Source organism: Eretmochelys imbricata, chromosome 6 (assembly GCF_965152235.1).
Source record: "Eretmochelys imbricata isolate rEreImb1 chromosome 6, rEreImb1.hap1, whole genome shotgun sequence".
Classification (NCBI taxonomy): domain Eukaryota; kingdom Metazoa; phylum Chordata; order Testudines; family Cheloniidae; genus Eretmochelys; species Eretmochelys imbricata.
The window spans coordinates 18,136,226-18,197,173 of NC_135577.1; the positions used below are offsets into that span (position 1 = coordinate 18,136,226).

General features: G+C 48.1%; 1 protein-coding gene across 1 annotated transcript; it reads left to right on the top strand.

Moving 5' to 3' along the window:
- The first annotated feature begins 16,829 nt into the window (after positions 1–16,829).
- On the top strand, positions 16,830–60,549 carry LOC144265518 (NACHT, LRR and PYD domains-containing protein 3-like). Its single transcript, XM_077818163.1, has 9 exons — positions 16,830–16,910; positions 18,934–19,226; positions 27,886–29,617; positions 38,340–38,429; positions 41,505–41,678; positions 43,210–43,380; positions 43,685–43,855; positions 58,423–58,535; positions 60,461–60,549. Exons 2-9 carry the CDS (start codon positions 18,950–18,952, stop codon positions 60,475–60,477), a joined length of 2,745 nt encoding a protein of 914 aa, XP_077674289.1. The 5' UTR covers positions 16,830–16,910; positions 18,934–18,949; the 3' UTR covers positions 60,478–60,549.
- Positions 60,550–60,948: the final 399 nt, after the last annotated feature.

Sequence of the window (60,948 nt, forward strand, 5' to 3'; positions counted from 1 at the left end):
TTTCAGAGTAACAGCCGTGTTAGTCTGTATTCGCAAAAAGAAAAGGAGTACTTGTGGCACCTTAGAGACTAACCAATTTATTTGAGCATGAGCTTTCGTGAGCTACAGCTCACTTCATCGGATGCATACCGTGGAAACTGCAGCAGACTTTATATACACACAGAGAATATGAAACAATACCTCCTCCCACCCCACTGTCCTGCTGGTAATAGCTTATCTAAAGTGATCATCAAGTTGGGCCATTTCCAGCACAAATCCAGGTTTTCTCACCCTCCACCCCCCCACACAAATTCACTCTTCTGCTGGTGATAGCCCATCCAAAGTGACAACTCTCTACACAATATGCATGATAATCAAGTTGGGCCATTTCCTGCACAAATCCAGGTTCTCTCACCCCCTCACCCCCCTCCCAAAAACCACACACACAAACTCACTATCCTGCTGGTAATAGCTCATCCAAAGTGACCACTCTCCCTACAATGTGCATGATAATCGAGGTGGGCCATTTCCAGCACAAATCCAAGTTTTCTCACCCCCCCACCCCCATACACACACAAACTCACTCTCCTGCTGGTAATAGCTCATCCAAACTGACCACTCTCCAAGTTTAAATCCAAGTTAAACCAGAACATCTGGGGGGGGGGGGTAGGAAAAAACAAGGGGAAATAGGCTACCTTGCATAATGACTTAGCCACTCCCAGTCTCTGTTTAAGCCTAAATTAATACCATCCTGGCCACTATGGATGTAGAAGCCCTCTACACCAACATTCCACACAAAGATGGACTACAAGCCGTCAAGAACACTATCCCCGATAATGTCACGGCTAACCTGGTGGCTGAACTTTGTGACTTTGTCCTTACCCATAACTATTTTACATTTGGGGACAATGTATACCTTCAGATCAGCGGCACTGCTATGGGTACCCGCATGGCCCCATAGTATGCCAACATTTTTATGGCTGATTTAGAACAACGCTTCCTCAGCTCTCGTCCCCTAAAGCCCCTACTCTACTTGTGCTCTATTGATGACATCTTCATCATCTGGACCCATGGAAAAGAAGCCCTTGAGGAATTCCACCATGATTTCAACAATTTCCATCCCACCATCAACCTCAGCCTGGACCAGTCCACACAAGAGATCCACTTCCTGGACACTACAGTGCTAATAAACAATGGTCACATAAACACCACCCTATACCGGAAACTTACTGACCGCTATTCCTACCTGCATGCCTCCAGCTTTCACCCTGACCACACCACACGATCCATCGTCTACAGCCAAGCTCTGCGATACAACCGCATTTGCTCCAACCCCTCAGACAGAGACAAACACCTACAAGATCTCTGTCAAGCTTTCTTACAACTACAGTACCCACCAGCGGAAGTAAAGAAACAGATTGATAGAGCCAGAAGAGTTCCCAGAAGTTACCTACTACAGGACAGGCCTAACAAAGAAAATAACAGAACGCCACTAGCCGTCACCTTCAGCCCCCAACTAAAACCCCTCCAACGCATTATTAAGGATCTACAACCTATCCTGAAGGATGACCCAACACTCTCACAAATCTTGGGAGACAGGCCAGTCCTTGCCTACAGACAGCCCCGCAACCTGAAGCAAATACTCACCAACAACCACATACCACACAACAGAACCACTAACCCAGGAACTTATCCTTGCAACAAAGCCCGTTGCCAACTGTGCCCACATATCTATTCCGGGGACACCATCACAGGGCCTAATAACATCAGCCACACTATCAGAGGCTCGTTCACCTGCACATCCACCAATGTGATATATGCCATCATGTGCCAGCAATGCCCCTCTGCCATTTACATTGGTCAAACTGGACAGTCTCTACGTAAAAGAATAAATGGACACAAATCAGATGTCAAGAATTATAACATTCATAAACCAGTCGGAGAACACTTCAATCTCTCTGGTCACGCAATCACAGACATGAAGGTCGCTATCTTAAAACAAAAAAACTTCAAATCCAGACTCCAGCGAGAAACTGCTGAATTGGAATTAATTTGCAAATTGGATACTATTAATTTAGGCTTAAATAGAGACTGGGAGTGGCTAAGTCATTATGCAAGGTAGCCTATTTCCCCCCCCCCCCCCCCCAGATGTTCTGGTTTAACTTGGATTTAAACTTGGAGAGTGGTCAGTTTGGATGAGCTATTACCAGCAGGAGAGTGAGTTTGTGTGTGTATGGGGGTGGGGGGGTGAGAAAACCTGGATTTGTGCTGGAAATGGCCCACCTTGATTATCATGCACATTGTAGGGAGAGTGGTCACTTTGGATGAGCTATTAGCAGCAGGATAGTGAGTTTGTGTGTGTGGATTTTGGGAGGGGGGTGAGGGGGTGAGAGAACCTGGATTTGTGCAGGAAATGGCCCAACTTGATTGTCATGCACATTGTGTAGAGAGTTGTCACTTTGGATGGGCTATCACCAGCAGAAGAGTGAATTTGTGTGGGGGGGTGAAGGGTGAGAAAACCTGGATTTGTGCTGGAAATGACCCAACTTGATGATCACTTTAGATAAGCTATTACCAGCAGGACAGTGGGGTGGGAGGAGGTATTGTTTCATATTCTCTGTGTGTATATAAAGTCTGCTGCAGTTTCCACGGTATGCATCCGATGAAGTGAGCTGTAGCTCACAAAAGCTCATGCTCAAATAAATTGGTTAGTCTCTAAGGTGCCACAAGTACTCCTTTTCATCTCCGCTATGTATCTGGACTTCAGGAATTGAACTCAAGTCTGTATGTATATTGATCTTTTAACCAACATTCTCTTTTTTCTTTTTTCATAAATTTTAGTTTAGTTAATAAGAATTGGCTATAAGCATGTATTTTGGGTAAGATCTAAGTTATAATTTGACTCGGGTGTGTGGCTGATCCTTTGGGATTGGGAGAACCTCTTCTTTTATATGATAAGTTTTTTCAGAAATTATCACGTTTGACATATGTGTCTGGATGGAGGCCTGAGGCTGGGTAGAATCATAGAATATCAGGGTTGGAAGAGACCTCAGGAGGTCATCTAGTCCAACCCCCTGCTCAAAGCAGGACTAACACCAACTAAATCATCCCAACCAGGGCTTTGTCAAGCTGGGCCTTAAAACCCTCTAAGGATGGAGATTCCACCATTTCCCTAGGTAACTCATTCCAGTGCTTCACCACCCTCCTAGTGAAATAGTGTTTCCTAATATCCAACCTAGACCTCCCCCACTGCAACTTGAGACCATTGCTTCTTGTTCTGTCATCTGCCACCGCTGAGAACAGCCGAGCTCCATCCTCTTTGGAACCCCCCTTTAGGTAGTTGAAGGCTGCTATCAAATCCCCCCTCACTCCTCTCTTCTGCAGACTAAACAAGCCTAGTTCCCTCAGCCTTTCCTTGTAAGTCATGTGCCCGAACCCCCTGATCATTTCCTTTGCCCTCCTTTGGACTGTCTCCAATTTGTCCACATCCTTTCTGTAGTGGGGGGACCAAAACTGGATGCAATACTCCAGGTATGGCGTCACCAGTGCCGAATAGAGGGGAATAATCACATCCCTCGATCTGCTGGCAATGCTCCTACTAATACAGCCCAATATGCCATTAGCCTTCTTGGCAACAAGGGCACACTGCTGACTCATATCCAGCTTCTTGTACACTGTAATCCCCAGGTTCTTTTCTGCAGAACTGCTGCTTAGCCAGTTGGTCCCCAGCCTGTAGCGGTGCATGGGATTCTTCTGTCCTAAGTGCAGGACTCTGCACTTGTCCTTGTTGAACCTCATCAGATTTCTTTTGGTCCAATCCTCCAATTTGTCTAGGTCACTCTGGACCCTATCCCTTCCCTCCAGCATATCTACCTCTCCCCCCATCTTAGTGTCATCTGTGAACTTGCTCAGGGTGCAATTAATCCCATCATCCAGATCATTAATAAAGATGTTGAACAAAACTGGCCCCAAGACCGACCCCTGGGGCACTCCGTTTGATACCAGCTGCCAGCTAGACATCGAGCCATTGATCACCACCCATTGAGCCTGACCATCTAGCCAGCTTTCTATCCATCTTATAGTCCATTCATCTAATCCTACTTTTTTAACTTGCTGTCAAGAATACTGTGGGAGACCATATCAAAAGCTTTACTAAACTCAAGATATATCACATTCACCCCTTTCCCCGTATCCACAGAGCCAGTTATCTCATCGTAGAAGGCAATCAGGTTGGTCAGGCATGACTTTCCCTTGGTGAATCCATGTTAACTGTTCCCGATCACCTTCCTCTCCTCCAAATGCTTCAAAATGGATTCCTTGAGGACCTGCTCCATGATTTTGTTAGAGACTGAAGTGAGGCTGACCAGTCTGTAGTTCCCCAGGTTCTCTTTCTTAAAATACGGACACTATACTTGCCTTTTTCCAATCATCCGAGATCTCCCCCAATTTCCATGAATTTTCAAAGATAATGGCCAATGTCTCTGCCGTCACATCAGCCAACTCCCTCAGCACCCTCGGATGCATTAGATCTGGACCCATGGACTTGTGCGTGTCCACATTTTCTAAATAGTCCTTAACCTGTTCTTTCACCACTGAGGGCTGCTCACCTCCTCCCCATACTGTGTTGCCCAGTGCAGCAGTCTGGAAGCTGCCCTTGTCTGTGAAAACCGAGGCAAAAAAAGCATTGAGTACTTCAGCTTTTTCCACATCCTCTGTCACTATGTTGTACTTTAAGGGAACTGTGTTGTTTGGACTTCTGAGTAACCAATGAGGTATTATAGAAGCTATTTCATGCTGGTTTGGTGAACCTAAATATTGGAATATCCACCAGCTTTTGGGGTTTGTCCGCCCTGTTCTGAGTGATCTCCGCTGGGTCCCACGGGCATTGTTTTCACACAGGGTAAGTGTCACTCGAGGATTCAGAAAACATTTAAAGTGATACTCATCTATTCTTATGCTCTACATCCTCCTCCCCCTTTGATGTAAAGGAGTTAGTCACAAACACATTTCTGTCAAAACTACTGTCAGTAAATATACAATATGCTACAAGTTCTGTCACAGGTGGCCTATGACTTGTTGCTGGATAATGTCTCAGAGGCATCACCACACTGTGTGCAGCAGCGTCTGCTCCGTCTGTGTAGCTGTGGGAGCAACACCCTTCTGCTCTGTCCTCTTAGGGCCACTTGCAGTAGAAGCAGGGATGTGAGGCTCACTGGTACTAGCACAAGGCATTTAAACACTCTACACGGGCAATGTTCTGTTTGTTTCTTTAATTCAGCCACATGCTCAGAAATTATTTCATTTCCTCTTTGATTCTGTTTGTAAAGCAGAAACTCTGCAATCTCCCGTGGCTTTGGCACTGTGGACATTCCATATAGCAAGGCATACGCTGGGCCCCTCTGGTTTCTGCCCTTGCTCCCCTTGCAAATTAGTCAGGGACAGCTTGGGTTGGTGCAAACACCAGTGCTCTTTGTTTACAGCTGTTCCTCCCCCCATCATCTTACTATCTATGTACAGGTTTTTCACAGCCAAACTTTGCCAGTAGCAGATGGCTGGGCCGGGCCGGGCCGGGCCGGGCCAGGCCAGGCCCTGCCCTGCCCTGCCCCTCTATGCCTGGCCTTTCGCTTCCCACCCCTCTCCTCCTCTGGCTTCCATCTACCCCCTGGCCAATTAGGCTGGCAGCTGTTTCTCCTTGCCAGGCAGGCACAGGGCTGTTCAACCAGCCCCAATCCATTCCCCTTGATTGGGCCTGGAGTGGTAGGGGGCTGATTAAGCTGTCACATTCCCCAGTCTCAGCAAAGGCTGTGTCTGTGTTTAATAGGAGCTCTTTGGCTTAGCCCCCTAATACACTCATGAGGAAACCCCTGCTTACCACCTGAGATGGCTGCTGGATCTAACAAGGACTGTACAAGGAGAAAGGATTGGGCCCAAACTAAGAAAGAGTCCAGTCTGTGAAAAAAGCTTATTGGAACATCTTTAAGGGTGGGCTATTACTTGTAATCTGTTGCTTAATGTATTAGGCTTAGACTTGCGTGTTTTTACTTTATTTTGCTTTTGTGATTTACTTTGTTCTGTCTGTTACTTGAAACCACTGAAATCCTACTTTTTATACTTAATAAAATCACTTCTGTTTATTAATAAACCCAAAGTAGGTGATTAATACCTGGGGGTGGGTGGGGGACAAACATCTGTGCATATCTTTCTATCAGTGTTATAGGGGACGGACAATTTATGAATTTACCCGGTATAAGCTTTATACAGAATAAAACACACCCACCCACCGCTCCTGGCTCTCATGGGTTCCCCATCACCCCTGGCCCCTGTGGGCTCCCCCCAGGCCTTGCTGCCTCCCCTCATGTTTAATTTGTATTGAAAGCGGTGCGGGGGCAAAGACTGTATGGCAGAAGATCGAATTGTTCTTTATTGTTCATAACAGCAGCAAAACATTTCAAATGTTTGCAGACCAATCAGCACAGATATAGTGCTGGTCCAAAACTCTGAACTACTGAGCTACAGCAGGAGCTGGGGACAGATCCTGCAGCCATCGTGAATTCAATACCTGAATTCAATACCTCTGGACTCTCTCCAATTTGGTCACGTCTTTCCTAAAGCATGACACCCAGAACTGGACACAATACTCCAGCTGATGCCTCACTAGTGCCGAGTAGAGTGGGATAATCACCTCCTGTGTCTTACATATGACATTCCTGTTAATGCACCCCAGAATGAGATTAACCTTTTCTGCAACTCCATCCCATTGTTGACCTATTCAATTTGTGATCCACTAGAACCACCAGAACCCTACTGCCACCTAGCCAGTTATTTCCCATTTTGTAGCTGTGCATTTGACTTTTTGTCCTTCCTAAGTGAAGTATTTTGGACTTATCTGTACTGAATTTCATCTTGATGAATTCAGACCAGTTCTTCAATTTGTCAAGGTGGTTTTGAATTCTAATGTCACCGGTTATTAGCTCTCCTTCCCCACTAAGTAGAGGACTTGTCCTTTCCTTCATCTTTCTTTTGCTCCTAATATTTTTATAGAATCACTTCTTATTGCCTTTTATGTCCCTTACTAGGTGTCACTCATTTTACGCCTTAGGCTTTCTGATTTTGTCCCTATATGCTTGTGCTATACGTCTGTACTCCTCCATTGCAGTTTGTCTCTCTTTCCATTGTTTGTAGGATTCCTTTTTGATTTTTCAGGTCATTAAAGAGCTGCTGATGGAGCCATATTGACCTGTTACTGTTCTTCCTATCTTTCCTTCACATTGGGATAATATGAAGTTGTGCCTTTAATATTTTCTCTTTGAGAAACTGACAGCTCTCCTGGAAAAATGTTTCCCCCTTAGATTGTCCCCCCCATAAGACCTTAGCTACCAGTTCTCTGAGTTGGTTAAAGTCTGCTTTTTTGAAGCCTATTCTCCTTATTTTGCTGCTGTCGTTCCTTCCTTTCCTTAGAAACACAAATTGTATTATTTCATGCTCACTTTCACCAAAATTGCCTTCCACCTTCAGATTCTCTACCAATTCCTCCCTGTTGGTCAGAACCAAGTCTAAAATAGCTCTCCCCATAGTTACTTTCTCCACTTTCTGAAACAAAAAGTTGTCCCCAATACATTCCAAGAAATTAACTGGAAATTTTGTGTTTTGCCATATTACTTTTCCAAGAGACGTCCGGGTAGTTAGTCTCCTATTACGACCAGGCCTTTTCTTTTGGATAATTCTGTTATTTGTTTTGAAATGCTTCATCCACCTGTTCTTCCTGATTTGGAAGAAAAACTTTGGAGGCAATTGTAGAACTTATCTTTATCCTTGTCACTATGTTCTGCTGTCAGAGCATTTCCCTGTATGATTGACATCTTTAGGAATTTGGTTTGGAATCTGACATATATGATATGTTGGTCGATAGGTTCCCAGCTGATAAGTGCTTTTTCTGTGGAATTTATCATAATGGGCAGCAAATTTATCATAATGGGCAGCACTCCCTCTGAGTGTACATTGTCACTATGACCTGAATAGATTAGATGTTTCTTCTCTTGCTGGAATTGCTTCTTATCCAGGCCCACCAAGAGCAATTCCGGGCCCCAGGGCAGAACAGTCAATGGGCCCCCACTGGTGCATGCATGCACAAGCTGCACCCATGCAGACGTGGTCCACCTGACATTTGGGCGGTGCTGCACCTGTGCTGGTTGGTGCCCAGTGAACTGCCAGCTACGCTCCTGGGTACGCTCTTTCAGCATGGCCAGGGCTTCCACATGCCCGCCCGGCTGCCGTTGCCGCCATTAATACCACCCCACCCGCCATAGGTGTAGACTTTTTTGGTTTTTCCGGTGGGTGCCCCATCCTGGCTCTGCCCCCTTCCCCAAGGCCAAGCCCCCACTTTGCCCCCACTCCACCACTTCCTGCCCCTGCTCTTCTTCCTCCCCCTAGGACCCGTCCCCTGAGTGCCTCCTTCCCACTGCTCACTCCTTTCCGCACCCTCCTGCCTTAAGGCTCAGCCTCCCCCCAAAACTGACAATGTTCAGCATATTTATACACTTTGTTCATATTCTAGTTGTTGAATGTGTATCTATCATTGGTATCATAACAATGTAATCATTATTAAAATAGTAATGAATTACATCATTACATTAGCATGAATTACAGTATATTAAAATCATAACACTCAGCTACAAGCTGTCTTCACTAACATCCCAGTTTAAAGACATTGTGCTCACCCTGTGCTTCACCCAGAGCTGTCATTGGGTATGGCAAATAAGGGTGACCGTCCTGGGCCCTGTGCTCCGGGACTCGAGCACACACCAGCAGCCCCCCTACCAGAACTGCCCTCTGCCCCCTCTCCCCCAGTGCCTCCTTCCTTGCCGGTGGGCCTGCCAATCAGTTCCTCCCCCTCCCTCCCAGCACCTGCCACGGATCAGCTGTTTTGCAGTATCAGGAGGCACTGTGGTGGGAGATGAGAGGAGCGAGGCTGCAGCGTGCTCGGGAGAGGGGGCAGAACTGGGCTGGGAAGAGATGGGGTAGGGGCGGGATGGGGGGGCGGGAAGATGTGGGGCAAGGGTGGGTCTTTGGGGGAAGGGGTGGAGGGGGGCAAGGCCTGTCTGGAGTCGGGGGAGCACCCACCGGCAGATTAGAAACTCTGCACCTATGTCCCAGGCCCCACGCCCCTTTAGGGACGGCCCTGGCTTCACCCCCGCTTAGGGCCTATTTGGGAGCTGATGGCTGTGGGAAGAAGGCGGATGGGAGGGACAAGCAGTGGGGAGTCTTTCCCCTCTCCCTTCTGCTTCTCTCCTCTCCCTTCTTATCGCTCTCCCTGCCCCTTTCCCTCTCTCTTGTTTCTTCTCTAAGTCCTTGCTCCCCTTCCTGATGTTTCCCTCCTTTTGTTTCCCACCCATGTCCCTTTTCCCATCTCTCTCTGCTCCCCACTTCCTGGTGGCTCTGTCTAGTGTCTGCTACCACCCCAGACTCAAAGCAGCACAGGAGGTTCCCCCTCCTCAGGTAGGAAGGGTGGCCTAGTGGTTAAGGCACAGTTCTGGGGCTCAGATGTGCTGGGTTTGAGTCTCTGCTCTGCCACAGACTCCCTGCTTAGCCTTGGGAAAGTCACTTCTCTCCTGGGTGCCCTAGATCCCACCTACCAAATGGGGCTGTCTGACCTTGCCTCCTAGGCTAAATCCATTCATGGCTGTGTGATGATGTGGGAAATGGAGCTACCAAGGTGGGTAGATTTGGGCTGAATTTCTCCACCGCCTGAGAGTGAGAGCCAGCTCCACGCAGAGGGCATGGGAGACAGAAGGGCTCAGGCCAGCTCTGCACAGAGGGGGGTCCTGGCTTCAGCCCTGCAGCTTCTGCCACGAGGGCAGCTGGGGGTCCCGAGCTGGGGGCATCAGCCCCACATCTTCTGCCGGGGTCTGGGGCTCCTCCTGCCCAGTATGGCTCCTGCTGGGGTCCGGGACTACTTCTTCCCCCACCCCCCAACACACACGCCCAGGGTGGCTTCTTCTAGGGTCTGGGACTTCTCCTTCACCCCACTGCTGTGCCCAGCACAGCTTCTGTTGAGGTCCAGGGCTTTTTCTCCACACCCCACCCAGTGCGGCTCCTACCAAGGTCCGAGGCTCCCCCACAGCCCAGTACAGCTCCTGTCAGGGTCCAGAGCTTTTCCTTCCTCCTGACCCCACCCGGTGCAGCTCCTGTTGGCATCTGGGGTTTCTCCTTCCCCTAATCCGCCACTGCACACATCCAGGGTGTGCGCCTAGGAGCCCTGCAGCCTGCTTGGGCGATTTCAAAGGGCCCAGGGCTCCCAGCCGCCGCCACCACTACCATGGCAAGAGTGGTGGCCAGAGGCCCTGGTCCCTTTGAAATCTCCCAGGCCCCTGGGCAATTGCCTCCTTTGCCCCTCCTCCCCGCATCAGCAGACCTGTTCTTATCCGCAATTCTGCACCAGTTAGTCTGCTCTCACTGATGCCCAGGATTTCAAGTCCATACCTGTCCATCTCCCTCATCAGCTGCGAGATCTTTTATGTTAATCTTTTATGTTTATCACTTATGTTCCAGTAACAGACTCTGAAGTTTCAGAGTAGCAGCCGTGTTAGTCTGTATTCGCAAAAAGAAAAGGAGGACTTGTGGCACCTTAGAGACTCTGAAGTGTTTTCTTGCTGCCAACATCAAGCTTTTTCGAGTCCTGTCTTCCAGAGACTGGTCTTCACCTAGAACCTTCATGCAGCACAAGGGGTCAGCAGAGTTCTCTACTGAGCAGCCATGTCTGCTGGAATGGTAGCCAGGTTCCATTTCTATAACCAAGGAACTTTTAAAGAATACAATATATTATGACATTATACAATATTTATTACATTATACAAGGTGTGTATAGGCTAAATTATTTCACATGGTATATTTTACATTTGGAAAAGCACCTAGAGCCGTGGAGTGATATTTCCATTAGAATGAAAAATAATTTATAATACAATTATCTGGTGGAAGCTGAAAACAGCTCTTAGGCCCAGTACTGCAAAGACTTCCATGCAGGCTTTAACTTTAGGCACTGTAAATAGCTGTAGGAATATAGGCCCACATTACATTTGAGTGAACTATGGATTTAAATTGAGTTGGGATATTAGCATGAGCCATAGGCCCAAAGCACGCGACCAAAAAGAATAAGATCATGAGAGAGCAGGGCTGTTGTGTTAAACTTGCAGTGACCTTTTGAAATACCAGTGTTATCTTTATTTATGGTTTGGGCTGAAGTAATAGAAATAAAACACGGTTCAACTGGGAACCAGGTGTAGTAAATAATTGGCTAGATAAGAAACTCCTTCATCTGGGCTTAGCTAAGGTCTGATAATTAGCAATGACATCACTGGTTAAAGGGTATAAAAAAGTAAACTCTTAAAGGATTCATTATTAATACTTGCCTAACCAAGTTGAAGCCAACCAATATGGGTTAAGCACTCTGGGTTTAGCCTGTTTGTAAGTATCTTGATCAAATGCTTATAAATGTTTTGCTTACTGTTTGGATGTAGCAAATTGCTTATTTTTTATGCTTTTGAGACATGATGAGAGTAACTGTGTAAATACTATTCAGCCTTTGGATTTAGTAAAGGCATTTATGGTTAAATTAGTGTTGTGGTCATACCCTGCATAAATAATAATTATTCCAGCAGTAGCCCCATGGATGGCACTACTTACAGTGCATAAAGTTAAGCAGGTACATAAAAGCCTTTGCAGGATTGGGGTCTAAATGAGTTCTTCTTTCAGCTTCCACCTGATGCTTATGTTTAAAATATAAGTAAGACTTTGCAGAACAAGGGCCATAGTGTGTCTCCATTGGGAATGCTGGCTTTCTAGTGCTGTTTGTCACTGCTGTGTGTCTCTGGCAAACGATGACAAGCTGTTGTGTTCTATAATTTTTCAAACCCATTTCTACTCCCCCTCAAAAACATTGTGTTCACCTCACACTGATGGCTGCTTTGTAACACTCATCCCAGCTTCCAGGCACTTGCAGGTTTAAACTGGTGAAAATGGTGGGTTCTCTGTCACTTGAAATCATGATCTAAGGCTGTCAGTAACTCAGGCAGAGGTTAGGGGTCTTTGACAGGAGAGGGTGGATGAGATTCTGTGGCCTGTGATGTGCAGGAGGTCAGACTGGATGATCATGATGGACCCTTCTGGCCTTAAAGATGATTCAGGCAGGGGCTTGGCAGACTTCCTGTTTGTGGTTGAAGGCATTTGGCTCATTTAAGACCATAGCCTGGCCAAGTCAGAGTCAACTGTGGCAGTTTTGCCCCTTTCTTTTTTCACCCTCTCAGGTCCTTTTTCATGTGCACAACAGCTGACGCAGTCTGAGTGTGCCGCTTCACTGAACTGAAAGCACAAAAGCTTACGTTAGTGACGAAACGTGTACAACTAGCCCAAACGAAACTCACTGTGGGCATGTCTACACAGCAGCTGGGAGGTGTAATTCCCAATAAAGGTATTCAGACATGCACTAGCTCTGCTTGAGCTAGTACCCCAGTACAATCCTGCCCAACACCCTGGGTGCGTATTCAGGTGGCTAGCCCAAGCTCCTGTCCAGGGTCATCATGGCCATGCTACTATTTTTAGCACACTAGCATGAGCAGAGCTTGTACATGTCTGTCTACCTGCACTGGAAATCATGTTCCTAGCTGCAGTGTAGACATGCCTTTGTCATAAATATAAAGGGAAGGGTAAACACCTTTAAAATCCCTCCTGGTCAGAGGAAAAACCCTTTCACCTGTAAAGGGTTAAGAAGCTAAGATAACCTCGCTGGCACCTGACCACAATGACCAATGAGGAGACAAGATACTTTCAAAAGCTGGAGGGAGGGAGAAACAAAGTCTCTCTCTGTCTGTGTGTGTGATGCATTTGCCGGGAACAGAAAGGAATGGAGTCTTAGAACTTGGTAAGTAATCTAGCTAGGTATGCATTAGATTCTGTTTGTTTAAATGGCTGAGAAAATAATCTGTGCTGAATGGAAGGGATATTCCTGTTTTTGTGTCTTTTTGTACCTTAAGGTTTTGCCTAGAGGGATTCTCTATGTTTTGAATCTAATTACCCTGTAAGGTATTTACCATCCTGATTTGACAGAGGTGATTCTTTTTCTTCTATTAAAATTCTTCTTTTAAGAAAGTGAATGCTTTTTCATTGCTCTTAAGATCCAAGGGTTTGGGTCTGTGCTCACCTATGTAAATTGGTGAGGATTTTTATCAAACCTTCCCCAGGAAAGGGGGTGTAGGGTTTGGGGAGGATTTTGGGGGGAAAGACGTTTCCAAGCAGGCTCTTTCCCGGTTATATATCTGTTAGACGCTTGGTGGTAGGCAATAAAGTCCAAGGGAAAAAGGAAAATAGTTTTTACCTTGGGGAAGTTTTAACGTAAGCTGGTAAAAATAAGCTTAGGGGGTTTTCATGCAGGTCCCCACATCTGTACCCTAGAGTTCAGAGTGGGGAAGGAATCTTGACAGTCCTGTATCACAAACTACTTACTCCCGTCCTCCCTTATGTTCCCTCCATGTGCAGAGAAGAAGAACAGAACACTGTAAGATAGTTTTTTCTTTCACATCTTATCAATAAAAATGAGGAGAGTTTATTTCAAGCTGAGTGAGCAGACAGAAAATAGGGGCTGCTTGTAAGTGTGAACATGTTTTCTGTTGCAACAATTGTGAGCTTCCTTTTGGGGGTGAATTTTAAAAGCCTAATTCACCCCAAACCAGCTTTCTTCAGTGATGCAGGTTAAGTACAGACTGCATTATATTGCAGTTGAACTAAATCATACTAGATACAGCTTTATGAAGAGATTCTAAATCTCTTATTAGGAAAGAAGTGGAAGTCTGAATTATTTGTTTCCTTCTAGAAAATACAGTGGCTGTAATCTCATAATTGTATCTTTATTCAATCTCCAGGTACATGTCTTGTAGTTAAACCTTAAGGAAGAAAAGTGTTCTAAATTTTGTTCTATTTTGCAAACATATTTGCAGATCTACGCATGGGAAAGAGAACAAAGAGAATATTGTAGTTCTAACTGAAACATATGGAGGAAGTTGGCATTGAGAAAATCACTTAAAGGAGGACTTCAGTCCCTCTGCTGTGCACTTTATTGTTTGAATTCCCTCTCCAAACAAAACTCAGTGGCTTTTCCCTAAGCAATTGGAATGTTCTATAATTCACCCCCCACACACAAAAAAAACCACCACAACCCCTAACTCTTTACTAAAGTGTTTAGGGAAAACCTTTTTAACAACTCCTTTTGGAAGTTTTGACCCAACTTTTGTTTTACCTCTCTGGCTAATGAATAGCAGATGCCACAAACGCCCAACTCTCAGACACAGTTACAGGAATCTCTCAGTCATGGGCCAATTTCAAATACAAAAAAGAAAAAAAAAAAAGGAATTTTAAAGTGATTTCCCATTGTTGATTATAATTGAAAATTTATGTTCCAGCAAAGAGTTTTGAATAAACTCTGAGCAGCAGCAACCCTCTGGGATACAGGGGTTTGTTCCAACTCAACCGAGGAACTCCGCTGCACCAGTGCTCATAATGGTGACTATGAGCTACACATTCCCTGGGTGCCTCTGGCCGGGGCTTACCTGATTTTTGACAGGGCTACCTGCCAGTGACCAAAATACTCTCAGTCACGCACCCCTCCAAGGGTTACATTTTGTTGTTCTGTTTCAAGTTAGCCCCTGTTATTTGGAACCGAACGATGCCCATGTGACTGCTTTGTATTTTCACTGCTGGGTTAAGTGCAAAGGACACCTGCCTCTAAAAGCTTTGAGTGTCTGCCCAGAAAGTCGGGGTATCAGTTAATGCTTTCTCCACCAGGAATGTAAAGATTTATACAGAGCTGAGATGATTTTCACCAGCCCCGGGGTTTCCTTAGCTCTGCTGTCTGCCAGTTCAGCTCTCAGGACACTCAGCCAGTCCCTTCCCCTGTTTTAAGCCTTACACAGGCATCGTCCCCTCCCCTCCCCGTTCCCCCCCCCCCCCCGTGACCCCATCCTTTGTCTATTGCTCCACCTCCACTGACTAGGCCAGTTTCCTTGTAAGCTATAAGCACTCCATTTGTTTTCTCTCCTTTTTTGTGGGGGTGAGAGTCTGAGCAGCATGTCAGGGTTGCAAGAGGGGACGGAATCTCTCCACAATGCACCTGAGATCAATGTAGTGATCAATGGCTCCATGTCTAGTTGGCAGCCGGTATCAAGTGGAGTGCCCCAAGGGTCGGTCCTGGGGCCGGTTTTGTTCAATATCTTCATAAATGATCTGGAGGATGGTGTGGATTGCACTCTCAGCAAATTTGCGGATGATACTAAACTGGGAGGAGTGGTAGATACGCTGGAGGGGAGGGATAGGATACAGAAGGACCTAGACAAATTGGAGGATTGGGCCAAAAGAAATCTGATGAGGTTCAATAAGGATAAGTGCAGGGTCCTGCACTTAGGATGGAAGAATCCAATGCACCGCTACAGACTAGGGACCGAATGGCTAGGCAACAGTTCTGCGGAAAAGGACCTAGGGGTGACAGTGGACGAGAAGCTGGATATGAGTCAGCAGTGTGCCCTTGTTGCCAAGAAGGCCAATGGCATTTTGGGATGTATAAGTAGGGGCATAGCAAGCAGATCAAGGGACGTGATCGTCCCCCTCTATTCGACATTGGTGAGGCCTCATCTGGAGTACTGTGTCCAGTTTTGGGCCCCACACTACAAGAAGGATGTGGATAAATTGGAGAGAGTCCAGCGAAGGGCAACAAAAATGATTAGGGGTCTAGAACACATGACTTATGAGGAGAGGCTGAGGGAGCTGGGATTGTTTAGTATGCAGAAGAGAAGAATGAGGGGGGATCTGATAGCTGCTTTCAACTACCTGAAAGGGGGTTCCAAAGAGGATGGCTCTAGACTGTTCTCAATGGTAGCAGATGACAGAACGAGGAGTAATGGTCTCAAGTTGCAGTGGGGGAGGTTTAGATTGGATATTAGGAAAAACTTTTTCACTAAGAGGGTGGTGAAACACTGGAATGTGTTACCTAGGGAGGTGGTAGAATCTCCTTCCTTAGAGGTTTTCAAGGTCAGGCTTGACAAAGCCCTGGCTGGGATGATTTAACTGGGAATTGGTCCTGCTTCGAGCAGGGGGTTGGACTAGATGACCTTCTGGGGTCCCTTCCAACCCTGATATTCTATGATTCTATGATTCTATGAGAGATGGAGAGAGAGAGAGTGGGGCAGACATGTCCAGAGGTGAAGTGAGAATTGGCATTGCCTTTAAATCACCTAAAATGTAGGCTCTTGCACATGGTATTTCAAACTTTTATGGGAGAGGACTCCTGAAAACCTCACCTCCAGTTGCATATTTGTAGAGTTCCCACAGCTCCTTCCTCTTTGTGGCTACAGTCCTGAGATTGTGAAATCTTCTGAACAGAACCCATTTAACTGGTTACATGAGAATATTATTTGTTTGTGTAATTGCTGGATGTTTCCTTATAGCTGTTCCCGCAACTTTATGATACCAATAGGTGCATGGGACTGTGGCAGTGTATTGCTCTCTGTGCTCTACAGGACTACGTAAGCCATTAATTTTTCAACAAAGAATAAATAAAATAAATGATGCACATCTTAGCTTAAATCCTCTAATTTGCCATTTCAGATTTTCCCATGATGAGCAGAGGGAAATCGCTGACTGACGTCCTTGTGCAGAGATTGGGCAATATTCTGTCGTATGAAGGCTGTTATAAAAATCAAGGAAGCATTGAAGATCAGTTTTAATTGGAGATGATTCAGTTTCTTTGTTAAGGAAATAGCCATTTGCTCAAAGCTTTTCTGTTCTTCCTCTTAGATTTTTGTTTTGTGCATCTGTGTTTGAGCACCGAAAAAAACGAGAGAAATAAATCAATCAAGGGCCTCCAGATCTACTTTGTAGCTTTCTGGCTAATGGTAAGTTCATCACTCTCTGCATTTTGTGCATTTGGCCTTAAAATGGGCTAATTTCAATCTGATGTCATTTATAGTTAATCTATTCGATTTATGGGGGCTGATCAGTATGTCACAAACGTTCAAAATGACTCTGAGGCTTTCCAAGCTAGCACTGGTTCTCAGGACATTTACTCCAGGACTCTGATGCACAGATTCCAGATTGTGCTAGGATATTTTCTGAATTAGGTATCCCCACCCCAGGGTTTGGAAATCCATTCAGATGATAAATAATATTCTAGCACCTTTCATCCTAAAACTTCAGCTGGCTTTACAAACAGTAACTAAGCTGCATGACACCTCTGTGAGTTAGAGGAACACAATTGTCCCCATTTTACAGATAGGGAAACTGAGGAACAGGAAGACAAAATGAGCTATCCAGTGAGTCACTTGTGAGGAAAAGAACTGAGGAGTTATAAGCTTCAGTGCCCTGCTGTCACCACTAGGCTACTGTCAGGGTTCCCTCCCCACTCTGAACTCTAGGGTACAGATGTGGGGACCCGCATGAAAGACCCCCTAAGCTTATTTTTACCAGCTTAGGTTAAAAACTTTCCCAAGGCACAAATTTCACCTTGTCCTTGAACAGTATGCTGCTACCACAAGTGATTTAGAGAAAGAACAGGGAAAAGATCACTTGGAGTTCCTATTTCTCCAAAATATCCCCCCAAGCCCTTACACCTCTTTCCTGGGAGGCTTGAGAATAAACAAGATGAGCACAAACCAGCCTTGGATTTTTAAGACCCATAAAACCCAATAAGATTCTTACAAAACAAAACTTTATTAGAAGAACAAAAAAGGATAAGAGAACAACTCTGTAAAATCAGAATGGAAGATAATCTTACAGGCAGTCAGATTTAAAACATAGGGAATCCCTCTAGGCAAAACCTTAAGTTACAAAAAGACACACAAACAGGAATACACATTTCCTCCAGCACAGCAAATTTCACAAGCCAAAACAAAGAAAACCTAATGCATTTTCTAGCTAGATAACTTACGAACTTTACAGGAGTTGGGGGGCTAAGAGGGATAAATACCGGAGAGGGAGAGGAATTATTTAAGCTCAGTACCAATGTGGACACAAGAACAAATGGATATAAACTGGCCACCAGGAAATTTAGACTAGAAATTAGATGAAGGTTTCTAACCATCAGAGGAGTGAAGTTTTGGAATAGCCTTCCAAGGGAAGCAGTGGGGGCAAAAGATCTATCTGGCTTTAAGATTAAACTTGATAAATTTATGGAGGAGATGGTATGATGGGATAACATGGTTTTGGTAATTAAATATTTATGGTAAATAGGCCCAATGGGCTGTGATGGGATGTTAGATGGGGTGGGATCTGAGTTACTGCAGAAAATTCTTTCCTGGGTATCTGGCTGATGAATCTTGGCCATATGCTCAAGGTTTAGCTGATCGCCATATTTGGGATTGGGAAGGAATTTTCCTTGAGGGCAGATTGGAGGTTTTTTGCCTTCCTCTGTAGCATGGGGCACGGGTCACTTGCTGGAGGATTCTCTGCTCCTTGAAGTCTTTAAACTACGATTTGAGGACTTCAATAGCACAGATATAGGTGTGAGGTTTTTTGCAGGAGTGGGTGGGTGAAATTCTGTGGCCTGCGTTATGCAGGAGGTCAGACTAGATGATCGTAATGGTCCCTTCTGACCTAAATAACTATGAATCCTTGATCTGTTCCCGGCAAAGGTATCACACAGACAGACAAAAGCCTTTCCCCCCCGCTCCAGATTTGAAAGTATCTTGTCCCCTCATTGGTCATTTTGGGTCAGGTGCCAGCCAGGTTACCGGAGCTTCTTAACCCTTTACAGGTGAAAGGGTTTTGCCTCTGGCCAGGACGGATTTTATAGCACTGTATACAGAAAAGTGGTTACTCTGCCCTTTATATTTATGACAGCTGCCCTTCTTCCCTCTAGATAGGAATAAGAGTTGTTATTCCATATTAACTATTAATAATGAGACTTTACACATATTTTAGTTTTCCCTTGATACTGATGATGGAAAACCAAAGCAGTGACCTGCTTCAAAGTGCTCTTGACGACCTTCTTCAGGAAGACTTCAAACGATTTAAAGACAAACTATCACACTCTGACTTTGAGGGGAAAGGTACCATCCCCCGAGGTCGGCTGGAGAATGCCGACAGGACCGATATGAAGAACCTCCTGATGGCATTCTATGGTGCAGCGGCTGCAGTGGATATAACTATAGACGTTTTCACTCAGATCAGCTTCAGAAAGGCTGCTGCAAAACTCAGAGAAGAAAGAGAGAAAGGTAAGAAACCTAAAGTTACTCAAAAACCTGGGAGTCTCCCCCAGGGCAGTAGCAGAAGGAGAAACAGGCTGATGGCAGGAATGACAAATTCTGAACCCCAGCTGGAAATGCGGGGGACTCAGAGCAGAGATGCCTAGAGTAGATTCTCTGATCTGCTCCACTTCCTTTTTACCAGTCAGCCGGCACAAGGGGAGCAGAGGCAGCTTGTAACTCTCCATCTGAGGAAATCCCCGGGTGTGTGGGGGGGGGATCCCCAGTGGGTGTAGAGCCAACAAAGGGATGCAGAGAGAGTGCCACGGACAGAGAGGTGGGGAGGAGGAGTAACTAGAGTGCATCCCCAGCTGGGGGACTGTTCTTTGGGGACCATTGGGAGCTGGCAAGTTAGAACAGCTCCCAGGCTGCTGTAATCTGTGCTGCACCTGGGACATAGAATCAAGGATGTGTAGTTGGAAACTGATCACAGCAGAGAGTCTGGCTCAATAGAGTCTCACCAAACAGCTGACTGGCCCCATGAGACCCTTCTGGAATTCCAAGCAGAAATTTTATATTGGAGGCTATTTTTCACTGAAAACAAACAAAACAAATCCGGTGCAATACAAACAGCCAAGGACCAGCAAATCTGGAGAGCTGCAGTTCCAAAGTCCCTCGGCTGCTTTTCAGTGTCCCACATGAGCGTAAGAGCCAGTGCCAATGGGGCTCCACTCTTTAGTTAGACTCCATGTGCTCTGTTATGAGTTAAACTCAATCCTGTTATAGTCATTCCTGTTCCTCTCACCCACAGTGACAGTGGAGCTCAGCTGGGTTGGTTCTGCCCGGGGTCCCTGGGATGGAATGCTCCAGGGCTGGCAGTGGGGCTCTCCCTAGAGGCCTTTGGCATTCACTGCCCTGGACAGTCCCCCAGGGTATGAGTTTAATATCCCCCAGAGCACAATGCAGGAAGCATTTATTTATTGTTGACTGTGAGCTCTGTTAAGAAGGCACATCCTTGTGAAGTGACTGGGCAATTTCTCAGTTTGTATTTGTCTTTTAATCTCACAATCGGATGATGATGGAAAACATAACATCCCCCGTGGTGAGCTAGAGAAAGCCAATGTGTTAGATGTGCCTCAAGCCTGTTAGAATGCTGTGGGGAACATGGGATGGATGTAACCCCAGAAATCCTCAATCAGATCGACCTGAGACAGTCAGCTTCTAAGGTCATGGAGGAAACAAAGACGGGTAAAGAATCTAAAGTTGCCATGACTCCTGGAAAGCTCTTCTTCAATATTCCCCCTTCCACCAACCTCCCTACAAAGATATAGCAGAAGCAGGAACAGCTGCAGTTGGTTAATAATACTGAGTAGATTCCAAGGCCCAAGGGAAAGCCAGTGGGAGCTGGCGTGATTCAAAGCAGGGACGCAGGATTTTCCTAGTGCGCAAGTGAAATTAGATGTTCTGGAAACACACAAGTTGCTATACGGATACTGTACAAGCAAGTGACATCAGAAGAAAGAGCTGTGATCAATGGCATGGTGTTCCTGGTCAGTTTTTAGACTGGATCTTAGTGGAGAAACTGAGAATGAGAAATGAGGGTGAGAGCAAGTGATTTGGGGGAACTGGCAGTACAGGACCAGACTCCCTTGAGTTCTACTCCTTTGCCTGGTGCGATGGCCCAAGAAGTGTAGCAGAAAGCGGAAGGGGAATCCCCAGCTAGCACAGAGGCTGCTCCTGTGCCACCATCTCGGGCAGTCCCTAGCACAGCAGGTGTGGAACGAACACTATGGTGCTCCAGCTGCAGCTCTACTGGCCCCTCGGGATCACAGCCGGCTGGTGTAATTTAGAACAACCCTCAAGATCAGACCATTTGAGAACTAGCCCCAGCCTCAGGATCAGGGAGGTGCAATCAGGGTGGAGGATGGGAGAACAACCAGACACTGCTGTGGCCGCACATATCATAGAATCATAGAATCATAGAATATCAGGGTTGGAAGGGACCTCAGGAGGTCATCTAGTCCAACCCCCTGCTCAAAAGCAGGACCCATACCCAATTAAATCATCCCGGCCAGGGCTTTGTCAAGCCTGACCTTAAAAACTTCTAAGGAAGGAGATTCCACCACCTCCCTAGGCAACGCATTCCAGTGTTTCACCACCCTCCTAGTGAAAAAGTTTTTCCTAATATCCAACCTAAACCTCCCCACTTGCAACTTGAGACCATTACTCCTTGTCCTGTCCTCTTCCACCACTGAGAATAGTCTAGAACCATCCTCCCTGGAACCACCTCTCAGGTAGTTGAAAGCAGCTATCAAATCCCCCCTCATTCTTCTCTTCTGCAGACTAAACAATCCCAGTTCCCTCAGCCTCTCCTCATAACTCATGTGTTCCAGACCCCTAATCATTTTTGTTGCCCTTCGCTGGACTCTCTCCAATTTATCCACATCCTTCTTGTAGTGTGGGGCCCAAAACTGGACACAGTACTCCAGATGAGGCCTCACCAATGTCGAATAGAGGGGGACGATCACGTCCCTTGATCTGCTCGCTATGCCCCTACTTATACATCCCAAAATGCCATTGGCCTTCTTGGCAACAAGGGCACACTGCTGGCTCATATCCAGCTTCTCGTCCACTGTCACCCCTAGGTCCTTTTCCGCAGAACTGCTGCCTAGCCATTCGGTCCTAGTCTGTAGCTGTGCATTGGGTTCTTCCGTCCTAAGTGCAGGACCCTGCACTTATCCTTATTGAACCTCATCAGATTTCGTTTGGCCCAATCCTCCAATTTGTCTAGGTCCCTCTGTATCCTATCCCTGCCCTCCAGCGTATCTACCACTCCTCCCAGTTTAGTATCATCCGCAAATTTGCTGAGAGTGCAATCCACACCATCCTCCAGATCATTTATGAAGATATTGAACAAAACCGGCCCCAGGACCGACCCCTGGGGCACTCCACTTGACACCAGCTGCCAACTAGACATGGAGCCATTGGTCACTACCCGTTGAGCCCGACAATCTAGCCAACTTTCTACCCACCTTATAGTGCATTCATCCAGCCCATACTTCCTTAACTTGCTGACAAGAATACTGTGGGAGACTGTGTCAAAAGCTTTGCTAAAGTCAAGATACAATACATCCACTGCTTTCCCTTCATCCACAGAACCAGTAATCTCATCATAGAAGGCGATTAGATTAGTCAGGCATGACCTTCCCTTGGTGAATCCATGCTGACTGTTCCTGATCACTTTCCTCTCATGTAAGTGCTTCAGGATTGATTCTTTGAGGACCTGCTCCATGATTTTTCCGGGGACTGAAGTGAGGCTTACTGGCCTGTAGTTCCCAGGATCCTCCTTCTTCCCTTTTTTAAAGATTGGCACTACATTAGCCTTTTTCCAGTCATCCGGGACTTCCCCCGTTCGCCACGAGTTTTCAAAGATAATGGCCAATGGCTCTGCAATCACAGCCGCCAGTTCCTTTAGCACTCTCGGATGCAACTCATCCGGCCCCATGGACTTGTGCATGTCTAGTTTTTCTAAATAGTCCCTAACCACCTCTTTCTCCACAGAGGGCTGGCCATCTACTCCCCATGTTGTGATGCCCAGCACAGCAGTCTGGGAGCTGACCTTGTTCGTGAAGACAGAGGCAAAAAAAGCATTGAGTACATTAGTTTTTTCCACATCCTCCGTCACTAGGTTGCCTCCCTCATTCATTAAGGGGCCCACACTTTCCTTGGCTTTCTTCTTGTTGCCAACATACCTGAAGAAACCCTTCTTGTTACTCTTAACATCTCTCGCTAGCTGCAGCTCCAGGTGCGATTTGGCCCTCCTAATTTCATTCCTACATGCCCGAGCAATATTTTTATACTCTTCCCTGGTCATATGTCCAACCTTCCACTTCTTGTAAGCTTCTTTTTTATGCTTAAGATCTGCTAGGATTTCACCGTTAAGCCAAGCTGGTCACCTGCCATACTTAATATTCTTTCGACACATCGGGATGGTTTGTCCCTGTAACCTCAACAGAGATTCCTTGAAATACAGCCAGCTCTCCTGGACTCCTTTCCCCTTCATGTTAGTCCCCCAGGGGATCCTACCCATCCGTTCCCTGAGGGAGTCGAAGTCTGCTTTCCTGAAGTCCAGGGTCCGTATCCTGCTGCTTACTTTTCTTCCCTGTGTCAGGATCCTGAACTCAACCAACTCATGGTCACTGCCTCCCAGATTCCCATCCACTTTTGCTTCCCCTACTAATTCTTCCCGGTTTGTGAGCAGCAGGTCAAGAAAAGCTCCCCCCCTAGTTGGCTCCTCTAGCACTTGCACCAGGAAATTGTCCCTTACGCTTTCCAAAAACTTCCTGGATTGTCTATGCACCGCTGTACTGCTCCAGCAGATATCAGGAAAATTAAAGTCACCCATGAGAATCAGGGCATGCGATCTAGTAGCTTCCGCAAGCTGCCGGAAGAAAGCCTCATCCACCTCATCCCCCTGGTCCGGTGGTCTATAGCAGACTCCCACCACTACATCACTCCTGTTGCTCACACTTCTAAACTTAATCCAGAGACACTCAGGTTTTTCTGCAGTATTGTACTGGAGCTCTGAGCAGTCATACTGCTCCCTTACATACAGTGTTACTCCCCCACCTTTTCTGCCCTGCCTATCCTTCCTGAACAGTTTATAACCATCCATGACAGTACTCCAGTCATGTGAGTTATCCCACCAAGTCTCTGTTATTCCAATTACGTCATAATTCCTTGACATCACCAGGACCTCCAGTTCTCCCTGCTTGTTTCCAAGGCTTTGTGCATTCGTATATAAGCACTTGAGATAACCTGCTGATCGCCCCTCATTCTCAGTATGAGGCAGGAGCCCTCCCCTCACAGACATTCCTGCCTGTGCTTCCTCCCGGTATCCCCCTTTCCCACTTACCTCAGGGCTTTGGTCTCCTTCCCCCGGTGAACCTAGTTTAAAGCCCTCCTCACTAGGTTAGCCAGCCTGCTCGCAAAGATGCTCTTCCCTCTCTTCGTAAGGTGGAGCCCGTCTCTGCCCAGCACTCCTCCTTCATGGAACACCATCCCATGGTCAAAGAATCCAAAGCCTTCTCTCCGACACCACCTGCGTAGCCATTCGTTGACTTCCACTATTCGACGGTCCCTACCCAGGCCTTTTCCTTCCACGGGGAGGATGGACGAGAACAGCACCTGCGCCTCAAACTCCTTTATCCTTCTTCCCAGAGCCACGTAGTCCACAGTGATCCGCTCAAGGTCATTCTTGGCAGTATCATTGGTGCCCACGTGGAGAAGCAGGAAGGGGTAGCGATCCGAGGGCTTGATGAGTCTCGGCAGTCTCTCCGTCACATCGCGAATCTTAGCCCCCGGCAAGCAGCAGACTTCTCGGTTTTCCCGGTCAGGGCGGCAGATAGATGACTCAGTCCCCCGGAGTAGAGAGTCCCTGACCACCACCACCCGCCTCCTTCTCTTGGGAGTGGTGGTCGTGGAACCCCCCATCTCAGGACAGCGCATCTCATATATAGCGCACAGCAGAGCATCTGCTCCTAGAGGGAGATCTCATGCCTTTCTGTTCCTGTTAGTTGTAGTTTCTAAACCTTTTTCCTGTGAGGACAGCCTTTAAACCTCAAACCATCATGAGGGGTGAAAGGATGAAGCAGCTGTCCGCATTTCTTTAGCAGGAGGCTGAAGGGACCTTAATACACCCAGTGCGCTTTAACAACAGAATTACTTGGATCTGTTTGAGATGTACGTACGGGCTTAACCCAGCCCAGAGGTCAGCTCCGTGACTGCTGCTGCAATTGTGGTGGGCATGGAATTCCTACAGAGGGGGAGATGAGAGAGGGAAGAAAGCTGAGGAGTAGGAGTAAGGCCAGAGCAAGGCCAGAGTGGGAGGTGAAAGGGAATGTGTTCCCCCCCACCTGGACACGTCACTAAGTGGCCTGGGGCTGTATGGGCTGTTTATCAGAGCTTCGTCCATGTGGGAGGAACCCTGGGACACTGTGTCTCCATTGGAGCTGCGCTGCCAGGGAATGGGGGGAACAGGACAGGGTCGGAGGGCACAGGGCACGTCTGCACATCTGAGAGAGATTTTTGCAACATCATCATCATTGAGCCTCCTTGGGAGAGCGTGACTCCTCTTGAATGGAGATACAGGAATTCCTTGTGGTGACAGCAGCAGAAGGGAACCCTGATTTTTCTGGAAGAGGGTAACGGCTAAGGGACAAATATTAACTATTGTTTACATTTGTGAAACTTTGACCTTTTACATCATTTTAACAAGAAAAATATTGAAAAAAACATAATAGATAAATTAGGTGACACCGGCATTTCACTATCCAATGTTTTGTGAATTCTTGGATCAAAGAAATGCTTTGGGAAGACTGGTGCAAATGCTTTTAGGCTCAGGAAAATTTTGTAAGCCTTGCTCCTGACCAGCAATGATCAGAGACATTCACTCCCTTATTCCCAGCAACCACAAACTTCTTGAGCTACCTGGCATGCATAGGAAGTGTGACTAACAGGGTGCAGCAAATTGCCAACAGAAAATTGTGTTTTTGTCAAAACAATTCTTTTGTGTGAAAATTGTCAGCTTTCCATGGGAAAAACAAACTTTTCTTATGAAAACAGAAAAAAATCTGATTCTGAAATGCTGCTGAAGTGCTGTATGGGAGTCATAGGTCAGGTGACTCATGACCCCTTTTTCCAGTGTGGGCCAGGCTCCCTCTCTGGACTACATCTCCCACAATGCTCCATGGTGACTCAGTAAGAGTGAAAACCGTGGTGCATCATGGAAAATGTAGTCAGGCTAGGGATCTTGGCCTCTAGAAGAGAATGGGCGCATGAGGCAAACAAACTACAATTCCCATAACACATTGCAGCAGCATTTTTTTTAAATCAAAATTCTGGTTTTCAGCCAAAACTTTTTGGCTTTCAAGGTTTTTTGTTTGTTTTTTGTTTTCTATCAAAACCTCAATTTTCCACGCAGGAGGATGGGGAGAAATTCTAAGCAGCTCTAATATTCTCCCTTGTGTGCTGTTCCCGCTCAGCAGTCTGATGTGGAGGGGAACAGAATCAGGGCTCTACCTCCTCACTGCTTCTCACTGCCCCTTTGGGGTGCAGGGTTTCTCCAAGGATACAGTTCCCATGCTCCCTTGTTCTTGTGTGGGAATTACAAGGGTGTGCAATTAGGAGCCTGCCTTCTCTCTCCAGATCTGCATAAATGCCAGGTCCAATCTAGCACTGTTCTAGAAATAGCATCAGTGACACTGTAGCTATAGGTGAGGTGGCAATGCCATGGTAAAACCCTGGACAGGATTTTCTAACTTGTGCATGTAAAACAACAGCTCAGATTGGCTGTGACTGTGGGGGGGAGGGGGGTTTCCACCTCCCTGTGCAGTGTGTGGGTATGGGTTGCTTGCCAGGATTATCTGGGTGCATCTCACTTAATCAATTTGCTGCTGTTGCGGAGGCCTCAGACACTGGTGCACCTCGGTCCCTCCTATCCTCTGCCCGTGGCACATAATAGTCTAGTCTCCTGTGGGCTGTAATATTCTGTTCTCATTTTGGTTGTTGGGTTTAATATGCAGGTGCTGTGGGAGCTGCAAGTGGCCATACCTGCGGATACTCAGGTAAACAAAGCGTCTTGCGGCCCGCCAGGGGCTAACCCTGAACAAGCCGCGGCCCAAGGTTCAGAACCCCTGTTTTAAAGGATGTTTTAACACTCTTAAAATAGCATTCTGAAATGCTGCTGGAGTGCTGTATGTGAGCCATAGTTCATGTGCCTCATGATCCCTTTCTTCTCTGTTGGACAGGTTCCCTTTCTGGAGTACATCTCCCACAATGCACCATGTAGCTCAGCAAGAGAGAAAACCATGGTGCATCATGGAAGATGAAGTCAAGCTAGGGGTCTTGGCCCATTGCAGAGACAGGGCCTTCATAAGCAAGTCATCTGTCCAATGAAACACTGGCACTCCACTTCCCGTACCGCACTACTCAGGATTAGCGATGGGTCCCATCTAAATACCGGTGTCCAATCCTATCCTCCAGTGTTTGGAGTCGCAGTAGCGAGGAATGGGGGTGGAGAGTGAAGCAGAGAAGGGTATCTAGAAGTGAGAAAAACAGAAAGGGATTAAAAGAGCTAGCAACAGGAGAGGCGAGAAAACATAACCAGAGAGTAAGAAGAGAAGTAGTTAGAAATAACAAAAGAAGACAAAGGGTACTGGGGGGAAAGGGAGGAGAACAGAAAAAATAAGACGAAAACTAAAAGAAAAGATCAGAAGGAACAAAAAAAAAAAAAAGGAATGAGCTAAATTATCCATATTCAGAAAAGCACTTGAGCAAATTCTTAACTTTAAGCACATGCTCAAATCTCATTTATTGTAAGGGGACTTCAGTCTGTGCTTAAGGGCATTGCTGAATCAGAACCAAGGTGAGAGATGATCACGTACGAAATAATTAAATAATAAAAGAAAAAAGACTAATTTTAATACGTAAAATTGTAGCAAAATGTAGAGTCACATGATGGTGGGAATGTTGGGCGAAATTGGGGGAGAGACCAGAAAGAATAGAATGCCACCAGTATTTTGTCATGTCCAACTTTTGGATATAACCGATGAATGGCAGTTCAAATGACCTTTGTTTGATCAACTGTACTCAGTATGTCTAATGTTTCATGCCATTGTCATTGAATTAGATTACCAGAAAAAATATAGAGATCATATACAAGAAGAATACCAAGTAATAGAAGACAGGAATGCTCGCCTGGGTGAACATGTGAGTCTAGACAAAAGATACACAGAACTGCTTATTGTAAAAGAACATCGGCAGCGGGAGGAGAAAGAACATGAAATAATCACCAGAGGAAGGAGACACGCAGAGTTGATGGCTCAGCGAACCAGTCACACTAAGATTAGTGTTTTATTTGATCCCGATAGAAGTCGACAAAGCCCAAGAACTGTTGTGTTGCAGGGAGCTGCTGGAATTGGGAAAACAATGACAGCAAGAAAGATCATGTTGGACTGGGCAGCTGGAAAACTCTATCAGAAAAAGTTTGATTACGTTTTCTATATAAATTGCAGAAAAATAAATCTTTTTACTGAACAGAAAAGTGTTGCTGATTTGCTTTTAGACAATTGTCCTAACAGAAAAGGACCAATTAAAGAAATGTTTGAGAAGCCAGAAAAACTCCTGTTCATAATAGATGGTTTTGATGAGTTGAGTTCCTTGCTAGATATTGATGAAGTCGGTCTGTGCACTGACCCATTTGAGAATAAGCCAGTGAAAACCGTACTGTGCAGTTTACTGAGAAAGAAAGTTCTTCAAAAATCCTTCTTACTGATCACTACAAGACCAACTGCTCTGGAGAAACTACAGCAGAATTTGAAATTTCCATGTTATGCAGAGATAATGGGATTTTCTGGAGAAGAGAGGAAAGAATATTTTCATAAATTCTTTTGTGATGAAAAGAAAGCAACACAAGCCTTTAATTTTGTCAAAGAAAATGAAATGCTCTTCACCATGTGCTTTGTCCCCATTGTGTGTTGGATCATCTGCACGGTTATGAAGCAACAGATGGAAAAAGGGGAAGATCTTTCACAAACTTCAAAAACAACCACATCGGTATATTTGCTCTTTCTGTCCACTCTGCTAACTGATCATTTTGCTAACTCAATGCAACAGTCTAAAACTACCCTGTGGAATCTTTGCTCATTGGCTGCAGATGGAATTTTAGAACAGAAAATACTGTTTGAAGAAGGTGACCTGAAGAAACACAATTTATCCTTGTGTAAGATTCAGTCTCTCTTTCTGAATAAAAATATTTTTCAAAAAGATACAGAATGTGAAAGTGTCTACAGCTTCATTCACTTGAGTTTCCAAGAGTTTTTTGCAGCTCTGTTTTATATGCTGGAGGAAAATGAAGAGAAAATGAAAAAATCTTTCTCTTCTAAGAAAGATGTGAACAGCTTGCTAAAAATTTATGGACCATCTAAAAATAATTATTTGATGGTAACAGTACGTTTCTTGTTTGGTCTCTTAAATAAAGAGAGACTAAATGACATGGAGAAAAAATTACATTGTAAAACATCATCTGAAATAAAGCTGGATTTATTGAAGTGGTTTGAAGTAGAAGCTAAAAAAATCTCCTCTCTGCCCTATAAGACCTATGAGGAACTGCGTGACCAGCTTGAGTTGTTTCACTGTTTGTATGAAAGTCAGGAAGAAGAGTTTGTGAAAAGTGCAATGGATAATTTCCAAGAAATTAGATTGGAACACATCAGGCTTACAACAATGGATGAAATTGCTCTTTCATTCTGTGTAAAGAACTGTTGTAGTAAGCAGTCACTTTACCTATGTAATTGTACTCTTGGGATTGGAGAACGAGAAGAAGGATGGATAGCAAAGCTACGGAAACGGTTATTTCCTCTGTAAGTATCACAGTTTATTTAATATTAATCAGTAAATCCTTAGAGTGACATCTCATCATATCACCATTATAATGCCCCTTTTTTCCAGCGGATTATAAGATATTTGCAGATTTGTCTTGGTCTTTCCCTGTAAAATGAGGTTACACTGTCCCTCTGGGTCTGGTTGGGTCGAGGTAGCTGGGTCAGAAAACCTTATGGTTGCAGGATAGGCAGGAATAAGGAAGTGAGGGTTAAGCAGAAGGACCTGGAAACAGCTGGGACCAGTTAGCTTCCTGGGAATCTAGATTGGATCAGATAGAAGGAGAGGAAGTTAAGATGCTATGGGCCTGAGTGGTTAGCTAGGTACCTGTCTGCATTGAAGAAGCTGGATACCAGAACTGGAGTAAACATTTTAGCTTTGCCAGTTTCACCAGTGCTGTATAGAGGAGAAACGTAACCTCCTTGTTCCTACTATATATATATACTCCTGTTTATACATCCAACGATCCCATTAGCCCTTTCAGCCACAGCATTGCCCTGGGAGATCATGGTCGATTGGTTCTCCATCATAACTCCAAGTCCTTTTCAGAGTCACTGCTTTCCAAACTACCGTTCCATATTATAAGCATGCCCATATTCATTGCTCCTTCCGTCTGACCTGTCGAAAGGCATGTTGTTTGTGTGGATCAGTTTACCTAGAGATCCAGCAAGCTCTGTATAAGTGACCTGCCCTGTCCTACAGCCTAGTCACGATAGCAAATGAGTTAGACCTGTCCAGGTCCTTGAGCACCTGAATAGCAAAAGGAAAAGGTATAAGGACTAGAAGCTGGGTCTGCAGAGCCTGGGACAGCTGATATTCCCAAAGTGCCATCAGGCAGCCCTGTAGTCGTTAAGCCAGGGAGCTCTATGGAGAATAGGTGCTGCAGGATGTACTTACTGCCCAAGAGATCCAGAGTGAAGTACCCTGTGGCCCTCTGATTGTCCAAGTGCCCTATTTAACCCCAGGGGTTGCCCCAGGAAGTTGTCTGGGCTGCCATACAGACTTTGACCTGCTGCAGTGCCAGACTTTGCTTGGCCTCCTGATCTCCAGCCTCTGACTCTAGCCTGATTCTGACCCTGACCCTTGTCTACAGAACCTGGCTCTTGTGATTCCTCCAACTCCAGCCTAGCAACTACTGTCCCTAGAGAGCAGAGCTCAGCCCACCTATGACCGCTAGGCCAGACCTCCTACGCCCCAGTCCTTCACAGCAGGATTAGCCACAAACAATTCAGAAGACTCTCAAATGGCAGCTGATTGTAGCTCAGCTCCTGCTGCTCCTGGACTCTGTGTTGGCACCCAGCCAGCTGCCTGAAGCCGTCAAGCAATCACCTCTTGTTCCCTCTCCACTAGGCTTAGCATCTTCCCGAAGGCTACAATCCAAGCCTTGCTGTTTCCTGCACTGCCCAGTCCCTAGCCATGTCACAGGTGATCCCCAGCCATTAGTCAACATCTTACACTACAGCTCCACCTGGCTGCTGATGGCAGTCGTGCTACTGCATTCTCTCACCCGGTGAGAGGTTGATCTGTTTTGGTTCTGCTGGGCAGTATCCTTAATTCCTTCTCTGTAATGTGTGCAGCACCCAACTGCGAGGTGTCTCCTGCCCACCCCCTTCCCTCAGCTCAGTTATGGGACAATGTGAAAGGGGCAGTATTTGGGATAGTCTCCTCCTGCATAGATCCTGCTCCTGAGTCAGGGGCAGGTGCTGGCAGCAATGAGCAATTCACAGGCTGCTGTCACTACTGCAAAGCTTTAGGGTCCAGTGAGATCTGAGGATCCAAAGATCCACCATGTAGTGCACTAACTTACTCCAGCTGCTAATGGACCCAAGAGGCCAAACCTGCAGACAGGGATCAGTGTACCATATGGGAATCTGTGTCCCACAGATTTGTCGTTTTGCCAAAAAAATGAGTTTTATTATGAGGAAATAGAATGTAGCTGCCTGCCTGAAAGGCTCTTGTGAGTTTCATTTTCTGTTAGTGAAATTGACAAAAGCTTTCCCAGAGGGCCGCCTTGGAAGCATGCAGGGTTGTTCTGCCATCCCCTAGCTCTGGGGCAGAGAAAGGCGGAGAACCCGCAATGCATCCTCACCTCTTACCTAGCTCTAGGGGATGGACAGGCGCAGTGTCTGTTGTTTTTTGATGTTTTAATCCTGATCTGGGGCAAAACATCATCTGAAAAAGTGAAATTTTTCATGGAAAGGTCTACCCTTTTTTCATCCCGTGCTACTGGTAACAGCTGTGTGTGTGGAAGGGGATTGTAAAATCTTTGTGCCACTAGAGATCAGTCCGCTTGACTCCAAATAAAGGATCAGGTCCATTAGCCTGAAAGCATCAGTATCATCTTCATGATTCTTCCCACGCCGTCAGGGCAAAAGGCAGATATTGAACAATGCCAATCCTCCCGGTGCTGGGCTTGTTTTCCATGTCTTTTATATTCAGCTGTAATAATTCCACTTCAGCCTTTATTGAGCTACAGAATGTGCCTCTAGGTCAGTCTCTGTCACTTGCCCTGGAGTCAACAAAGAGAGGCTTGTTTGGGAAGCCTCTTATGAACATTCTTAAAAGATGCCCCAAGTCTGACCACCTCTTCTTCCATAGTACTTGTATTGTTGTACAGGAGGTAGCTGTGCCATTGTGAGGACCTGTTCACGGCTTACTCTGTCCATCCCTTTTACGCTGAATAGTCTGTGCAGCCACCAGCAATGAACTCTGTTTAATTTGCATTGAATGGACTTCCATATTGATGGATTCCAGTTTTGATAATTTTGTTAATCACGTTGGACTTCCATGTTGTTGGTAGTGATGGAAATACAGCACTCGTTTTACCTATTCATAGAATCATAGAATCTCAGGGTTGGAAGGGACCTCAGGAGGTCATCTAGTCCAACCCCCTGCTCAAAGCAGACCAATCCCCAACTAAATCATCCCAGCCAGGGCTTTGTCAAGCCTGACCTTAAAAACTTCTAAGGAAGGAGATTCTGGGCTTTACACGAAACACAGTCACCACTATCATGAATGAGGCTGCCAAGATAAGTTAATTTATTCAGTTTTTCAAGGCTTCATCTCTCAAATAGATAAAATTATTGATCCATAAATTTATTTTGATAACTTCTGTTTTTAATTGATTAATAATAAGACCTACTTCCTTGGCAGAATTTGCAAGACCACCTGTCTTTCACTGCGTACCTTCAACTCATTTATTTGTAAGAAAAATGTCACCTGCAAAGTCTAGGTCTCCAGGCTCCCCATGTCTCCCCACAATGCCCATCTCCATACTGACAGGCAGTCAAAGTCAATAGCAACTCCCAAAAAAAGAGGCACAACACACAACCTTGTGTGACCCCAACATTAGCATTAAACCAGTCTGCTAACTCTTGGTTTGCCTCTATTGTGCACAGAGCATTCTGACACAAAGTCATAATAATTTGAATGATTTTCTCTGCCACCAGGATTCCCTATTTACACTATCAAATGCCTTTTGGAAACCCGCAATATTCAAGACTACTGGCAACTGCCATTTATTACTTGGTTCTACGGCAGGGGTGGCCAACCTGAGCCTGAGAAGGAGCCGGAATTTACCAATGTACATTGCCAAAGAGCCACAGTAATACGTCAGCAGCCCCCCATCAGCTCCTCCTCCCCCACTCCCAGCGCCTCCCACCCACCGGCAGCCCCGCCGATCAGCGCCTCTCCCTCCCTCCCTCCCCCCCACTCCCAATCAGCTGTTTCATGGCATGCAGGCGGCTCAGAGGGGGAGGAGCGAGGGCACGGCAGGCTCAGGGGCGGGGGCAGAAAGGGGTGGAGGGGGCGGGGCCTGTGGCAGAGCCAGGGGTGGAGCCGTGAGCGCCCCCCGGCACACTGGAAAGTTGGCGCCTGTAGCTGCAGCCCCGGAGTCGGTGCCTAGACAAGGAGCCGCGTGTTAACTTCTGAAGAGCCGCACGTGGCTCTGGAGCCCCAGGTTGGCCGCCCCTGGTTTACGGTCTACACAATTTCTACCTGGCCAAAAAACAGCTTAGCATTCTCTAAATCTGCTGTCTATGGCTTTTAAAGGCTTGTCTACATGAAGACATCCAGGAAAGTTAATTTGAATGAACTAAAGTCATACATTTGAAGTGGATTAATTAAACTATGTTAAATCCCTGCGTGGATGCTGTTTTACAGAATTAAAGTGGCCTTAATTAGGTTTAGTTTAATTCACTTCCAAAGGCCATTTAAATTCTGAATAACAGTGTCCACACAGGGATTTAATGTGGTTTAACTTAGCCGCTTCAAATTCACACTTTTAGGGCATGGCTGCACGTGCAGATGTAGAGCGCTGTGAGTTAAACCAGCCCTCGGAGAGCGCCGTAGGGAAAGCGCTGCAGTCTGTCCACACTGACAGCTGCAAGTGCACTGGCTTGGCCACGTTTGCGGCTCTTGCAGCGGCATTGGGAGCGGTGCATTATGGGCAGCTATCCCACAGAGCACCTCTTCCCATTCTGGCGCTGTGGCTTGTGGGAAGGAGCGGGGGGTGCGGGGCATTCTGGGTCCTGTCCCAACGCCCCGTGATGCATCGCTTCGCATCCCAGCGATCCCTGTGCTTCCGTCCACATTTGGTGCCATCTTTCAACGTTTTTTGTACTGCTCACTCTGTCTTCCCTTTCGGTCTGCGGGAGTGGATCCCGAAGTGCTGAGGAGTATGCTGATGGGTCTCGCCAGCAAGTCACATTTGGCAGTCGAGTTATTCCTTAAGCTACAAAGTGACAGTGAGGAGTCTGACGATATCGACTCTCGTAACACATATGACACGAGATTGCTTGTGGCATTCACGGACATGCTCACCACCATGGAATGCCGCTTTTGGGCTTGGGAAACAAGCCCTGAGTGGTGGGATCACATTGTCATGCAAGTCTGGGATGACGAGCAGTGGCTGCAGAACTTTCGGATGAGAAAAGCCACTTTCATGGGATTGTCTGCTGAGCTCGCCCCCAACCTGGGGAGCAAGGACACGAGATTGAGAGCTGCCCTGGTGGTGGAGAAGCAGGTGGCTATTGCAATCTGGAAGCTGGCAACTCCAGACAGCTACCAATCAGTCGCTAACCAGTTTGGAGTGGGAAAGTCGACCGTTGGAATCGTGTTCATGCAAGTTTGCAGGGCCACTAATCGCATCCTGCTCAGAAGAACCGTGACTCTGGGTAACGTGCATGACATTGTGGCCGGCTTTGCACAAATGGGTTTCCCTAACTGCGGAGGGGCAAGAGATGGGACTCATATTCCAACTCTGGCACAAGCCCACCTAGCCTCCGAGTACGTTAATCAGAAGGGTTATTTCTCTGTGGTTCTCCAGGTGCTTGTGGATCACCGTGGGTGTTTCATTGACATTAACACAGGCTGGTCCGGAAAGGTGCATGAAGCACGCATCGTTCGGAACACTGGCCTGTTCAGGAAGCTGCAAGCTGGGACTTTTTTCCCAGACCAGAAGATCACCATAGGGAAAGTCGAAATGCCCATTGTGATCCTTGGAGACCCTGCTTACCCTTTAATGCTGTGGCTCATGAAACCCTACACAGGAAGCCTTGACAGCAGCAAGGAGCGGTTCAACAGCAGGCTGAGTCAGTGCAGAATGACTGTGGAGTGTGCTTTTGGCCGTTTAAAGAGCCGCTGGTGCTCTCTGTATGGGAAGCTGGACCTGGCCAATGACAACATCCCCGCGGTTATATCCGCATGCTGTACCCTCCATAACGCGGAGGTTCAACACCTGGAGGCTGAATTTGAACAGCCAGAGAGCAGGGCTATTAGAGGGGCTCAGCATGGGGCTGCAAGGATTAAGGATGCCTTGAGGGAGCAATTTGAGGCTGAAAGCCACCAGTAATGTTTGGTTCCCTGCACGAGAGTGAAATTCAGTGATTCCAATATTAGTAGGAAACTGTGCTTGCTACACTGACTTGCAGTGCCTGTTGCTTTCCTGCGCTAAGGTATCTTTTACTTAATGCAATAATAAAGAATGTTTTCAAAGCCAAAAAAGCCATTTATTTAAAATAAAATTCATTTATTGAAAAGAAACACAACTGCTTGGGGTAGGGTGGGGAATGGTTCAATCACAGATTTGCGTATGTCCTGTTCTCATACTCAGCCTTCCTGTCTGGGGTGCTGTGCAATGAGTGCTGCACTTCTGGTGGGCTAAAACACATGGTGATGGGGGTTGAGTGCAGTGGTTAAGGGTTGTAGTTTGCAGGGCTGGGTGGTGAAGCTACAGGTGTTGGAGGCAGCTGGTGGTGATAAGAACCCGGATGTTGGGGAAAGTGGGTGGGAGGTGACATGGGGGCACAAGGGAAAGTTTTGGGACAAGGGCTGCAGGGCGGGGGGCAGGAGCGGTAGTGCCCTGCCTGCATGGCTACAAGCGCCTGGATCGAGACCGCTTGGCGCTCCATAATGCTTATCAGCCGATCCGTGCTTTGCTGCTGGCGCGCCGTGCTTTGGGTCCAGTGCTCCGCATTCTGCTGGCGGATCCGCCTTTCACTCTCCCTCTACTCCTGCGCTTTTTGATTTGCATTAAGGGACTGCTGCATGACTTCATGCAGCATGTCTTCTTTGCTTTTACGTGGCCTCTTCCTAATTCTTTGGAGTCTTTCAGCCTGTGATAACACGGACGGCTGAGATCTCAAGGTTGCATCTGTAAAGGCAAAATGCAACATTTAACAGAGGCAGTATAGCGCACACCAGACAGAGCAATGATTCACCTGTATTTAAAGACAAGCACAGTGTAACGATAGCAGAATTTGCCCTTCCCAAAGCGAGGGCACATAACCCAAAGGAGCCTCAAAATGGTGAGTAAGCACAGGGTCAAGGGGGAATGATTGTTTCACAGCCGAACTCTGTGGTTCTCTGTGCCTTGGGGAGAGCCAACAGTTGCAGGGGGCCCCTGTACTAAACACTGTCCCCACATTTTCCACAGGAGCTCATCCTGGAAGATATCTCACTGCTGAGGGTGACCTGGGAAGCAAGGGAGGGTCTTCTACTACAATGCGGCTTCTGCCCTGGCCCATATGCAGCTTGCCTGTGTGAAGCAATGGTCCCCCTGCCCATCACAGCACAGTGCTGTGGACATGTTAGCCTGACTGGGACAAGGAGCACAGTAGCTCTCCTAAGGAACCTGTGCAAGCACATTGCCCATCTTCTGCACGAGACCTTTGAAGAGATCACTGAAGCCGATTACCGCAATGTGAGAGAGCACATCAATGCCCTATTCCGCATCTAGGCATGCATGCAGCCCTAACCCTCCTCTCCCCAAGAGCCCACACTGAATAATTTCCTTCCCAAAATAAAAGCCGCTTACTGGGAACCTCCTCTGGTGTTTGTCCTTCCCCAAGCACCGGCCGCTTCGACTGGCTACCTTCCTCCTGGCTTGAAAACAGTTCCTGACTGCATGCATCTAGGGATGCCGGGGCGTCTTCCCTCGCCTCAGCACCTTTGCTCCCACTTTTCTCCTCCTCCTCCTGCCTTGTTGAACTGGGCTCTGAAGTGTCCATGGTGGTACTCAGCGTGGAGGTGGGTTGCGTCCAGCTCTTTGTAGAAACTGCAGGTTGTGGGGGCAGCACCGGAGCGACGGTTTGCCTCGCGGGCTTTGTGGTAGGCATTCCACAGCTCCTTCACTTTAACCCTGCACTGCAGTGCGTCCCGGTCATGGCCCCTTTCCATCATGTCCCTTGATATCTGCCCAAAGGTATCGTAATTCCTCCGGCTGGAGCGCAGCTGGGACTGGACAGCTTCCTCCCCACAAACACTGATGAGGTCCAGCACCTCATCATTGCTCCATACTGGGGATCGCCTGGAGTGTGGAGGCATGGTCACCTGGAAAGATTTGCTGAGAGGACTCCACGCCTGGCTGAGCAAACAGGAAGGGGATTTTCAAAATTCCCAGAGAATTTAAAGGGCAGGTCTGACAATTGGTCACCTGAGGGCAGGGCAGTAGAGTTCAAAGTGATGACCAGAGTGGCTAGAACAGGCATTGTGGGACACTTCTGGAGGCCGATCAGAGCGCACTGATAGACCAGGGCGTCCACACTGGCACCACGGCGCTCCAGCCAGGGTGCACCAAGCGTTATGCCTCTCGCGGAGGTCGATTACCAGGAGCGCTCCAGTCGCGGAGTCCGGGCGCTCTACGTGCCTTGCCAGTGTGGCTGCGTCATGAGTTAGAGCGCACGGGGCTGCTTTAATGCGCTCTAATTCGCAAGTGTAGCCATGCCCTAAGTTAATTCTGATTTAGGATGATTGCACAGAAAACTTTCCCTGGGCCTGAAAGCAGTGTATTCTTGTGCCGTTTGTCACAGTCACTCAAATCTTCTTTGTAAGGGAGTTTGATTAAGAACCCTTTTTTCCATTCTTCTGAGATATATTCCTTCTCCCATGCCCAACTGAAAAGGGATAGCAGGATTTTCACTGAAAGAAGCAGCTCACCCATAACCCTGTTTTATATGGCCAAGCTACTAGATGGGGCAGATGCTACACAGGATTAGTGGGGGTTACACCGCTCTTAGGAATGAATGGCTAACATGATATCAGAACAATGGACTGTGGGGTCTTCATATACTTCTCTTTGTTTTCTTTTTAAAGAGGCTAATAAATGTCTGCTGTGGAATAAAACCTACCCCATCATCTTCAGGAAAAGAGATGGGAAATCTGCCTTTAGGAAATGATATTTAAAACTCGCGTTCTCTCTTCTAGGAACCCACTGATGAAGGATCCGAGAACTTCAACTGCATACGCATTGTTGCAAGGACTCAAGGATCCAAACTGTAAACTGAAGACAATATCGTAAGCAAACTCCTCTCTTACAGCCCTTTTGTGACTGCTGCTATGCCAGGAGTTGGGTAGCAATGCATTTCTGCCCAGTGTCTGGTATTAGTCTGTATTCCATTTGAAATGTAACTCTGAGCTGCAAATCACAGTAAACATCTAAAGAATCAAACTCCATGAAACCACTCAATTAACTGTGTGGCAAACCCTTGTCTCTGCCCCCGCCCAGTAAGTAGGCCAGCTGCTAGGCTGATGCACAAGGTGGAGGAATCCTCCTCACCCAGGGCACAGAGCGGCTGTGGAGTTTCTTCACAGAAACTAATCCAGCCTATTGCTAATGGTGAGAGAGAGACCCACCCTCTGCACTGCATCTCACACACCCAGTGTACCCCTGCACAGAGGAATACAGGGTTGCTCTGTGGCCACTGGGAAAGGTACTGGATTGGCCACTGGGAAAGGTACTGGATTTGCCCCTAAGAGAACAAATGTCCTCTGTTCTCTTCCTTAAATTGTCTCCTGGGGACAGTGAGGTGATTGTTGAATGCACAGAGACTTGAAACACTAGGGTAAGTGACCAAGTGACCTTCATTTCCTGCTAGCTGAGAACTTGTACGCTTCTCACATATGGCCCCCTAGTGGCCTGGCTAAACTATGGCTCTGTGCAGGTACTACAAATGCTACGGTTCTTACTTAGGGCTTAATGTGCAGCAAGCGGAGGAGCCGTGCACCAACTGGCTATGTGGGGCCTGCTGCCGCACACTAAAGTTCCTTAGTGCACTTTGACCCCCCCGCACTCGAGATCGTCATATTATTTATTTTAATCCGTCTTTCTAATGTGATACGTGTTTTGCCCTTTACTGACCAAAAGTTAATCACACTTGCTCTGTTTTTGCTTTTCATTTCATCCCCACCTCTGTCTGTTCTGTCCCACTCTCAGCACCTGCTCACTTGTGCGTACTTCTCAGCCATCTGACCCCCACCCACCCCACTCCCCTGAACGTGCTACCATGGTTCAAGGAAACAGCGACCTAGGTGAAGACCAGGCATTACAAGTGGGCATAACAAACAGATTGCGGGTAGGGGAGCAGAAAGGGGAGGGGGTGGGAGAGAGAGGACAAGGATAAATTATTAATCAATCATGTCCATGTTTTTCATGTTTCTGAAGGTAAGGTAGACGAGTATTTTGTCAGAAGGGTATATTGTTTTTTGCCTAGAAAACTGTAAATCATCAAGATTATTCATTTATGTATTCTGGTGTGAGAATGCTGCTAGAATCGTATCCTGTAATACCGTCTCCATGTGATTAGTCTTCGGGAAGTCCAGGGGACACTGCTTCACTTAGTAATTAATTATTTAGTAGTAAGCACTGTTTGTGTGAGGCAGGATTGCAGGATCAGGCCCCTGGTTATCGGGCCCATGTTTCCTGAAGTGTCATTAAGCTGTCCTGTCTCCCTAGTGTAACTGTACTGGGAAGTTTTATCCATAGTTTTCAGTTCCCTCAGAATTAAATTTTAGGCTCCCTAGAGATGGAAGCAGGCTCCTGGTCCCTGATAGGCTTGGGTGGGTGCATTGAAAAAAATCTCTGGGGGTCAGGCTGCCCCAGCTGTAAACCTCTGGATTGACCAGATGGTCAGACCTCCTCCAGACCAGACCACATGCCTCACTCATACTGTGCCTGCATTGCCTCGACATGCTCATGAAGCTGCTTGCAGCTCTGCATTCAGGTAATGACAAAAATCAAATCTCATGCTGCAGAGGTCAGGGAGGAATTTTTTTTTCAATGTACAATTGGCTTGGTGTAGTCTGGGTTTTTTCTGCCTTCTTCTGTAGCATCAGAAATTAGGCACAGCTGGAGATGGGACACTGGATAGAGTGGACCAGTGCTCTGAGATGGTACAGATAACCCATCTGTCTAAGATGCCTGGCTGGGGTGTCTTGCTCACATGCTCAGTCATATACTGATCTCCAGACTTGGGGTCAGGAAGGAATTTCCCCCAGGTCAGATTGGCAGGGACTTTGGCGGGGGTGGGGGGAAAGGGGTTGTCATCGCCTGCAGTGTGGGGCGTGAATCACCTGCTGATAGCGTCTGGGTATATCTCGCGAAATCACATCCCTGCCTTTGCAAGGGCCTCAGTCTCTCTTGTTCGCTGCCACTGATGCACAACAGTTTAGTTTCCCGAGGACTGAAATGTTTTGGTTAACTAAAGTCTTTGGGATTAATATAGGGGTGACCTGGTGCTGTGTCGTGGCCTGTGATCTACAGGAGGTCAGACTAGATGATCTGGTGGTCCCCTCTGGCCTTAAACTCTATGAAACTGTGGAAGTCCCCAGATGGAATCTATCACTAAGCGTTGGTTCTTTGAGTGACAGCACATGTTTGTTCCACTTTAGGTTTCCACTTTGTTTCGAAGAAGAAGAAGAAACAATTACTAACCTGTTCCGTAACTGTTGTTCTGCAAGAAGTGTTACATGTGTCCATTCCACATCCCACCCTCCTATCCCTCTATAGCTAGTCTTTTTGGTTAGAAGGAACTGAGGAGGGTCAGGGGCAGCTCCAGCCTTTATACCATCACATGGCAGCGCGTGCCAGCGGAGGACCCATACGCCGCCCCTGCTGATGGAAAAATCTCTGACAACAGTGCACTAGACCTGCAGATGTTTCTAAAGTGGAAAGGACGTGTGCAATACATCTCGAAGAACAACAGTTACAGAACTGTTAGTAACATGGACCACAGATATAATAGACCAGGGGAGGTTAAGCCTCCCCAAACCCAGGCCATGGCCCCACCCACACTGTGCACTGAGGCCCCGCCCTCGCTCCGCCTCTCCCCTGAAGCTGGTGTGGGCTTGGCTTGGGCCAGTGGCTTGGAACCCGGGCAGGCGGGGCTCAGGCTGCAATGTGGGATTTGGGGGGGTTCAAGCCACAGTGGAGGGCTTGGGGCTGCTCTGGCTCTGGCGGGGTGGGGTAGCGGCCGGCCTCATGTGGGGCAGGGGGCTAGACTCTCCGAATGGAGAGTTCACCCACCACACATGGTTAGTAACTGTTTCATACAGTGCAGAGGTAACTTTGATCTGTTCATTTCTTCCCTTCAGCTTGTCCAGCTGCAAACTCTCATCTGCTTTCCCTGAGGACCTCTCTCCTAAGACCCTCTTTACAAACTGGTCCCTGGAAAAGCTGGATCTGAGTGCCAATACACTGGGAGACTTAGGACTGAAACATCTGTGTGAGGGACTGAAACATCCACTCTGTAAACTGCAGATACTGCTGTAAGTAACCCACTGCTATATTTTGTTAGTACGTGACTTTTTCACTCATCTCTGTGTTGTTTCACCCACCTGCTTTGTCCTAGCTTTTAGCCTAATAGCTGTTTGAGGCAGAGATTGTCATATTTTTGTACAGCACCTGGGACACTGCGGCCTAGACCTGGTTGAAGCCTCTACATGTTACTGCAATGCGAATATTTATTAATCAGTAATAAATACCATGTGTTTAGGCACCCAGTCTTGCAAACTCAGCAGGAGAAGGATGTGTCAACACGTAGGACAGGAAGTGGTGTTGATGGATCCTTCACTGAGCATCAGTGGTGGGAGTCCAACCACTGTGCTGACTTCCTTCAGTTCTGCCACCATCTTAGCCGTGCAGCTCGACTTCTCCATTCTTACTGAATTCCATAACCACAAACTCAGGTGCCTTGTAACCCTTCCTTAAAATCCAGTGTGACCTGCCTCCTCCCTCTCCCTGCTAGTCCCCAGCTCACTCTCCACTTTACCAAGACTGATACATCCTGCAAGGGTAGACGCAGTCATACAGGTGTAAATGTGCTTGATACTAGGGCTGTCGATTAATCACAGTTAACTCACATGATTAACTCAAAAAAATTAATCATGCTTAAAAAAATTAATCGCCGTTTTAATCAAACAGTTAAACAATAGAATACCAATTGACATTTATTAAATATTTTGGATGCTTTCCTACATTTTCAAGTATGTTGATTTCAATTACAATACAGAATACAAAGTGTACAGTACTCATTTTATATTATTACTATTACAAATATTTGCACTGTAAAAATGATAAACCAAAAAATATTAGTTTTCAGTTCACCTCATACAAGTACCATAGTGCAATCTCTTTATTGTGAAAGCGCAACTTACAAATGTAGATGGTAACAATGTAAAACTTTAGAGCCTAAAGGTCTCCACAGTCCTACTTCTTGTTCAGCCAATCTCTCAGAGAAACAAGTTTGTTTACATTTACGGGAGATAATGCTGCTCACTTTTTATTTACAATGTCACCTGAAAGTGAGAACAGATGTTTGCATGGCATTTTTGTAGCTGGCATTGCAAGGTATTTACATGCCAGATATGCTAAACATTCATATGCGCCTTCATGTTTTGGCCACCATTATAGAGGTCATGCTTCCATGCTGGTGACGCTTGTTAAAAATGTGTTAATTAAATTTGTGACTGAACTCCTTGAGGGAGAATTGTATGTCCCCTGCTCTGTGTTTTACCCACATTCTGCCATATATTTTGTGTTATAGCAATCTCGGATGATGACCCAGACTCTGTCTGGAATATTCTGAAAATCTTCTTGCACTGTGCACAAATAAAATCTGAGTCAGGAATTCGTCATGTAATTAATTTGACTAATTTAAATGCAATGGGTGACATGTATACAGGCTTTATAGACACTGAAACTACCAAGTTACCAGAAAGAAGGAAGAGTCACTGCACTAAGTAAAGCAAATATTGACCCCTTTATGGAAGGAGATGGTTATTTCTCTCTCTGTTGCAGGTTGTGGCAGTGCCGTCTCACAGCTGCTTGCTGTGGGGATCTCTCTGCTGCCCTCAGTACAAACGAGTCCCTGACTGAGCTGGAGCTGAGTGGGAATGAACTGGGAGATTCAGGAATTAAACTTCTGTGTAAAGGACTGAAACATCCCAGCTGTAAACTGCAGAAATTAGTGTAAGTCATTGCTGGGTTCCTTGATACTTTTCTTGTTAGACCAGCCTTTGCAAAAGTCCTGTCTAATTTTGCACTGATAATATTTTGAGGTCCTATTCTCACTTATGAAATCAACCTGCATTTGCAGGAGAAACTGGATATATTTTGTACATTACATCTTATTGTTGTACACAAACGGTCGTCACAGCCACATGAAAATCCATTTTCTACTGGTCCAAGCCTCAGATATTGGGACTGTCCCTATAAAATCAGGAAATCTGGTCACCCTACTGTCTGTTCACTGTGCACATCTCCATCTCTGCAGGGTTTGGGATTGCCATCTGACTGATGCTTGCTGTGGAGATCTCTCCTCTCTGCTCAGCACAAACCGGTCCCTGAGAGAGTTGAACCTGAGCGGCAATAACCTGAGTTATTCAGGACTGAAGCTTCTGTGTGAAGGACTGAAACATCCAAACTGCAAGTTAGAGAAGCTCGAGTAAGTGACTTCAGGTTTCTGTATCAAAAGAATCCATTGCAGTGTGCGCTGGTCTTCCAGTCACCCAGCTGTGTATTGACTACATGAACCAATCAGGTGAATTGGGATGATCTGTACGGGCCGAGGACGGGAGTGTGTTCTGTGCCTCCAGAAGGCACTGCTCACATAAGTGCAACCTAGGGGAGGCGGACAAAGTGGCTTTAAGCCTCCTTTATGCCACTCTGACTCCAGGCTGGTCAGGGCTTGAAACAGCCGACAGTGTAACTTAGGTAACCTGCCTCCTCCAGCCTCCAACACCGGGGCTTGCACAAAGCAGCCTGTGACTGTCGGGCACAATGCTAGCAGTGGGGGAATTTCCCCCCCCCCACCTGCTAAGGGGAAGTTGCTGCCCTGTATGCTGCTGCAGCAGTGTGCAGGGGCTGTAGAAGGGGGGAGAATTCTCCCCCATGTGTGTGTGATTTTCAGGGCAGGGAAAGTGTCTCCCCAACTGTTTGTACAGCAGTTAGTAGAGCTGGTCTGGAAGTTCCCACTGATACATTTTTTAGATAGAAAATGTTGGTTTCTTCAGAATTGAAATTTTCCATGGGAAAACTTTTTGTGTGTGTGTGTTAGGAAAATCAAATGAAAACATTTCATTTTAGGTCAGGTCGACGTTAATCATTGTGTCTGCCTGAACTGCTGCAGTGTGCCATGGGAATTGTAGTTTGGGTCTCTCATCCCCCTCATTCTCACTTATTGGCTGTGTCATAAACATACAGCTAAGAGTAGCCTAGAATTCCTCCTTACCTGTAAGGGGTTAAGAAGCTCAAATAACCTGGTTGGCACCTGACCAAAAGGACCAATGGGGAAAGAAGATACTTTCAAATCTGGGGTGGGGGAAGGCTTTGTGTGTGCTCTTTGGTGTGTGTTCTCTGGGGAAGCAGAGAAGCATCAGGTCAGAAAACTCCTTCTCCTAAAATGAATCACAATATTGCAAAAAGAGTAAGTAAATAAGGCAAGGTGCATTAGATTATCTTTTGTTTTAGCTTATGAATTTTCCCTATGCTTAGAGGGAGGTTTATCCCTGTTTTTTGTAGCTTTAAAGTTTTGCCTAGAGGGGAATCCTCTGTGTTTTGAATCTGATTACCCTGTAAAGTTACCTTCCATCCTGATTTTACAGAGGTGCTTCTTTTACTTTTTTTTCCTTTATAATAAAGTTCTGTTTTTTAAGAATCTGATTTACCTGTTTGGTTGGTAGATTATTCTCAAGCCTCCCCAGGAAAGGGGGTGAAGGTTCTTGTGGGGATATTTTAGGGAACAGGAACTCCAAGTGGTCCTTTTCCTGAATCTTTGTCTAACTCACTTGGTGGTGGCAGCAGTACCCATCCAAGGACAAGGAAGGATTTGTGCCTTGGGGAAGTTTTTAACCTAAGCTGGTAGAAATAAGCGTAGGGGGTCTTTCATGCGGGTCCCCACATCTGTACCCTAGAGTTCAGAGTGGGGAGGGAACCTTGAGAGGCTGCATTCCCCTTCCAGCATATGTCCCGCATGATGGGCCTGCACTGCAGAGCTCAGTCACAGGAAGAGACTGTGACTTATGGGAGACAGTCAGGGCATGGTGCTCACGCCAGTGGGGCGAAGGGAGGCAGGAGGTATTCCAAGAGACACAGCAGCAGCTCCAGTGGGCAAGTTCCCTGCTTAACAAGTAGAAGTCAGCAGCAGAACTGGTTGAAATTAGGGCTTGTGATACAGCATGGCCAGAGGGCAGCAGGAGAGTGTTTGTTTTTTTTTTAGCAGGAGAGTGCCTTTTTTTATTTATGTAACACTTACAAGAATCACCAAAAAAAATAAAGCAAAACTATGCAACAAAACAAAAGCAAACACAAGGTATAACACAGCAGCCTTCAGGAGGGAGAAGTGTTCAGGCTAGCCTGGGCCCAGAGCTGGGGGGCTTCCTCGACACTCATGGTCTTCCACCCCCTCGAGTTACCTAGTGCCACGCCCAGTGTCACCGATTATTCCTCTCCTGAGAGTGCCCGACAAGATGGGCACAGCTGCGGGGTGGGCAGTTTGGGGGTGGGGGGGACATACACCACGTGTGATAGGACCCCTCCTAGGTGACAGTAATGATGGTATCCACAGCGGCAACGGCTGGGGCTGGGGTCTCTCTCTCTTCCCCTCAATCAAAGGGTCAGATGGAGGGAACCAGACGGGGTCACCGAGCAGAAAACCTCGGTCAGCACCCACCGCTCCTCAAAGGTGTCAAGGGAGTCGGTGGACGCCGCCCAGAGGAACTCTGCCCGGATACGTGAATGCACTGAGGATCGGAAAATGGCCCTACAATCGCAGGACGCTTCATTAGCCGACCTCCTCTATCTGGTTTTATAAATGGCTGTTTTAGCTAGGGCTAGGAGGAGGTTAACCAGGAGATCTTACGATTTTGTGGGGCCACGGATGGGGAGTGTGTAGAGAAAAAGGTGAGGGGAAAAGTGTAGCCAAAAGCATAGTAAAATATTCGTGAGGAGCTGGAAAAGGGGCTGCAGCCTGGCACACTCCAAATATATGTGCGCCAGGGTTTCCCTCACATTACAAAAAGGGCAAGTATCCGGGATGGGGGTGAACCGTTTCAAAAACACGCCCGTGCTCGCAGCTCCATGAAGGAGCCGCCAACTAATGTCCCTGACGGGCCTTGGGACCAAGGTGGAATACAGGCTGGCCCACCGGGGTTGCTCACCCTCTAAAGGTGGCAGGAGGTCCCGCCACTTTGTATCGGGGCGGGACACCAGGGTGTGGGCGTGAAGGGTGTGAAGCATGAGTGTGTATAGATATTTCCGTGGCGCGATTTGGAAGCTGACCGGCTGCAGTTCATGCAGCCGGCTTGCAGTGAAAGGGCGAGGGGTTTGATGGGATCTACGGGGTAGGGGCCCAATTGAAAGGTCCGGCGGGCCTTGGGTAGAGGGTGGGCGGGGTGCACCCTCGCACAGGGCTCGGTTGAGATAAGCCCGAGCAGTGGGCATCAAGGCGGCCTTCACCTCCTGAAGTACGCGCCGGGGGGTACGAGGTCTGGAGAGCCCCATGCACTGAGCGAGCGTCAGGGGATCCAGCCAGTCTCCCCGGTCGTAGTCTAGGAGGTCTCCGACTCTCGTGACTTCCGCCAGGACCAAACTCTGGCACACCGAGCGGGACTCCGCCGCCTGCACATGGAGCTGGGGATTATGTAGCAGGGGCTCCGCGAGGAAATCTGCTCCCACGGTGGCCGCCATGGACCTGGCCGTTGAAAACAGTTTCCAGGTCAGGAGGAGGTCCTGGTAGAAGACCGGCAGCCCAGAGAGGTCTCGCGGAAAACCTCTCTGACAAAGATAAAAGAGCTGCCGGTCGTATCGGAGCCCTTGGAAGCGGCACAGGAAGGCGTGCGCCAATATGGTCCACGTCGAACTACCTGCACTATAAAGGAGCCTCTGTAGGGCTTGGAGGCAGAAGACATGGACCTGAGTGTACAGACACTTCGGGCCCTGCCCTCCTTCCTTCAGGAGTAGATGAAGAACCACAACAGGGGCCCAGTGCATTCCTGACCAAAAGAACTCTAGAATCAATGTCCGAAGGTCGGTCAGGAAATCCGGGGCTGGAACCAGGGTGTTTAGTCCTGTCCACGCTCTGGTACCGGCTCGTTGGTTAAGCACCAGTGCTCTCCCTCGGAGGGAGAGACATTGGAGTAGCCTCGTCCATTTCTGGAGCCGCTCTAGCACCCCGCCTTCTAAATTTTGCCAGTTCTCCGGCGGAGAAGGGTGCATGGCAGAAAGGTAAATGCCTAGGTAGAGCAGTGGACCCGCGTTCCACCAGATGGTCTGAAGCACGGGTGGGAGGGAGCTCACCTGCCGCCAGTCCCCCACTGCCAAGCCAGAGCTCTTGATCCAGTTGACTCAGGCGGAGGAGGCTGCCGAATAGATGGCCTGGCAAGCCTCCACCCGCGCCAAGTCCCCCGGGTCCTGGACCACGAGGAGCACGTCATCAGCGTACGCCGACAGGACCAGCTGCAGCTCCGGCTCCCGCAGCACCAACCCCGTCAACCTCCTGCGGAGGAGACAGAGGAAGGGCTCGATCGCCAGAGCGTACAGCTGGCCCGAGAGGGGGCACCCCTGCCGTACTCCTCGCCCAAAGATGACCGGTTCGGTCAGGGTCCAGTTGAGCCTAACCAGACACTCCGCAGAAGTGTATAGCACCTGGAGAAAACTCACAAACTGAGGTCCGAATCCAAACGCCTGCAGAGTGCCCAGGAGGTACCCATGGTCCACTCTATCAAACGCCTTCTCCTGATCAAGAGACAGGAGGGCGAACGACAGACCATCTCTACGCCCGAGTTCCAAAAGATCTCGGACTAGAAATAGTTTGTCAAAAATGCTGCGACCTGGGACAGTATAGGTCTGGTCTGGGTGGATCACGTCCACCATCACGGACCCTAGCCGCAGCGAGATTGCTTTTGCTACGATTTTGTAGTCTGTGCTAAGGAGCGAGACGGGACGCCAGTTTCGTAAATCGCGGAGGTCCCCCTTCTTCGGTAACAAGGCGAGCACTGCTCGCCTGCATGAAAGGGGGAGGACCCCGCCCTGCAAAGACTCAGCCCAGACAGTGGCTAGGTCTGGGCCAAGGATGTCCCAGAACACGTGGTAGAACTCCACGGTCAGCCCGTCCATGCCCGGAGATTTATTGGTGGGCATGCGACGGAGGGCTTCCGAGAACTCGGCCAGGGTGAGAGGCAGCTCTAGTCGGTCTCGGTCGCCCATGCTGACCATAGGGAGTTCCTCCCAGAGCACCCTGCAAGCGCCAGGATCGGTCTGATCTGGGGAGAAAAGGCTTGTGTAGAAGTCACGGGCCCTCCCACACATCTCCACCGGATCCGTGAGGGGGGCGCCGTCTTCTGCTAGAAGGCAGGTGACGTGTTTCTTGGCCCCCCTCGTTTTCTCCAGGGCGTAGAAGAAATGGGAGCTGAGATCCATCTCCCAAAGGAGGTGGATGCGGGATCGAACAAAGGCACCTCGGGCCCGATGGTCCTCAAGGGCCTGGAGCTCATCCTGCTTCTCCTGGCACGCTCCGCAGAGGAACGGGTCCTCGGGGCTAGCAGCCAGACGCCTCTCCATCTCTAAGACCTCCCGTTCCAACTGCTCTATCGCTGCATTTCTCCGTCAGCTGGTGCCCCGGGTGTAGTCACGGCAGAAGAGCTTGGCGCGCACCTTCCCTAGATCCCACCATCACCGCGCCAAGGGAAAGGCATGCCGCTGCTCTCGCCAGGCCAGCCAAAACTCCCGGAAGGATGTCATGAAGCCCTCATCCTCCAACAGGCTGTTGTTAAAGTGCCAATAGGCCGGCCCCGGCCTCTCTGCACGGAGGGAGGCTGTCATGGTGGCTAGATGATGGTCGGAAAATGGGGCCGGCCGAATGTTGGAGGAGTGGGCCTGTGAAAGATGGAAACGGGATAAATAAATACGGTCCAACTGAGAGTGGTGTGACCGATGGGCCTCCACCTGGACAAAAGTGAACGTGGAGGTGTTATCCAGGTGGTGGTCACACCAGACGTCTACTAGGGAGTGATGTTCTACTATTTCTCGGAGAATGTTTGCAGCGGCCGGGCTCAGCTCAGCCCCTGAGCGGTCCTGTTCCTCGAGGGTGGTGTTAAAGTCCCCTCCCAGGACTAAGCACTCGTGAAAATCTAGGGTGCTGAGGAAATTGGACACCCGCTGATAGAATTGCGGCCGCTTCGGGCTCGTTGTCGGGGCATAGATGTTAACGAGGTTGACCATGAGCCCCTCCATATGGACTCGGAGATGCAGCAGGTGGCCTGGCACTGCCTCAGTGACCCCTAGCACCTCGGGCCGTAGGTTGGGGGAGAACAGGGTCGCCACTCCAGCTTGTCGGATCGTGAAGTGGCTGAAGTAGACCCCGTCCCCCCACTCCAGCCGCCAACTGTCCTCGGCGGTCGGATCTGTATGGGTCTCCTGCAGGACAACCACAGAGTACCCCCCTTCCCGAAGGTAAGAGAGCACCTGGGACCTGCGGAGAGCCATCGTACAGCCCCTGGTGTTCAAAGTTGCAATAATGAGGGGCATCATGCGGAGGGCTGGGGGGGTGGGGGTTCCTTGTTGGCGGGGGTGTACGCAGCCCCCGGCAGGTCACGCAACAATCCGTGACCCATCCCATAAGTGAGTAAATCATCACGGAAGCTGCGGGTCCGCCCGTAGGCCGCAGCACCGTGCCTTCCTTTCCCTTTACCCTCCTTTATAAGGGCCCTTGTGGCCTGGAGGATTTGATCAAAGTCCCCCCATAGCTGGAGAGCTAGCTGTACCCTGTTGCGGGAGCCACGGATGTCTTCTAAAAACTGTCGCAACGCTTTTCACAGCTCATGGGGGAGGGGGTTGTGATTTCCGGGTTATTCCCTGGTGGGGCTCTTGGTGCAGCCTCGTGGTCTGCTGAGGCGGGCAGGCAGGGTGCAGACCACCGACGGGGCTTCTGACAGGCTAAAGTTATTAGGTCCGTCTCGAGCCTTGGGGTAGAAGAGGATGGCAGAGGGAAAATTGCAGCTCCTAATGGGTCGTGGCAGGAAAATGCAAAGGCTGCTCCGTGTGGGGGGGAATCCGCGAAAAACAGGAAAGAAATAACCCCAGGGGCGGCAATAGCATTGCAGGAGCAGGTGGATTGGGCAGGGACAGGGGTGGGGGTGGAGGCGGGGGCAGAGGCGAAGCTCTGGGCTTCGGGAGGCAAGCAGCTGAGAGGTGGTGCCTCCCGAACAGATTTGAGGGTTAAGGGGGTGGGGAGGGGGCTCCCAGTGATGCTAGGCGCAGGCTAGCAGGGGAGGGAGCATGGGGAAAGGGGGACTGGGGTAAGGTTGCCCAGGTCGAGGCCAGCCAGTAGTAGGTCATCCTCTCCCTGGGTGACCGGGGTCAAACCTAGGGCCTTGATCTCCTCATACATGGAGGAGAGGTCGTCTTCTGCCACCCTGGGGGGCTCCCCTCTGGCGCCCGCTACGACGGTCGCTTCGGGGTTCGCGGGGGGTTCGGATGATATTCGGGCAGAAGGGGCTTCCTCAGGGGTCTTGGAGGGGAGGGTCAACCCTCCAGTGCTATTTTGTCTTCCCCTCCCGACACCGGCGGATGGATCTCACTCGTGGGCATAGCAGAAGGCTCAGTGTCAGTGCCTCCCTTCCTGGTCTTCCGTGGGGCCTCCGCATCAGATGGGTGCAGCGGATCTTGAGCCTTCCGCTTGCCTCACTTTCCCTGGACTAGGGTCCAGCCCTCCATAGCATCGTCTGGGGGCTGGTTAGCAGGGGTCGTGTCGGGGGGCAGAGGCGATGGTTCAGGGGCTCGGGGGGAGTAACGGTGAGGCAGCATGAGGGGGGGCCGTTCTCCTTGGGGCGGGCCCTCTCCTATGCCTGGTAATATCTTTGCTGCACTCTCCTCCATAGGCTCTGCTGGATTGTTAACAGCAAGGGCGGGGCTCCCTCACTCGTCTGGGCGTCGTAAGGGAGGTGTCTGTTGGGCCCGGGCGGGAGCAGCGGTGGATCGAGCAGGAGGAGAGGTGGTTTCAGATGTCGGGCAGCCAGGGGCGTTGGCAACGACGGAGCCGATGTCCTGCTGGGTCTCGGGTGCCCCTCCCCGCCGGGCCAAGGGGCAGTCTCTTCGGACATGCCCCGCTGATCGGCAGAGGTAGCACCGGGCCTCTCCTGTGGAATAGTAGACCCGATAGCGGGCTCCCTGGTAGGGGACTAGGAAGGTCCCCTCAAGCACCTCTCCGTCACGCGCTGCCGGCGGAACGAGAAGACGTGACGGAGGGTGGGGTCCTTGCAGCCCAACGGGAGAGGGCTGATGACAGAAACGGGTTTCCCCAGGGTGGAAAGAGCAGGTAACAGGGCGGCATTGGGTAGAAAAGGTGGGACGGAGGTCAGGACTAGGCGAACGCCCAGGTCTTCTCGCGGCTCCAGGGGGACAAACACCACCCCCACCGCCAGACCCTTCTCCACCGCCTCCTGAGCGGCAGCCTCCGATGCTAAGAAAAAGACGACCTTCCCGTACATTTTGGAGGCCGCCACAATAGCCGTAGGTCCTACCACCCTCGCCAATGCCTGCACGTATGTCTCCACGTGGGGCGAGGCGGACACCAGGAGGCAACGGACGCCGTGCTTCCTGGTCATGGTGGGAAAGGGGCCCCGGCCGCTATTGATGGTAGCGGAGGCGGTGGATGGGTGAGATGACGAGGCGGCAGGCAGGGGCAGGGCTGCCACCGCCCGGGAATACGCCCTGGGGTCCGGGGGAGGGACGCTCGCAGAGCTGGTGGAGGGAACAGCGGGGAGGGATGCCATGGTCGATGACGAGGCCACAGCGGTGGGGGCAGCCTCTGCCATGGAGGACTTGGTGGTTGTGGCGGGGCCCTTCCCCTTCTTCGCACCCTGGCCTTTCCAGCTAACCGGGGGGGTTTTCCTAGAATCTGGGGGGGCGGTGGGCGTAGCAGCGGCAATAGTCGCCCCAGTGCCTCCGGCTGCCGATGCCCCAGCGGGGGAGGTGGCAGGTATTTTGGCAGCAGTGGTGGGGAGGGGGGCTTGGGGGTTGGGCAGGGGGGTAGGTGGGGAAGGGGCAACTGAGGTTGTTAGAGGGGCTTCACCCCTCTCATTCCCCGCCATCGTGAGCAGGGGGAGACGGGGAGACACCAGAAGGAGGAGGATGTGGGGAAGCAGATTAACCACTTCTCCCTGTTGGGCTGCAGGCGGGGGGGCCAAATGGGTCAGACTGAAGAGGGGAAGGAAACAGGAGTTGGGGTCAGGTAGTAGGGGCAAACTGTGGGGTGGGCAGTCCGGGGGTGGGGGGGGTGAATGCGGATCCACGCGCGTTTATCCAAAGAGTCTCGTTTAGTTGGCTGTTGTGTCTGGTCTGGATGACGAAATTCAAAGCAAGCAGTTGAGGCTAGAGGCAGATGGCAGGTTGCCAGCAGGGACGGACGGCGGGGGGGCCGTGACGGTTGTAGTAGTGTTGGGGGGGCACCAATGGATCGGGGGGCAGCTCCGTGCCACACCCCCTGTGCCCCTACAAATGCAGTGAAGACACAGTCAAACTCCCCGCACACGAGAGTACAGTTCAAAAGTTACTCAGTCTTACGGCCCCCTCCACGATGATTTGTAGCTTCCCTGGGCGATGTCTTTGTTGGCTGTCTTCTCTCCTGGGCTTTGTGGAGCATTCCACATATACCAAGCAAAGATAAGAAGACGATTTATTGCGGGTCCACAAACGAACAGCAAAACGGTTGGGTTTGGGGGCGTCCACTCCCCTCCTCTGGGGAGCGGGTCGGCAGTCCTCCCCCCCCAACTCCGGGGATTGCAGCTGAAGCAATAGCAGCATCCGAGGGCAGGCGTGGGGGGGCTGGCAGGCAAGCTGGCAGCCGACCAGCACTCGAACAGCAGCAAAAAAAAACAGCAAAAAAAAAAAGAAAAAAAAAAACGAAGAAAAAGCGCCTGGCCCGGTTGCGGGGGAGGACGAGGACTAAAGCAGGGGCAAAAAGCAAGGAAAGCCCAGGCCAGAGGGCAGCAGGAGAGGATTTGAAGGGAGCCTTCTTCCCTGTAGAGGGAAGAAAGTTTGCTATAAATTAATTAAAGCACCTGAAGCCAGTCACCTGATAAAAACCCCCTGCTTCAATCAGACAAGGGGAGGAATTGAAGCAGAGTGGATTGGTGTTGGAGCAGAAAGCAGTTTGGAGGGAAGCAGAGGAGAGTTTGGAGAAGTACTGCGGTGGGCTAAGAAGACCAAGACCCTAAGTAAAGGGACACCTGTTTTTGCAGAGGGAGGGCAGGAAGCCCCACAAGCTGAAGGGCAGGAGAGGGAAGTAGCCTAGGGGAAGGAACCGCTAGTTCAAGTGGTTTACCGCTATCCCTAGGGCCCCTGGGCTGGGACCCGGAGTAGAGGGTGGGCCCAAGTCCCTCCCTCTCCGCTCCCCTCCTCTAGAAGAGAAAGCATGAGACCCGTCATAGTAGTGCCGGCAATTTGCTGCAGGCTGGTTGAAATTTTTTTGTCAAAAATTCATTTGACAGAAAATTTAGTTTAGAACTAAATGGAAATTTTGGCATACAATGTCTGCTTTCCTCTCAAATTCTCAGTCTTTCTTCAGGAAACAGAAGACTGAAAACTCAAAAACTTTCAGCTGAAAACCAAAATATTTTTGTTTTTTTCAGGGTTTCTCCACCCCCCAACTTAACAGGTGAACATTTGGAGGATGAGGGGATGGAAACCTTTTCTAACCAGCTCTAGTTGAAATGCTCTCTGCCAATTTGTAGAATTTTGGTCAATATTTGACTAGTGAACCCTTTACAAAACAATTAAAAAAACCCTTTTTCTCTGGAGTTCTAAACTATTCACCAAATAATACAAGGGTGCAATTGGGTTACCCTTCCCCAACCCCTCCAATGAGTACTGCGCACAGTAGCAATGCTATTTCCGTCCTAACACCGAACCAGTCAATCGTTGCTAAATCTATGAGGAACTCATGTATGGCTGGCTGTCATATCTGATGATGATGTCACAGCATTACATGTGTCCTCTTGTAGCTGTATAGCCTGACCTATGAGGAACAAGACTGCAAACAAATCACACACAAACACGCAGGCTCCCATGGAAGACTTTGCATGATGCTTGGCCCTTTTTTTCAGTCAGTTTTTCTTGTCTGTCTTCCTCAAACTGTTCACAACCGTTACTGACAGAAGCTCTCCATTCATGTCTGTCCTTGGCTGTGTCTTCAAAGTTATCAATATTTAAGCCACATAAGGTCAGATTCTGCTCAAGGGTGTCTTTGAAACATTTTCTTTGACTCTCCCTCCGGAGCTTTCTGAGTTTCATCTCACCATAGGGAACTTTCTTTGGAAGTCTGTCATTGCCGGTTATGATAACATGACCTGTGCATCTAAGCTGAGCTTGGATGATCATTGCCTCAGTGGTGGTTTTTGCTTTTTCAAGGATGTTAATGATTGAGACTTTGTCTTGCCATTGGCCTTCTGAATGGAGTGGAGAGAGCTCATGTGGAATTTTTAAAGTTGCTTAATAAGTCTGTGGTAAGCTGTCCATGTTTCACATCCATATGAAAGCGACACTATCACTGCTGCGTTATATATAAGGTTTAGATTCTGTTTTGGGTATTTTTAGTAAAAGTGAGGGAGAGGTCATGGGCAATAAACAAAAATTCACAGAAGCCTGCAACCTGTCCCTCAAATTTTACTAAAAATACCCTGGGGTGGGGGGGACTAACAGTGGGAGTGCTGTGGGGGAGCGATTGGGGGCTGCTGCTGTGGCGGCTCCAGGGCCAGCCACCGGCCAGCTTTTCTGGGGGCCCCAGGGCTGGCCGATGGCCAGCTGTTCCAGGGGACTGCACGTCAGCCTGCTGCTGTGGGGGACCTGGGACCGGTCACTGCTCCGGTGGCCCTGGGGACTGGCTGTGACAGCTGCTCCAGCCCTGCTGACCCAATCCCCCACCACCACCACTTTAGTCCCGAGTCTGCTGCTCCAGCAGGCCCCGGGGATGACAGCTGCTTCAGCTACGCCACTGCAGAAGTCACAGGGGTCTGGGAAAGTCATAGGATCCGTGGCCTCTGTAACAGAATCATACCCTTAATTGTATATAATCAGTTCTGTTGACTGTTTGATGATGTGCTGGTTGAGTATCCAATGGCGAAGTCTTCTGAAGGCCTGGGTTGCCTTTTGTATTCTATCTGATGTTTCTTGTAGTTAAGTGCTGAAGGGTGGAATGTTGTTGCTCCGACACTGTCAAGGCTGCCAAGCTGTTTCATCTGCTCAGTGCTTCTGTCCTTGGAGCCCCGATGTTATCAGCACTGGCAGAGAGTGCAGCCTGCTAATTCAACAGACCTCAGTGTTACTCAGAGAGAAGGACCACAGGCATGGTTGGATGACAAAGGCACTTGGCCGGGTTTATTGCCTTCAAGGCACAGCCCTAACAACTTGCACAAGTACATTAAGATATGAGTGCCCTGTGGCAAGGAGCAGCTGAGTTAGCAGTGGGAGTCTCCACTGTCCCCGTGGCCACATAAAGGATTAAGGTGAGGTACCCGGACATTTATAGACTGAGACAAACAACTGGGATACACAACTTACGTACCACATTTTTGTTACCTCCCCTTGTACCTTATTCCTGATATCTCAGACAAAACATCCCTTTTCATTATTCTGTCAAAACATCTTATCTTATGCTAGGTGTATTTGTAGTGGCCTTCTGGAATGTATTTTGTAAATATCTAGGGCCTAGCACTTCTTAGGAGGGCCTATGTTTTGGCAATGCTAGCAGCAACTTTGCGAAGTTCATGTACCGGAAAGTGAACTCGTAAGCATCGCTTTACTACATGGCCTGATGCTGGTTCACAGCCTCTGGCTCAGGCCTCAGACCTTGCACCAGGCTCGCTCTGACTATTACAGTTGCCTCTGAGAACCCATCAGGGATAAGCTGTAGGTCATGGTTAACTCTGATTAAATAGAGCACATTCATCTGGAAAAAGAGCTACATGTATGAGTTTCTCAAGAACTTTTGTCTTTGCAGTAAGCCTTTGGAGATTGAAAAGTTTTCCATTCAATCTGTACCTGGGGTAGATGCCCTTTTGAAGGTTGTCAGTTGCGTAATTCAGAATGGTTGCAAATGAGAGACCAAAAAGGGCTGGTGCCAGCATTCAGCCTTGTTTCACCCCATTAGATATGGGAAATGGTTTAGAGAAGCCACCATCAGAGAGTACTTGACCAGTCATGTCTTCATGGAATTGACATGTATTAATGAATTTGGTGGGGCAGCCAAACTTTTCTAGAATTTTCCAGAGGCCATTTCTGATCATGGTTTTTAAAGATCAGTGATGACAGCATACAGTTCCATGTTTTGCTGAATGTATTTTTCTGTAATCTGTCTCACAAAAGTAACTCATGTCTGTGGTGCTCCGACCTGATCTAAATTCACATTGGGTCTCTGGTAGAAACTTCTCCGATACTATCTTGACAAGCCAATTGAGCAAAATGTGGACTAGGATTTTGCCACCTACCAGTAGCAGGGAGATACCCTGACAATTACCACAGTCAGATTTGTTCCCTTCAGTTTTGCATCGTGCAACTATGACACCTTTGAAGTCCTGAGGAATTTCCTCAGCTTCCCAGATAACCTTAATGATTTTGTGTAGAAACACATGAGTGCGTGGTGGTTCCCAGCTGCCATTTGAAGGCTTTGGCTTGTTCCCCTGGCTGTCTGTGTGGTACATAAAATTACATTTCTATATTTAATACTGATTAAGGGGAATGGTCCTGAAATTGGTGCTGGCCCATAGATAATTCCTGGAAGGCCTTAGTCAGCACCTCCCAATATTCCTCTACTTGCTGATGGGCTCCTTTCTGGCTCCCCTCCCTCTCATTCTCCCCAATTCTCTTCCATGAATCCACAGTTGCTCTGTCTGTGTCATTCTCCATAGTGTCTTGACTCCTTGTGCATCTGTGATTGTCTAGTATGTTTTGGGCCTTGATAATGAGTGCGCAGTGGGGGTCTCCGGGTGTGGAGCATCTTGTCAGGACTAACGCCTGGCCAGGAGGTAAGGGTGTGAACTTGCACCTTGTGAGTTAGTTCCATGCCTGGAGTGATGAAAGCAGCATGTGTCTGGGACCATGGGAGCCGTGCTAGGGCTTTGATAATTCAAAATGAGCCGCTGTGCCCTTAACCACACCCTGTTCTCTCCTTTTGTTCCATACTCCCACCAGACCCCTGATGTATGACTAACGCCCTCCCTTCTTTTAAATAACACTCTGAGCTTCCAGAGGAGCAAAAAGGAAACCCTTGTAGCTGCCCAGCCTGCCAGATTTGGCTGCACAGGCTTTGGAAAATGTCATCTCTTAGTGCTTCAGTTACCTCATCTGTTAAATGGGGTTATCTCACAGGTGTGCTGGGGGCTAAATTCATTCATGTTTGTACAGTAAGTCTAGATGGTAAATAGAAAAGCGAAGCAGTGGTTTGATTTTTCCTATAAGCACCAAAGGTCCCTCCAAGTCCCTCCACTCCCTGATAGAAATTCCTCCTGTCGGCCCCTGGATATTTGACAACCGTTTTGATCATTCACTCTCCACAGTGATCCAGCTCCCTACTGCAATGAACGTCTTACATCTCCTCTGCCCTTGCCGGTCGATTAGGTACATTCAGCTGCATGACGTGTGTTGGACGGGGTTTAAGATGCCTGCAGACAAAACTCCACAGTAACGTGGGGTTTGAGATATTCCTGGTGGAACTGCCACGCTGTCTCAGATTTAACTCGTTACTCTGTGATGCTGTTAGACACACATCTACCTGACATGGAGGGTGCACAGGATGGCAGGGGTTAGGAGGGCAGAGTTAGAGTTGTTGGAGGACCTTAATTCTGCATTTCTATACTTTCTAAAGATGTCTTGTCTTATTGTAACTTTAACACTGACTTAATCTGTGGTTAAAATTGCAATACTCTATTAAGCTTCATTTCCATTAAGAAGTTGATAAATATTTACAAGCTTGACCTTAGGTTGATAGTTGTTTGTCATGGTTCCTTTTTGTTTTCACAGTTTGTCAGAAATCCACATAGATGAAAAAACAACCAAAGAATTGGAAGTTTTGCAGAAGATAAAACCTGGTTTGTCAATTGTGCATAATGCAGCATCCAGCCGTCAGAACCCAGGTACAAAGACAAGGAGGATGGAATGTCTTCTATCTAAGCGTCATACATTCATCTGTAGACTAATGTCTTGGAGTTCAGAAATGATGTGGAATATTTTTGTGATGCACTGTCAGGAGGTTGGACTTGTTCTGCTATTAAGCATTGCTACATATTGGTTTCACTGGTTGATAAAAGGCCATACAGAGGATTAAGAAATCATAGGTGTTAATGAGAGACGACAGGTTAATTCCCCCAAGCCATCAGGGGTCTATGCTGAAACAGAATCTCTACTCTGTACATTGAGGACTCCATTTTTCAGTTCAAGCAACTCTTGCTGAAAGCTTCTTCTTTGCCTAGCTAAACTTAAAATGGCCAGAGAGCTACAAAGCTTATGTGGCAAGTCTCTTGGTCCCTTGCTCCCTTGCTTAGAGTCCCAGAGAGAATGGTGAGGCTCCAGCCTGGTTCAGGCCTCTAGGTGCTATTGTAATATAATCATAAAAACAACACAAGGGGACTGGACATTTCTGTAACCTTAAATGCCAGTTCCAGGAGACACGAGCGGAGAGGCTGTTCTCAATTTAGTCCTAGCTGACTGAAAGAAGTTGGTTCAGATAGTGACAGTGACCACAACACTGCGTGTAACATCTTTAGGGGAGAGATTCTGCCAGAACTATCTGGATGACACTGAAATTTGGAGGGAGTGAGGTTGTTAAAAATGGGGAAGCTCACAGTAAAGACCCTACAACTAAAAGTGAGGGAATTACAATCCTTAGCTTCAGCATGGAGGTTACTCACCTATACCACAGAGCTGCAGAAGGCGTGCACAGCCCTAAACCAGAAAGGAAGCAGGAAGGGTTAAATGGCAAGATTCAAGAGGTTATTCAAACTAAACAAGCCAACTTCCAACTCCAGTGAAGCCAATGGGCAAGAACATAAAATATGGCAGGTGAATGTAACAATGGGCATTTGGAGGGTTTTGAGAGACTTTAAAGAGCAGTTAGCCAAAGAGAAACGCTCCTTCAGTACATGGAAAGCAGGAAGCCTGTGCTGGAATTAGTGAGCCCCTGGACTTTCAGGGAGTAACGGGAATGATTCAAGAGTACAAGGACATTGCAGAGGGATTAAGGCCTTAATCCTAAATGTTTGTAGGATTGGGAAAAAATCATTTATTAGTATCAGTCGTCACTGTGACAGAGATTGCAACCGTATGCAGCATCTTTGGGGACCATATTGTATTAAGGTTGTGAATGGTTTATGTATCACTGTGGGCCAAGGATTGTATGCAACTCGCAGCTGCTCCAGGAACTACAATCAGTGGGGTGTACGGGGGGTCATTGAGGTGAATCACTGAGGCTGTAAAAACATCCAGAGAGGTCCCAACCCCTGGGGAGGACTGAATCTACTGACACCAACAGGGTTTTTCAGAGACCAACAGACAAGGAAAGGGCTTTTGGCATCAAAAGGCTGAGTCTGAACTGATCCAGCCTTCTTTTTCCTTCTTTTGATCCAGCAAATGGACAGGGCTTTCTGCCCGAGGGGGCACCAACCCTTGCAGAAGGGTTGGAAAGACTTGGGCTTACTAGGACTGAGGGAGGTGAGGGCTGGGAGCCTGAAACTTAAGTGGGCGCCCTCGAGGAAGACCAGGAGGGGGATCAAAGGTGCAGTTGTCTCTGAAACTGTGACATACCTTATACACAGAAATAAAGAGTTACCTAATTCCTCTTCAATTCCTGGGTCTGTTTGTTGCACAAGTACTGATATCATGGAACCATGCCCACTCTTGGTGCTATGCCATACTGGCATCGGGAGTGTAACCAGCACAGTACAATGATTTTCATTCAGGTTTTGCAGAATTAGCAAGTTATTGTTGACCAGTGGCAATCGAACACCAAATTTGAAACTCTTTATTCTTAAAAGTGACAATTGTGACACGTTTCTCTTTTCAGGTCTCTGCTCCTTTTGAAAGACAGAAATGAATCCTTCAGGCACCTGGGCAGGCTGCAGATCTGCACATTTCTGAATCTCAAAGCAGTCACCTCACTGTACAAGTTCATTGTATTATGGCAGTAATATAGCTAGCTCAGATTTCTTTCAGCTGCATCTATATTAGGAAATCTCCCTATTCATGGAGTAGCTTAAAATTCACTTTAGCTGTTGAATTAATTCTAAAGTTCCCACAGAAATATTAATGCAGAATAATAATTAATAAATACTTAATACTTAATAATATGCTCAGAACTTGCCACTCCAAGTAGAATTTCCCAAACACTTCCATTTAAACACACTGGATTAGATAGAACAATAAAATAAGATTTTAAATGAGTACGAGTAATGAGACATAAGTCAGAAATGGTTACAAGAAAAATAGAGATAAAATGTTTACTGATGCCTTACTTAAGAAGCTACATTAGATTCAAAGTAGTCTTCTCACCAC

Excerpts from the sequence above, each read along its gene's own strand:
- LOC144265518 (XM_077818163.1), top strand. The coding sequence starts at position 18,950 with ATGATGGAAAACCAAAGCAGTGACCTGCTTCAAAGTGCTCTTGACGAC. Across the intron at positions 19,227-27,885 it reads CAGAGAAGAAAGAGAGAAAG|ATTACCAGAAAAAATATAGA; the intron begins GTAAGAAACCTA and ends TCATTGAATTAG. Across the intron at positions 29,618-38,339 it reads CGGAAACGGTTATTTCCTCT|GAACCCACTGATGAAGGATC; the intron begins GTAAGTATCACA and ends TCTCTCTTCTAG.